At 43.0% G+C, this 61358-nt stretch overlaps 2 protein-coding genes across 7 annotated transcripts in view; both read right to left on the reverse strand.

The window, feature by feature from the left end:
* The window catches only part of LOC123771155 (putative mediator of RNA polymerase II transcription subunit 26), a 28308-nt gene extending 13921 nt beyond the window's left edge, over positions 1–14387 (reverse strand). For both annotated transcript variants that reach the window (XM_045763606.2, XM_069309481.1), the window contains exons 1-2: positions 14177–14387; positions 2447–2611 (exon numbers count right to left, since the gene is read on the reverse strand). The gene's annotated coding sequence lies outside the window, so the exon portion shown is untranslated. The remainder of the gene's footprint in view (positions 1–2446; positions 2612–14176) is intronic.
* Positions 14388–30352: 15965 nt separating this feature from the next.
* On the reverse strand, positions 30353–60142 carry LOC123771157 (N-acetylated-alpha-linked acidic dipeptidase 2). Of its 5 annotated transcripts, none has more exons than XM_069309483.1 (20): positions 60010–60082; positions 55996–56157; positions 55614–55729; positions 55265–55348; positions 54440–54541; positions 54063–54219; positions 51531–51651; positions 51195–51340; positions 49499–49688; positions 48962–49052; positions 45933–46117; positions 44012–44131; positions 41173–41255; positions 38068–38196; positions 37701–37780; positions 35945–36035; positions 35523–35781; positions 32921–33008; positions 32570–32662; positions 30353–31340 (listed from the first exon to the last, which is right to left on the reverse strand). In XM_069309483.1, exons 3-20 carry the CDS (start codon positions 55727–55729, stop codon positions 31139–31141), a joined length of 2337 nt encoding a protein of 778 aa, XP_069165584.1. In that variant the 5' UTR covers positions 55996–56157; positions 60010–60082; the 3' UTR covers positions 30353–31138. The 5 variants fall into 5 exon arrangements, with proteins under 5 accessions (XP_069165584.1, XP_069165586.1, XP_069165585.1 ...); XM_069309485.1 differs by having other exon boundaries at positions 55996–56122; positions 60010–60070; XM_069309484.1 differs by having other exon boundaries at positions 55996–56206; positions 60010–60044.
* Between the last annotated feature and the right edge of the window lie 1216 nt (positions 60143–61358).

Here is a 61358-nt window from a genome sequence, read left to right on the forward strand (position 1 = left end):
GGAAAACTTACTGGAACAACCAACGACAGCCAGGCTATCAATCAAAGACAGCATACAGAGATCCTTTCAGAAAAACCTACAGTATAGAACAAGCTCATGGATGGATAATGTGGTCAAGATTTTAGAGAAAATAGACATGAAATGGACCATTAAAAACAAAGGGGAAGATAGACCATATCAACACTTTCGACAGCCTCCTCCATGGGAAGAATCGAATCTAAAGATAATTATTGAAAGATTACCAGTTAAAAAATCAGCATGTGACCCTCAGAGGCTCAAGGAAGTAATAGAGCAACAAATGGAAACTATCTCTAGATCCACAACGACTCGCATCTTCACAGACAGATCAGTTGATCAAGAAAAAGGTTCTGCTGGGGCAGCAGTTTACACTACCAACCATGAAGCTTACTGGAGCATGAATAGTGGGTGCTCAACATTGCAAACAGAATTATATGCCCTGAAGGAGGCAATAAACTATACAATTGAGAATAATTTACATGATGTCATCATTCATACAGACTAAATCTTCGCTCCAGGCATTGTTATCCAGTCAGCACAGAGATAATATACAACTCCTCACAGAAATTCAACATATAGGAAAAGATGCCCAAAAGATATAGCTTTTCAAGCTATATCTTGCTCTAGTTAGGCCCCATTTAGATTATGCAGTTCAGTTTTGGTCGCCATATTATAGAATGGATATAAATTCACTTGAACGTGTCCAGCGTAGGATGACTAAGTTAATTCCCCAAATTAGAAATCTTTCATATGAAGAAAGATTAACAAAGCTTAAGTTGCATTCACTGGAAAGGCGAAGAGTTAGGGGTGACATGATAGAGGTTTACAAGTGGATGAATGGACATAACCGGGGGGATATTAATAGGGTATTAAAAGTATCAACACAGGACAGAACACGAAACAATGGATATAAATTGGATAAGTTTAGATTTAGGAAAGACTTGGGTAAATACTGGTTCAGTAACAGGGTTGTTGATTTGTGGAACCAATTGCCGCGTAACATTGTGGAGGTGGGGTCCCTCGATTGTTTCAAGCACGGGTTGGACAAGTATGTGAGTGGGATTGGGTGGTTATAGATAGGAGCTGCCTCGTATGGGCCAATAGGCCTGCATCTTCACATTAGCAACCTTCCAAAACTCTGGCACTCTGCCTGACTCTATTGATTTATTAAATATGGTTGACAGTGGATCACATAGCTCCTCTTTGCATTCTTTAAGCACCCTGGCAAACACTTCATCCGGCCCTGGGGATTTGTTTGGTTTGAGTTTTACTATTTGTTTAAGAACATCCTCCCTGGTAACTGCTAAACTCGTCAACCTGTCCTCGTCCCCACCCACATAGACTTGTTCGGCTGAAGGCATATTGTTAAGTTCCTTTTTAGTAAATACAAATACAAAATATTTATTAAAAATACTACTCATCTCTTCATCATAATCTGTTATTTGACCTGTCTCAGTTTTTAATGGACCTATCCTTTCCCTAATCTTAGTACGATATAACTGAAAAAGCCCTTTAGGATTTGTCTTTGCTTGCCCTGCTATGCGAACTTCATAGTTACTTTTTGCTTTCCTTAACTCTTTTTTAACATTTCTAACCAGTTTTACGAATTCCTGTTCTAAAGTGACCTCCCCATTTTTAATCCTTTTGTACCAAGCTCTCTTTTTACCTATAAGGTTCTTCAAATTCTTTGTTATCCACTTTGGGTCATTAGTATTCGATCTATTCAATTTGTATGGTATACTACGTTCCTGTGCTTTGTTTAGAATATTCTTAAATAAGATATATATTGAATCCACATCGAAATCCACATTTACGTCACCTATCGCTGGGTTCATGTCTCGCTCCAAGACCGGCCCACACCCCATACCCAAGACTTTCCAATCAATTAGACCCCAAAAATTTCTTAGGCTATTAAAATCAGCTTTTCGAAAATCTGGCACTTTAACAGAATTTTCTCGTACAGGTCTATTCCATTCTATGCTAAATCTCATAACTTTGTGATCACTGTTCCCTAGGACACTCCCTATTTCGATGTCATTAATTTGCGTTTCCCTGTTAGTTAACACTAAATCTAAAATATTATTTTCCCGCGTTGGTTCCTTAATATGTTTCGTAAGAAGGCAATCGTCAATTAATTCTAGAAAATCCTTTGTTCTTATGTTCTTATGACAATGTCAAAACAATGGAGAAAGTCATAAGACTACAAAGGGAAGGGAATTATAAGGGGAAAGCACCAAGCCATTACGACTATATAGCACTGGAAAAGGATCAGGATAAGGATGAGATGGAATGGGGGAAAAGGAATAGTGCCCAACCACTTGGACGGTCGGAGGATTGAACGCCGACCTGCTTGAAGCGAGACCGTCGCTCTACCGTCCTGGCCAAGTGGTTGAACAAAGGAACAATAATGGAGTGACAATAGACTTACCGACATAGTACAGCACCTCTGAGAACACCAAACTGACATCATCATGCTGCAGAAGACACTGGTGGGGGATGACTTCATCTCGAGGTTAACTGGATATCCTCGTCTCAAATTCAGCGGCTATCATCCTCTCAAGGTTAAGAGGTTATCACACGTTCTCCCTGCCCTCTGTAGAAAGAAAACGGTGTCAAATTACATATATAACACTATACCTACACAGACCATAATATGTATATTATGGTCTGATATAATATCAGACCATAATATATATATAACAGAATATATTATATTCTAGATATAATATCTAGATAGGGTTTTGAAATGGTCAAAGGATTGGCAGATGCAGTTTAATGCTGATAAATGTAAAGTTCTGAGGTTAGGTAATGATGATAGAGTTACAAGATACGAGCTAGATGGTGTTGTGATTGCGAAGTCGGATTGCGAAAGGGATCTGGGAGTTATGATTAGTAAGAATTTAAAACAAAAGGATCAATGCATAAATGTTCGTAATAAGGCAAATCGGACACTTGGATTTATTAATCGCAGCGTTAGTAACAAGACACCTGGTGTGGTTCTCAAGCTATATCTTGCTCTAGTTAGGCCCCATTTAGATTATGCAGTTCAGTTTTGGTCGCCATATTATAGAATGGATATAAATTCACTTGAACGTGTCCAGCGTAGGATGACTAAGTTAATTCCCCAAATTAGAAATCTTTCATATGAAGAAAGATTAACAAAGCTTAAGTTGCATTCACTGGAAAGGCGAAGAGTTAGGGGTGACATGATAGAGGTTTACAAGTGGATGAATGGACATAACCGGGGGGATATTAATAGGGTATTAAAAGTATCAACACAGGACAGTACACGAAACAATGGATATAAATTGGATAAGTTTAGATTTAGGAAAGACTTGGGTAAATACTGGTTCAGTAACAGGGTTGTTGATTTGTGGAACCAATTGCCGCGTAACATTGTGGAGGTGGGGTCCCTCGATTGTTTCAAGCACGGGTTGGACAAGTATATGAGTGGGATTGGGTGGTTATAGAATAGGAGCTGCCTCGTATGGGCCAATAGGCCTTCTGCAGTTACCTTTGTTCTTATGTTCTTATGTTCTTATGTTTATTTGTGATGTGTGTCCATGTATATATTAACACATTGTACTGAATAGGGTGAGAATAGCTTGAGCTACCGCATCCCTTTGTGTGTATTTTACCTCAATAAACTTATTTCAATTTCAATTACACAGACCATTGATGATAGCCACACAAGCTATGTGTATGAATCACTAGGGGTAATTGTCCAATTAAAACAGCAATGCACTATTTATAATTACTCTCTATGCGAACAAGCCTGAATGGTCAAACAACTATATTACGAACTATATACGAAAACAACTATATACGAAACGCTTTGCGTAATAGTGGCTTTAGGCATTGTATGTACTAGCTCTTATCTATAAAGCCAACAAACTTTGTAAAATCTCTTTATGTATGTACCTTTGCCTAAATAAAAATTATTATTATTATTATTATTATTATTATATGCAACTGAAAACTCTCACCCCAGAAGTGACTCGAACCCATACTGCCAGGAGCAACGTGTGGGAAATTTTTACCCACCATATCTAATTATCATCTAAGAAATGTATAATTTCTGTATCATATCAAAATCATATCTAAAATCATATCAGAATCATTATAGATTCATTATACAACTTGATCCTAGAAGATAATGCCACTTGGATCACGTACGCATAGGGCCCTATAGATGCCTACGTGACTTTGTGCATGATCTCTTATGGATCCAGAAGCTTCTAGAAGGATTTTTTTTAATTAAAACATTATTGGAACATTGATTCAATATCCGGTAGTGATAAAAATAGAATCCTTATTAAGAATCAGTGGTACTATCAAGTACTACTTATAATCTTTATATCCTATATCAAATTATATTATAATTACATCTTATCTCAATCGTAAGTCTAGACTGTAAAAATAATCAATCAATATTCATAGAAGACTTCCGTGCTCGGGGAGCATGGGAGGGGCATCGGGGGAGAAGCGCCCACGAGAGCCCACGAGGAGCACGCGTTTGTTGACAACTGTGAACACGTGTGACGGATCCTTAGCGAACATTACCAGCTCAAGGACACGTTATCCAATATCTTTATCACCAGTGAACACACTCTAGAACTGGGGGAGTACCTGGACAATATCTACAAGGGAAATCCTAGAACATTTATATAAAATAAGAGTGTATAGTGGAGCTCACAGTGACTCTGTTTCCACCACCTTCATTCTTAATCTTCATCAACTATCATTCTTCTGCAACTGCAGGGTCAATCACGTAGCAACGCTACCAGTACATCATACAGCAACGCTGTGACAAAATATCGTGCCTAAACTCAACAAGAGAGAGTTAAACAGTCTGGCACCTTGTCAGACAGGCACCCCGACTGGCAGAGAAGTATATTGAAGGTTATTTGGTATATGATTGGCCAATTGTATGCTTGTGTGACTTTAATATCCTATAAATCTGTCTGTTGGTTAAAAAGCGAGGCAAAGCCTCATATTTCAGTAATTTTATTAATATTGTAGAAGAGCAGCAGGTCCTTATCCAGGCACTAGACCTCATGAGTGTCCAGTTGTGTCAGAAAAGATTCAGTCGCAATGCATAAATAAAGTCTCACGAGTGTCCATTGTGTGGAAAAGGATTCAGTCAAGCTGACTGTACCCTAATCAAATAAATTTAATATAAATATGTCTGCATATATATTTGAATATATAAATTAAGTTAACAATTGCTTGCTTAGTTGATTTATAAGTTATCATACAAGTTCATTTAATTGAATATATTTTCTAGTACTTAGTTAAGTGCTTAGACTACATTTAAAGTCATTTATTATACTTTTGCAATTTAATTTGTTGTTTATAGTATAAGAACCTATTGGCTGTTAGTTATGGTGTTAGGTTAGACTATGTATGTTTAAATCCCTGATTTAAACAGAGCCAGTGTTCAGTCATATAACTGAATTTATCAAATCTTATCCTTGTATAATATACAAGCTGATGTGAGATCCCTGTCTACAGGTGGACTGGAACTTCTATCAACTAATTCATTCACCCCACCTGTCCCTTACAGCCCACAATCTGTCATTAGGAAAAGAGGAGCTAGGATTTACGACCCTAGCTAGAGATTCTAGGAATTAATTTGCAGACAATTTTTTAATTTAGTTCAGTCCAAGTCTCTAGTAGTCTCCTCTTATATCAATCCCAGCAGGTTTTTCCCACACAACGCAACTGGTATGTACAGGACGCCTTAATCCGCTTGACCATCATTACTCTCTATATGTGCCAGAGAATAAACTTGCCCTTGACACACAACCTGTCCTCACACTAGGCTGTTTACAGCAGAGGCCGGTCTCCCCATTATCAATTTAAGAACATAAGAATAAAGGTAACTGCAGACGGCCTATTGGCCTATACGTGGCAGCTCCTATCTATAACCACCCAATCCCACTCATGCATTGCTTACATGTGCAATGGACGTGCATGGACGGATAATCTGGTCAAGATTCTAGAGAACGTGGACTTGAAATGGACCATTAAAAACAAAGCGGAAGATAAATCATATCAACACTTTCGGCAGCCTCCTCCATGGGGAAAAATCGAGTCTAAAGATAATCATTGAAGGATTACCAGTTAAAAAATCAGCATGTGACTCGCAGAGGCTCAAAGCAGTCATAGAACAACAAATGGAACGCATCTCAAAACCTACAACGACTCGCATCTTCACAGACGGATCAGTTGATCAAAAAACAAAAAAAAAGAGGTTCTGGTGGGGCAGCAGTTTACACTAACAACCATGAAGCTTACTGGAACATGAATTGTGGGTGCTCAACATTGCAGAAAGAATTATATGCCTTGAAAGGTACAAATTATGCAATTGAGAATAATTTACATGATATCATTCACACCGACTAAGTCGTCCCCCCAGGCATTGTTATCCAGTCAGCACAGAGATAATATACAACTCATCCCCAGAAATCCAACATATAGAGGAAAGAAGCACACAATCTAGGGCTGCCAATTACTCTAAATTGGATAAGTCACATTGGCATAGATGGTAATGAAAAGGCAGACTCGCTAGCAAAAGCTGCCACTGCTCTACCTGTTGTTCAGGTTCAAATGCCTCCAAGTTTTTCACAGATTAAAGAGCAAATCAAGAAGAAAATACTCCCAACTATCAAAAGTCGCCACAGAGCCAAAGTAGCGGAAGGAAGATCCACTGCGATATGGTACGAACAAGCCACTGGGTACTACTCGTTCAAGCCTGACAAAAAGATATCCAGAAACATTGCAGTAGCCATACACAGACACAGACTTGGTTACAAGTGCTGCTGGGAGGTAATAAACCCAATAGTTAAAGAGTGTCACTCTGTGAAACAGAAGCAGAGGCGCCACTATTGCACTAATTAGAATGTGAAGCTACTGAAGCATTAAACTCGACATTAATCCACTACAGCCCGTGCTACATGGACATTCCTTTGTATGTTGAAAGGAGATATAAGGTATTAAATACATTAACACATACTAGAACACGAAACTATATAAATTTGATAAGTTTAGATTTAGGAAAGATCTGTGTAAATACTGGTTTGGTAATAGGTTTGTGGATGTGCAGAACAGATCACTGAGTAAGGTAGCATACCATACACAGTTATTGAACATAAGATACCTGGTTGATGGGGTTCTGGGAGTTCCACTCCCCAAGCCCGGCCCGAGGCTAGGCTTGACTTGTGAGAGTTTGGTCCACTAGGCTGTAGACCAAAGAAGAACAGAACAAAGAATAAGAACAACATATAAGAATATATTGGATCGAATAATAATTATCCCAAATAGATAATGATAGGCTTAAAAACTTTATGTAAAAAATAAAGCTTGGTCCATAAAAACATAAGAATAAAGGTAATTGCAGAAGGCCTATTGGCCCATACAAGGCAACTCCTATTTATAACCAGCCAATCCCACTCATATCCCACTGGTTCTATCCTCCTCCCAACGCAATCCAAGGTAACTGTAGCCTTCAGTAACAAAAGACTGGAGTCACCACCTGCTTCCTGCTTTTATCACGTCCGCCAACACCTGCCGCTCAACAGGTGTTGGTAAAAGGGGGGAAGGGGAGGACAAAGAAAACAGATATTTGGTATTCTAATTTATAAGTTATTCTAATTTATTCTATTCATATGTTGTTAAAGATTCGCTACTTGGAACAAAAAGTTCCAAGTAGCACGGGCTATGGTGAGCCCGTAGATAGTTCTCTATTCATATATTCTAATTTATAAGTTATATACAATATAAATTATAATCATTCTTAATATAAATTAAAATCATTCTTAATATAAATTAAAATCATTCTTAATATAAATTAAAATAATTCGTAATATAAATTATAATCATTCTTAATATAAATTATAATCATTCTTAATATAAATTATAATCACTTAATATAAATTATAATCATTCTTAATATAAATTATAATCATTTATATTATAAATTATAATCATTTATAATATAAATTATTATAATTTATATTATAAATTATTATCATTTATATTATAAATTATTATCATTTATAATATAAATTATTATAATTTATAATATAAATTATTATAATTTATATTATAAATTATTATAATTTATATTATAAATTATTATAATTTTGTATTATATAAATTTTGTATATAACTTATAAATTAGAATATATGAATAGAGAACTATCTACGGGCTCACCATAGCCCGTGCTACTTGGAACTTTTTGTTCCAGGTAGAGAATCTTTAACAACATATGAATAGAATAAATTAGAATAACTTATAAATTAGAATACCAAATATCTGTTTTCTTTGTCCTCCCCTTCCCCCCTTTTACCAACACCTGTTGAGCGGCAGGTGTTGGCGGACGTGATGAAATATAAATTATAATAATTTATAATATAAATTATAATAATTTATAATATAAATTATAATAATTTATAATATATTATAATAATTTATAATGTGAAGTGCGAAAAAATACGTGAATTTAGAGACAATTCTATAACCAATGTTCCAGCGATGTGTCAATATTTCACTCAAAATTATCTGCTACCAGAAATTTTAGCCAAATATCCCCAGTTTGCAAACTGTAGGTAGTAATTAAGTGATTATAACCTATCCACCGCTGCCCACTGGATGGGGGGCGGTGTGCAGGACAAACATATCAATTGTGACACTAGCTCTCCACATATGTCAGTTGCTTAATTTAGAACCTGTACTTGAGGTCGATCTCGAACCCATTGTTGATGTGACGACTTATATTGAATTTTGTAACTAGCTCATCAAGATTGTAACTTGCTTAGCTAAATGAATTGTGGGGTTCAGTCCCTGAGCCCATTATGTGCCTCTGTAACCCTTTCCACTACCGCCCACAAGATGGGTATGGGGTGCATAATAAATAATATAAATTATAATTTATATTATTTAGATTATTTTTATATCCGAATCGTCCCTTTATAAATTGCTTCACCCACGTACTGAAGACATAAATAATCCCATGCACTTAACCTAGGCCTAATCATGTAATGTTAATGTACATAATAATGTTTATTTTTATTTGATAAACAAAAATGTTAGACACTGTACTTTCAAGTGACAAATGTGTCTCGGGGGGGGGGGGGGGGGGTAATACCTGATCAACCAGGCTGTAATTCGTACGTCAGGCTGCGAACAGCGGCGTCAAACAGCCTGGTTGACCAGTCCAGCCAAATTGGAGGCATTGGTCAGAAACCGGGCAGCGGGGACGCTGAACCCCGAAATCAAGGCCCGTTTGGATGACCACCGCCCGGGACGAGTGAGGTCACCCGCGGTGACTGATGGCCTGGGGGGAGGGGGAGGGACTAATTGTTTAATTAGTTGGTGAATGACAAGGGGGGGGGGGGACATGGATGTGGTGGGTAAGACAGGTTGGGTCACAAGGTAGAGGGGTGAGGTCACACACGGCCACTGTGGGGGCAGAGGGACACAGACGGCCACTGGGGGGGGGGGGAGGGAGGGACACAGACGGCCACTGGGGGGGGGAGGGAGGGACACAGACGGCCACTGGGGGGATGAGGGAGGGAGGGACACAGACGGCCACTGGGACGTCTCGAAAGCCTTCGACAAAGTGTGGCACACAGGCCTAAAATATAAGATATCTGAACTAGGGCTTCCTGAGAGATTTACTGCTACTCTCTGCAGCTTTATAGACAATAGAACTGCTAGGCTTAATATCGGCAGCTACTTGGGTGACGTAATAGAACTGAAAAGTGGAGTACTACAAGGAAGCTGCCTCTCCCCCACTCTATTCAACATATATACAGCTGACCTACCCCAACATGGAGAATACATCACATACGCTGATGATGTTACCCACATAATATGCCAACCGGGCCCATCAAAGCCGCTACTAGCCGACAAGACCAAGGCGGCAATTGAACTCTTAAACAACTTTGAGAAGCAATAGAAAATTAGCACCAACAAACAAAAGTTCCAAATAATACACATTGCGAAAAGAAACCCGGACCCCATCATCCTTGATAACCAGCCGATCCAATATGCGGAGGTAGGCAGAATACTGGGACTTATGATAAATAGAACAGGGATACAAATTCATGTAAGGGACCGACTAAACAAAGCCAAAGCAGCATTAGGAAAACTGAGAAGATTCCGAAGCCTCAGTACTAACATTCAGATCCACCTATATAAGGCTCTAGTTCGGCCGCATCTAGAGTATCCCCCAGTACCACTACACACCTTAAAGAAAAGTAACATGCAGAAACTGCAAGCAGTACAAAATAAGGCGCTAAGGAGAGCAGCAAAACACCGTCCACCATATGATCAGACAATCCAGGAGCTCCACGAACTCCTGAACATACAGCCACTAAACATCAGACTGCAGCACCAAGCCATCAGGGTGTGGAACACCATCGAAATGTTAGAGGACCCAATGTTTGAAAGATTACTCCAAGATAAGACGCCCCGCTCCCACAGCTGGTGGCCCAAGAGCCTAGATTCTCTGGACGAAAACCCCGCCCCACAGTATATAATCCCCAGTTGAGTTATATATGTATATATATGAACAGTTCATATATGTGTATGTATGAACAACTCGATAAATAATATGTATGACAACTCGATAAATAATAATAATAAAATAGAGCGCCTTAAACAGAATAACATGTGTGGAAGCATCGGATTGTGTATATATGAATGCTACACAGTATTCATCTATGGACATCCATATATGGTGAAACATGTGAAGAACCTTTCACACACTCACAGCTCCCTGACAAGAGGGAGCCAGCTTAGCTTAGCTGCCAACACCCACACATCGTGTCAGCAAGGCGGACAGCCCGCCTGCTTTCATACCTCTCACTGTATTTCCCACTTCTATACTTCCCTTCACCTATGCCTCTCCTTCCTCTTTACTACAAAAAAAAAAAAAAGACGGCCACTGGGAGGGGGAGGACACAGACGGCCACTGGGGGGGGAAGAGAGGGACACAGACGGCCACTGGGGGGGGGAAGAGAGGGACACAGACGGCCACTGGGGGGGGGAAGAGAGGGACACAGACGGCCACTGGGGGGGGAAGAGAGGGACACAGACGGCCACTGGGGGGGGAGAGGGACACAGACGGCCACTGGGGGGGGGGGAAGAGAGGGACACAGACGGCCACTGGGGGGGGGAAGAGAGGGACACAGACGGCCACTGGGGGGGGGGAAGAGAGGGACACAGACGGCCACTGGGGGGGGGGGAAGAGAGGGACACAGACGGCCACTGGGGGGGGGGGGAAGAGAGGGACACAGACGGCCACTGGGGGGGGGGAGGGAAGAGAGGGACACAGACGGCCACTGGGGGGGGAAGAGAGGGACACAGACGGCCACTGGGGGGGGGAAGAGAGGGACACAGACGACCACTGGGGGGGGGAAGAGAGGGACACAGACGGCCACTGGGGGGGGGGAAGAGAGGGACACAGACGGCCACTGGGGGGGGGGAAGAGAGGGACACAGACGGCCACTGGGGGGGGAAGAGAGGGACACAGACGGCCACTGGGGGGGGAAGAGAGGGACACAGACGGCCACTGGGGGGGGGAAGAGAGGGACACAGACGGCCACTGGGGGGGGGAAGAGAGGGACACAGACGGCCACTGGGGGGGGGAAGAGAGGGACACAGACGGCCACTGGGGGGGGGAAGAGAGGGACACAGACGGCCACTGGGAGGGGGGGGAAGAGAGGGACACAGACGGCCACTGGGGGGGGGAAGAGAGGGACACAGACGGCCACTGGGGGGGGGAAGAGAGGGACACAGACGGCCACTGGGGGGGGGGGAAGAGAGGGACACAGACGGCCACTGGGGGGGGGGGAAGAGAGGGACACAGACGGCCACTGGGGGGGGGGAAGAGGGGGACACAGACGGCCACTGGGGGGGGAGGGAGGACACAGACGGCCACTATCACAGACGGCCACTGGGGGGGGGGGAAGAGAGGGACACAGACGGCCACTGGGGGGGGGAAGAGAGGGACACAGACGGCCACTGGGGGGGGAGGGAGGACACAGACGGCCACTGGGGGGGGGAAGAGAGGGACACAGACGGCCACTGGGGGGGGGAAGAGAGGGACACAGACGGCCACTGGGGGGGGGGAAGAGAGGGACACAGACGGCCACTGGGGGGGGGGGGAAGAGAGGGACACAGACGGCCACTGGGGGGGGGAAGAGAGGGACACAGACGGCCACTGGGGGGAAGAGAGGGCCACTGGGGGGGAAGAGAGGAACACAGACGGCCACTGGGGGGGAAGAGAGGGACACAGACGGCCACTGGGGGGGAAGAGAGGGACACAGACGGCCACTGGGGGGGGGGGGAAGAGAGGGACACAGACGGCCACTGGGGGGGGGGGAAGAGAGGGACACAGACGGCCACTGGGGGGGGGGGAAGAGAGGGACACAGACGGCCACTGGGGGGAAGAGAGGGCCACTGGGGGGGAAGAGAGGGCCACTGGGGGGGAAGAGAGGGACACAGACGGCCACTGGGGGGGAAGAGAGGGACACAGACGGCCACTGGGGGGGAAGAGAGGGACACAGACGGCCACTGGGGGGGGAGGGAGGGACACAGACGGCCACTGGGGGGGGAGGGAGGGAGGGACACAGACGGCCACTGGGGGGGGGAGGGAGGGAGGGACACAGACGGCCACTGGGGGGGGAGGGAGGGAGGGACACAGACGGCCACTTGGGGGGGGAGGGAGGGACACAGACGGCCACTGGGGGGGGAGGGAGGGGACACAGACGCCCACTGGGGGGGAGGGAGGGACAAAGACGGCTACTGGGGGGGGGGGAGGGACACAGACGGCCACTGGGAGGGGGGGGAGGGACACAGACGGCCACTGGGAGGGGGGGAGGGAGGGCCACTGGGTGGGGGGGAGGGAGGGACACAGACGGCCACTGGGAGGGGGGGGGAGGGACACAGACGGCCACTGGGAGGGGGGGGGAGGGAGGGACACAGACGGCCAGGGGGGGGAGGGACAAAGACGGCCACTGGGGAGAGAGGGACACAGACGGCCACTGGGTGGGAGGGAGGGAGGGACACAGACGGCCACTGGGTGGGAGGGAGGGAGGGACACAGACGGCCACTGGGTGGGGGAGAGGGAGGGACACAGACGGCCACTGGGTGGGGGAGAGGGAGGGACACAGACGGCCACTGGGTGGGGGAGAGGGAGGGACACAGACGGCCACTGGGTGGGGGGGAGGGAGGGACACAGACGGCCACTGGGTGGGGGAGAGGGAGGGACACAGACGGCCACTGGGTGGGGGAGAGGGAGGGACACAGACGGCCACTGGGTGGGGGAGAGGGAGGGACACAGACGGCCACTGGGTGGGGGAGAGGGAGGGACACAGACGGCCACTGGGTGGGGGAGAGGGAGGGACACAGACGGCCACTGGGTGGGGGAGAGGGAGGGACACAGACGGCCACTGGGTGGGGGAGAGGGAGGGACACAGACGGCCACTGGGTGGGGGAGAGGGAGGGACACAGACGGCCACTGGGTGGGGGAGAGGGAGGGACACAGACGGCCACTGGGTGGGGGAGAGGGAGGGACACAGACGGCCACTGGGTGGGGGAGAGGGAGGGACACAGACGGCCACTGGGTGGGGGAGAGGGAGGGACACAGACGGCCACTGGGTGGGGGAGAGGGAGGGACACAGACGGCATAGGGACAAAGAGATAAAGAACAGCCACAGCACCACAGGCGAAGTTACAGATTAATCATAGAAAGGTCACAGACCTTTAAGTTTAATTCTCTCGTTTAAACAATATACACGCGCACAAAAATAAAGAAATGCCATTTCTTGTTGACAATTTTCCCGCTGAAACACAACATGGTCTCATTTAGTGTCCGTGGTGCAGAGGTAAGACACTCGCCTGGCGTTCCGCGAGCGCTATGTCGTGGGTTCGTATCCTGGCCGGGGAGGATTTACTGGGCGCAATTCCTTAACTGTAGCCTCTGTTTAACTCAACAGTAAAATGTATACTTGGCTGTAACAAGGATTCTTCGCGGCGGGGATCGTATTCCAGGGACCTGCCCGAAACGCTACGCGTACTAGTGGCTCTACAAGAATGTAACAACTCTTGTATATATCTCAAAAAATAAAAAAAAAACATTCTTACCATAATGACGAGTATGTAGGCTTGTGTTATTTTGGGAGGGAGGCTCATTTACAACATCCTCGAGCCTCGCTCTCTCCAGATTATCTGGTAACAGTTATGTTATCAGTGGATACTGAGGCGCACTTTATGTGGGTAGGAACATTGACGTGGCTGCCCGCAGACAGGAGCACACACCCGGCTACACCCTTCCTCCGCGGCGTCATGGAGCTGACTGAAGTCACCAAAGTCACAAAACAGATGTGTGGTAGATCACGCTCGCTCATTGGTGCGGTCCTGCGTGACGCCATCACTTCACGCTCGCTCATTGGTGGGTCCTGTGACGTCATTACTTCACGCTCGCTCATTGGTGGGTCTTGTGCCACCTAGATGTACTTTGCAAGGGTCGGGAGTCAGTTCCTGGCTTGAACATTTTCTTGCAATGTAATGGCTTCGTTCCCTCGTATTCTTGATCTTATTTCATACTTAAAATTGAGTTTTGTTATAAATAAGTCTATTAAAAACGTATAAAATGGCTTCTATTTGTAGTTTCTTTCAATTGTACCCAGAGGCAGGTGTGTTGTTCATCCCGTCACTTGTACCCAGAGACAGGTGTGTTGTTCATCCTGTCACTTGTACCCAGAGACAGGTGTGTTGTTCATCCCGTCACTTGTACCCAGAGGCAGGTGTGTTGTTCATCCCGTCACTTGTACCCAGAGACAGGTGTGTTGTTCATCCTGTCACTTGTACCCAGAGACAGGTGTGTTGTTCATCCTGTCACTTGTACCCAGAGACAGGTGTGTTGTTCATCCCGTCACTTGTACCCAGAGACAGGTGTGTTGTTCATCCCGTCACTTGTACCCAGAGACAGCTGTGTTCATCCCGTCACTTGTACCCAGAGACAGGTGTGTTGTTCATCCCGTCACTTGTACCTAGAGGCAGGTGTGTTGTTCATCCCGTCACTTGTACCCAGAGGCAGGTGTGTTGTTCATCCTGTCACTTGTAGCCAGAGACAGGTGTGTTGTTCATCCTGTCACTTGTACCCAGAGACAGCTGTGTTCATCCCGTCACTTGTACCCAGAGACAGCTGTGTTCATCCCGTCACTTGTACCCAGAGACAGCTGTGTTCATCCCGTCACTTGTACCCAGAGGCAGGTGTGATGTGTGCACAACACAGCTGCCTCATAATGTATCCAGTCTGCCAGTGCAGACGACTGATCACATGCCTCTGTATCACTAACCATCCTGTGTGATGGGGATTTTAAGCATCACGTATTTAGTTTTTTGACACACTGTACTCCCCTTCACATAGTCTAGGGTAACTGCACAAATGCAGATGTACCTAAATGTTTTAATAAAAAATAATGACTCGGAACTGACTTGGGCTTAACACTGGATGTCTGGAACAAAAGTCAGGGGAAGGGGGAATTAATCAAGTTTGCTTAGTTACCCCTACATTTACTACTGTCCCTTATTTATATATATATATATATTTATATATATATATATATATATATATATATATATATATATATATATATATATATATATATATATATATATTTATATATATATATATATATATATATATATATATATATTTTTTTTTTTTTGATATATACAAGAGTTGTTACATTCTTGTACAGCCACTAGTACGCGTAGCGTTTCGGGCAGGTCCTTAATCCTATGGTCCCTGGAATACGATCCCCTGCCGCGAAGAATCGTTTTTTCATCCAAGTACACATTTTACTGTTGCGTTAAACAGAGGCTACAGTTAAGGAATTGCGCCCAGTAAATCCTCCCCGGCCAGGATACGAACCCATGACATAGCGCTCGCGGAACGCCAGGCGAGTGTCTTACCACTACACCACGGAGACTGTGGTGTGGTTTGACTGAGGTCCCTCGAACTAGAGACTGGAGCTGGGTAGGATATTCAGTATAATAATACTCATAACTAATGGTAATGTCTCACAGACATTGTAACATGGGATAATAACCCACACTTTACATCACGTTTTCTTCATCACGTTTTTTCTTTCACGTTTTTCTTAATAACCCACACTTTACATCACGTCCTGGGTTCGATCCCAGGCGCCGGCGAGAAACAATGGGCAGAGTTTCTTTCACCCTATGCCCCTGTTACCTAGCAGTAAAATAGGTACCTGGGTGTTAGTCAGCTGTCACGGGCTGCTTCCTGGGGGTGGAGGCCTGGTCGAGGACCGGGCCGCGGGGACACTAAAGCCCCGAAATCATCTCAAGATAACCTCAAGATAACGTTCGTGCATGTAGTTAGAACAAGACTTGTGTCTCATCGAGTAATGACATTGTGATATAAAGATATAAATCTCGCCTTACTCAGACCTTCACAAAGCACTCGGGAGAGTATCTTGAGGTTATCTTGAGAGGATTTCGGGGCTTTAGTGTCCCCGCGGTCCGGTCCTCGACCAGGCCTCCACCCCCAGGAAGCAGCCCGTGACAGCTGACTAACATCCAGGTACCTATTTTACTGCTAGGTAACAGGGGCATAAGGTGAAAGAAACTCTGCCCATTGTTTCTCGCAGGCGCCTGGGATCGAACCCAGGACCACAGGATCACAAGTCCAGCGTGCTGTCCGCTCGGCCGACCGGCTCTCGAGTGCGAAAGACTTTAGTGTAAATGTTTACGTAACATTCACAAATATATAAGTTTTGAACAAATCCACAAAGGCCCGTGATGAAGGATCGAACTGGATCCCGCAGCCTCTCTGAGACACAAACCAGGGGGTTTTTACACAATTGCCCCGTGCACCAAGGGAGCCGGTCGGCCGAGCGGACAGCGCGCTGGGCGTGTGATCCTGCGGTCCTGGGTTCGATCCCAGGCGCCGGCGAGAAACAATGGGCAGAGTTTCTTTCACCCTATGCCCCTGTTACCTAGCAGTAAAATAGGTACCTGGGTGTTAGTCAGGTGTCACGGGCTGCTTCCTGGGGGTGGAGGCCTGGTCGAGGACCGGGCCGCGGGGACACTAAAAAGCCCCGAAATTATCTCAAGATAACCTCAAGATGTGTTGGCTTAGAAAGTTTCTTGTTGCCACGTCCAGCAGCTTAGCTCTCCATGTGTCCGGTCCTTCATGTGGGTCTCTGTTCTCCCAATCTATATTCCCGTGGTTGAAGTTTCCCATGATTAGTAGTCTGGATTCGTTCCTGCTAGCCACGGAAGCTGCTCACTCTATTATATTGATGGTGACCCTGTTTCTATCATATTCCTGTCTGGGTCTTCTGTCATTTGGTGGGGGTGTTAGGGGGGGTTATATATATGACTACTACTATAATTCTTTGTCCTCCAATTGCTATGGTACCTGTTATGTACTCACTGAAATCTTAACAACCCTGAATAACCATCTCTTCAAAACTCCAGACTCTTCTTATCAGCAGAGCTACACCACCTCCTTTTCCCCTGGAAAAAACTCCTCTTCCTTCTCTCTCCTTCCTCACTGCATAGTAGTCCTGTGGAAACACTGCATTTGTTATAGTTTTCGTTAGCTATGTTTCTGTGAGTGCTATTATGTCTGGATTTTCTTCTAGTACCAATTCTCCAAGTTCACCTATTTTATTTGTAATCCCATCTATGTTAGTGTACATTGCCTTGAAGCTCACTTTCTTCTGTCCATTCTCTTGTACCCTTCTTGGTGAGCGTTCTGCTGACGGAGGAAGCTGTTCAATAGGTGTGGCGATCTGTGAGGTGGTTAACAGGGTCTCAGATGATTCTGGCGTGGTGGCGGTTCAAGGGAAGGGGTGGGGGGACAGGTATGTCATGTCATCCCTACCTCCTTACCTACCACCCCATTTTTGGAGGACGGGCTGCCGTCTCATATGGGGTAAGGAGGTAGGGGTGACATGGAGGATACAGGGAGAGGGGGGAGGAGGGATAGGGAGGGGTATGGGAGGAGGGGGGGGGCGGCCATGGTGGGAGGGGCCTCGATTCACTCGATGATAACCCAGTCCCACAGTACATAATTCCCAGATGATATACTACCCAGATATCCTTCCCCCATAATTGAAAAATGGAGTATGTGTATAGGAAGCATATGTATATGGGAATATGTACGCATGTACGTGTGTGTATGTGTATGTATATATATATATATATATATATATATATATATAATGTATATGGGTGAGTATATGTATGTATATATGTGTATGTATGAACAACTCGAAAAATAATAATAATAAAATAAAGAGCCTTAAACAGAATAACATGTGTGGAAGCATCGGAGTGTGTATATATGAATGCTACACAGTATTCATCTATGGACATCCATATGTGGTGAAACACATGTGAAGAACCTCTCACACACTCACAGCTCCCTGACAAGAGGGAGCCAGCTTAGCTTAGCTGCCAACACCCACACATCGTGTCAGCAAGGCGGACAGCCCGCCTGCTTTCATACCTCTCACTGTATTTCCCACTTCTATACTTCCCTTCACCTATGCCTCTCCTTCCTCTTCAAACAAAAAAAAGTGGGAGTGGGGATGGGGGGGAGACAGGCTGGGAATGGGGTGAGGGGGGAGGAGGGAGGGTTGAGTGAGCATTTTAATGGGGCAGGTAAGGGTTAGGGGTAGGAAGGGTTACTATGCAGAATAGGGTGGCGGTGTGGATTATTTGTGATGTGGAGCATTCATCACGCGAGACACCCAACCTTGTGAGCACCGATTGATAAAGATTAAAGATTAAGCCACCCAAAAGGTGGCACGGGCATGAATAGCCCGTAAGTGGTGTGGCCCTTTTGAGCCATTACCAGTATCAAGAGCTGATACTGGAGATCTGTGGAGGTGCGACTGCACCCTGCGTGACGGGAGATGTCTCCCGTGTTGTGAGCACCTTGACAAATATATATCATATATATCATATATATATGATATATATTCATATATTTGTGTGGTCATATATATCACCCGCCCCACTATCTTCACCCTCTCGCTTCATATCTCTGTCCACTTTTTTTTTTTTTTTTTTTTAGATATATACAAGAGTTGTTACATTCTTGTACAGCCACTAGTACGCGTAGCGTTTCGGGCAAGTCCTTAATCCTATGGTCCCTGGAATACGATCCCCTGCCGCGAAGAATCGTTTTTTCATCCAAGTACACATTTTACTGTTGCGTTAAACAGAGGCTACAGTTAAGGAATTGTGCCCAGTAAATCCTCCCCGGCCAGGATACGAACCCATGACATAGCGCTCGCGGAACGCCTGGCGAGTGTCTTACCACTACACCACGGAGACTGTTCACCCTGGAGGAAATACCGACGGCGTCACTGAAGTTGGACAGCGATTCCTTCAGGTTAACTTGACAAAAGATAATACATTAATTTTATATGAAAAAAAGGCATTAAAGTTAAGATACAGCACTGTGTCGAAGGGAAGGGAACTATCAGGGGGATAAAAGCACCAAGCCATTACGACTATATAGCACTTGGAAGGGGTAAGGAAAAGGATTTGGGATGGGATGGGGAAAAAGGAATGGGGAAAGTTAATGATGTTTATTTATCTAGGAAGGAATACTAAATACATAAACTCTCAAGATACATATACTATATATCAGGGAATTTCTATAAAGGATTATCTTGGCAATTTAATCTGCGTATAGGTCTGGAGCCAGATTCACGAAGCAGTTACGCAAGCACTTACGAACGTGTACATCTTTCCGACTTTGGTTACATTTATTAAATAGTTTACAAGCATGAAAAGTTCCCATTCAACTGTTGTTATTGTTATAAACAGCCTCCTGGTGCTTCGGAACTCATTAACTGTTTAATAACTAGAAACAAAGCCGCCAAAGACTGAGAAAAGATGTACACGTTCGTAAGTGTTTGTGTAAGTACTTTCGTGAATCTGGCTCCTGGGTATCTTTTGGTGTTAAAAAATCATCGCTATGCTGTGAATTTTATTGGATTTTGCATCGGGGATGGACCTGAAAAATACCGTTGCTATGTGGTCTTTCTTTCAAGACTAAAATCGTGATAGAGGAGGTCCATCTTCGGGTAATATGTAACTTAGGATGATGTTGTTGTTATAGATTCAGCTACTCAGAACAAGTTCCAAGTAGCACGGGCTATGGTGACCCCGTAGTGGACTTACCTGGCACAGGAGCGGGGCAAGTAGCACGGGCTATGGTGAGCCCGTAGTGGACTTACCTGGCACAGGAGCGGGGCTGAGTCTGTGTTGTAAATTAGGAGTGTAAGGTGTTATAAATAGTGTCGGGCTTCAGTTCTTGGACCCACCTCTATCGTTTATAGTTGTATTTTCGTTATTATTAGCTACATTTTCACAAAATTTAAAATAATTATTTTAGATTTGGTAAGAAAGAAAACGGAGTTGTTGGGTTTCTGCTCTTGTCCTCCGCCTTAGTTCCCTCTTGTAATTTCGTTATTAAAGCACAGTAATTTGAGATACATTAAGAACAAATGAGATAGTTCACGAGCTCCAGCTTCTGTCCTCCACCATTGTCCGTTCGTGTATTTTCATTATGATCAATTAAGGTAAACATCAAACAGTCATCCATGAGACAAGGAGCAGAAGGTAGTCGTCAAGTTCCACCTCTTGGCCAACACCTTCGGTTTATTTCTAATTCTCTTCAGCAGCCCGTCCTCCAAACAACAGCCCGTCCTCCAAACAACAGCCCGTCCTCCAAACAACAGCCCGTCCTCCAAACAACAGCCCGTCCTCCAAACAACAGCCCGTCCTCCAAACAACAGCCCGTCCTCCAAACTAAGATCCAAAAGTGATTCCATGCACCCGCCAAACCCCCCAGCTGTTTATGAATGAAAAACGGTTTACACACGACTCGCAACTGATTTCGATCGAACACTTCCGGAACAAGTGCTTCACTGACGAATTTTGTTCGAACCACAACGCTGTAAATGCTTCACCCACGTACTACAAATACAAATAATCATGTACAGAACCTAAATACCTAACCTAACCTATGCACAATATGCTAATATTATAATTTATAAATATATATATATATTATATATATATATATATATATATTATATATATTATATATATATAAATATATATATAAATATAAATAAATATAATTTGAATTTGAGAAAATTCCCGTTTTGAATGAAAAAATATTAACATTTATGAATGTGTCTGTGGGGGTCGACCGCTGGATGTAATGGACTTGAGTCGAGGACGGGTTGTCACCAGAGTGGTAAACATAGGCTGAGTGGATAGACCTTACCCCAATACACTTATCAGTAGGCCACCATTCCAGAGGCTGGAGGGAGTCGCTTAGCTGCCCCTTTCAGGCGTGGCGCTATCTTCTCTTTGAGATACATGTCAGCTCACACCAAACTCACACTCTCTCTCTCTCTCTCTCTCTCTCTACTTACTTTCCAAGTTATTTTCCACAAGAATGAGAAAATCTGTAGGAGCCGTGATAAGAATTCGAACCAATCGAATAGAGTGGGGGCATCACTATCACACACACACATCACACACTATCTATATACTATATACACACTATCACACAGCATCACTAACGTGATGCATCAAATGAACAAATCCACAAGGGCCGTGACGAGGATTCGAACCTGTGTTCTTGGAGCTCAGTCGATTAAGGCAGTGTTTGGGATGCTCCCGGACGCAGGTTCGAATCCTCGACACGGCCCTTGTGGATTTGTTCTTGTGGGAGTATTACTCCCACACTTAATACTCCTATGGGTATTCCCAAGCACACGCCTTAGACAACTAGGTCATGCCAGGTCAATAAGATTGCAACCTGGGGTATTTGTAACGTACTACAAATACAAATATAATTATTTGTAGTACGTGGGTGAAGCATTTACAGCGTTGTGGTTCGAACAAAATTCGTCAGTGAAGCACTTGTTCCGGAAGTGTTCGATCGAAATCAGTTGCGAGTCGTGTGTAAACCGTTTTTCATTTATAAACAGGAGGGCTGGTGGGTGCATGGAACAACCCGTCCTCAACTCAAGTCCATTACATCCAGCGGTCGACCCCACAGACGCATTCATAAATTTTAATATGCTGTTCATTCAAAACGGGAATTTTCTCAAGTATAAATTAATATTATAAAATATTAGCATATTGTGTATATATAGGCATAAGTTAGGTTAGGTGTTTAGGTTCTGTTGGCGATTATTTGTATTTGTAGTACGTGAGTGAAGCATTTACAGCGTTGTGGTTCGAACAAAATTCGTCAGTGAAGCACTTGTTCCGGAAGTGTTCGATCGAAATCAGTTGCGAGTCGTGTGTAAACCGTTTTTCACTCATAAACAGGAGGGCTGGTGGGTGCATGGAATCACTTTTGGTTGTGTTGTTTACGATTCGCAACCTGGAACAAAAAGTTCCAAGTAGCACGGGCTATGATGAGCCCGTCTTTTGAATCTTTGGAGGACGGGCTGAGTGAACCCACGAGGGCACCCGAGGCTTCAACGGAAGCCGAAGCATACTTGGAAATATAGTTGGGAATACCCATAGCATAGACTTGACTTCCCATCACGGGTCCTACGGATTTTCTCATTGATATATCACGATACTGTGATTTCTCAGTGTACAAGTATTAATATAATATAATAATAATAAAATATAATAATAATAAAATATAATAATAGTATAATATAATATTATAATAATATAATATAATACAGTATTTAATATATAAAAAATAATTTATTAGATGCCCTCTTTGTATCCTTGTGCCTTTTTCAGGGGCGAACTTCGCTCAGTTGAATAGAGATCTTTGATGGGGTTGTATACGTGTTTCATACTTTAAGATGAAACTATGATTATTGTATGTTCCACCAATTACCAATAATAGTAAACATTTATGCAGGACTTTCTGCGGCATTTGTAGAACAGAACTAAATGAGCAGACCACCCCAGTCTCAGGATGGGACTGGGGTGGTCCCATTCCACCACCACCACCTCAGTATGGGTGGTTATCTTGAGATGATTTCGGGGCTTTAGTGTCCCCGCGGCCCGGTCCTCGACCAGGCCTCCACCCCCAGGAAGCAGCCCGTGACAGCTGACTAACACCCAGGTACCTATTTTACTGCTAGGTAACAGGGACATAGGGTAAAAGAAACTCTGCCCATTGTTTCTCGCCGGCGCCTGGGATCGAACCCAGGACCACAGGATCACAAGTTCCGCGTGCTGTCCGCTCGGCCGACCGGCTCCCCTGGGTGTCACAAGAGAGTAACATAGACGCGTTGGGGAGACCCATAGCCAGGACAGCTGGTTGCTACCTACCTATACAGAGTCATCAAGAATGTGCCTCTTCCCCGAATGGTTTCTCACGGAAGGGTGGGTGACCTGGCCGGACCCCCTCGAGTGTGGGATCGTGGCTGGGGGCCGGAGGGACCCTCGTGCGCATACATAATAACCCTCCAGCTCCAGGAGGCCCCCCCGCGGGAAGCTTCCGTTTTGTATTGATTTCATTGTAGGCTGTTGTCATCATACCTGCCGCTTAGGCAGCTTGTTGTTTTAGCTTCAGCTTTTTTTGCAATGATATATTGTGTCCCTTTGTGTGCTGTGTCTTTTATAAGAAAAACAAAATACAAAATATTTTTCCATTGTACTATAATCCATTATCATCTTAACTCTCTCGAATGTGATATGCCAACTAACCATTATTAAATATATATATTTTAGTTTGTCTTGTTAGGGAAATGTGTGTGTGTGTGTGCTTAGGGGTGCCTGCCTCTCACCTTGCCTAGGGGAAGGGGGTCCAGAAGCTACATAATATGTATGTAGCTACATAATAAAATATGCTACATAATATGAAGCTACATAATAAAACCCTGCACCCCCTGAAGTGACAAGAAGGAAGAAGGGGAACAACACACATATTATGGGCGGGTTTTCTGTCTGTAGTGTTCGTGTACACACTGCAAACCCCCAGCCCGCTTCAATGTCAGGAAACTAATTTTTTCTTGACATTGTCAATGTTATGGTTACCTTGAGATGATTTCGGGGCTTTTAGTGTCCCCGCGGCCCGGTCCTCGACCAGGCCTCCACCCCCAGGAAGCGACCCGTCACAGCTGACTAACACCCAGGTACCTATTTTACTGCTAGGTAACAGGGGCATAGGGTGAAAGAAACTCTGCCCATTGTTTATCGCCGGCGCCTGGGATCGAACTCAGGACCACAGGCTCAAGTCCAGCGTGCTGTCCGCTCGGCCGACCGGCTCCCTGCACTGCTCCCTGTAGCACCCAGGGTGCTAAAGTGGCCTTATTCTATCCTACCAGAGGACTCAAAACAAAACGAGACAGTATGTCAATTTCGCGAGCCGCTTTCGTTTCCTAGTATGAAACTTTTTGGCCTTAGGTAGAGTATTCGTCAAAATGCGACGTTATATTATAAGGTCGAATTAGTTGACCAAATTCCACCAGGCCATTTCGACGTCGACTCCCTCAGCTGTGGACCCCTTATTTATGCAAGCAGTATATCTCATCAAAATGTTTTACGTACATGGATATATGCTCATACGTGCATACAGACAGACAGACACCTCGTCTGACACTTAAATTTCTATATAAATCAAAAGTATGTATATATCATTTCAGTACCTGATTCATCAAGGTAAACCTTCTGAACTTCATTTTCAACCTGTGCATATTGGCAGTGGACGAGTTGACGGTAAACCCGACACCTCACCCCCTCCCAAGACACCCCACCCCTCCCAAGACACCCCACCCCCTCCCAAGACACCTCACCCCCCCTCCCAAGACACCTCACCCCCCCTCCCAGGACACCTCACCCCCTCCCAAGACACCCCTCCCCCTCCCAAGACACCCCTCCCCCTCCCAAGACACCTCTCCCCCTCCCAGGACACCTCACCCACTATGGTGGTGGGAGTGGCCACCCTCCCGGCGCGCCATTAATAAACGTATATACTCGCATTAAACGTGTTGTTATTGCCGATATTTAAGCGAGTAAATGTAATAAAGTTTTGTAAACGAGTATTGCATATATAGTAATACAGAGAAGTTTTGTAAACGAGTGTTACAAGTATTTTATTTTTTTAATTACAGGAGTTTGGAGGAGGCGGTGATCAATCTCCTTCACGTAAGTATTTTTATGCCATAATTATTATTATTACAAGTTTAAAGTATTTTGGTTTAAATTGTTGCCGATGTTTGTTATCCTTGTTTCACCAGTATTACTCCACATTATAAGAATATTGTTATTAAATATGATCTTTGTTCAAGTGTCTCTCTCGCACCGAGAAGTATCAACACAGGGGGTTCCAGCCTCGGGCTGTCACCACCTAAAATGTAGAAGCACTGCCACTGCCGGCTTTCCTGCCATCTCAGCGCCTAGCCAGATGTGGGGTTGTGTCAGCACCGACTCAAGGCACGCAGCTGGGTCAAGAAGCCCTGGCTCTTTCTCTACGACTAAAGCGTTTCCTCTCACCGACTTCTCAGCTGTCTCCACTTCAATGCTCGACCCATGGGCATCTTCTATATATTATTATTTGGTATTTGACTTTTGCACATTTTCTATCTTTATTCCTTCTTCTCTTCCCTTTTTCCCTATCTGTCGCGTATACATTCCCTCTCATTTTCTCATTCCCTACCCTAGCTTTCTATTTCCCCCCCACTCACTTTCACCACAACTTACTCAGGTGAGGTTCTATTCCGTACTGCATGATAGGCTTCCCACTCCTCGTATACCGTAGCACCACCACGAACACCGGGCACCTGCAGGTGGAGGAGGAGGGCCATGCTGGAATCAGAATATCTCTAACCAGTGCCACTTGCAAGTATCAAACAATGAGTCAGAACTACTTTCCTACAGTGAGGAATTGAAGTTCAAGGCTGAAAATGGAATCGCCATTTTGTCCAACTTAAGTATCGACTGTGTCAAGCCTAAGTATCAAATTGACGTCAGAATGCTTTGCCACTTTTGTCATTAGAGAGCATGCCTAGGGTCAGAAATACGGTGTCATAAATAGAAAACGACTGACATAAGAAAATCAGCCATTGTGTCATACAAGTTAATGTCATTAATTGTTTAGACTGACAGGCATTCCAGGTGTCACGTATGAGAGAGAGTCAAGCTGGTGTTATAAGCCAGAGGGCCTGGACACTTCCAAGCCTTTGATGCCCAGGATTGTTACACTATAGATTGTGATATTAAATAATGCAACACAAGTTTGAGAAAGAGTTTAGAAGTAGAGCTCCAGGAGGCAGACCCCAGCGAACCAAACAAGAGTAACGTCAAATAAACGTCATGTACCCATATTATCCTGAGAGATACGGAGACACGTCTCAGCAGACGACTGGAAACACCTAAAAAAAGACCGTCGGATCAGAAATAATTATACTTAGAAGCATAAGCTTAGGAAAAGAAAGATGAGAGTTTAGGCTACAAAGTCAGGAGTCTAAGAACTGAAGCACAATCACAGAGGCAGTACAACAAACACATGTGTGCGAGAGAGAGGCGTGGAGTAGGGGAGATAGATACTATCTTTGTAACCTTGGTGTTAGAGGAGAGGACTGCTGGGGCCATGGAGAATGGTCCCAGCAGCGCAGGGGTCCGCGGTGAGGTACATCAACGCCTGCTCCTGTAACCTATTCACATCTTTCTGTCAGACAGTAAGGTTGGCCGGCACCCACACACACCCCGGGGCGGCCAGCACCCACACACACCCCGGGGCGGCCAGCACCCACACTCACCCCGGGGCGGCCAGCACCCACACACACCCCGGGGCCCAATAATATGAGCCCTTCCTTGTTCTGGTTTATGAGATCTATGTCCCCGCGGCCTGGGGACTCCGCTTGATAACCTACGCCGGCCAGCCTATTGTAATGTATATGAAACGAATGGAAAGAAAAGAATAATGACATAATGTGTGAGGGGTTTGGGGTGAGGGAGGTAGAAGGGAGGAGTAAGGAGAATGGGACTAGCCACATACGTTAGGCTGCGAGCAGCCGCGTCTAACAGCCTGGTTGATCAGTCCAGCAACCAGGAGGCCTGGTCGACGACCGGGCCGCGGGGACACTAAGCCCCGGAAGCACCTCAAGGTAGCCAGGAGTGTGGTCAGGTGAAAGGGAAAGTTTGAAAAGAGGCGGAGGGAAAGACTGAGAACATGGAGAGGAGTAGAAAGTAGAAGGTAGAAAGATGATGTAGAAGTAGAAAGTAGCTACCACCATCCATTTTAACTCAGTACATATAAGACACGGAATGGAACTTGTCTGTACTCTAAGCTGTTATCAAATGTATCTGCTGTCAGCATGTACTTGTATATTATAATCTTAAAACCAGTAAGCTCAGAGTACTCTACACTCTAGCCTGCAATATATCAGAAAATCCAAGATCTAGGGAACAAAATTAAAGTAAATTTAAACAATAAATTCATCAATGATATATTTAACATGATAAGTATCATAATTCAAGCATTTTAATTTAATGTTCACAATGTCAAGATTACCAAGGTTCACAGATACAATGCGAGTCACCACACAAGAATCTGAGGCCACTACGACTGACTGCACCTGAAATCACACAACACCTTCAGTTGGAAACACCAAATGTGTCACCTTACAGTTTAACTCGCCAAGTGTCTGAGCCTAAGTTGGATAGGGAGGGAGTGGAGGGGCGTGACAGGCAGTCCCCTTGTCCGGCCGACAGCCTGGTCTCGGCTGCTGGTCAATCGTCCAGCTTGTCTGCTCTGTTCTCTGCTGATCTTGATTCATTCATTCATTTCATTTTAAATATAGGACAAGATACCCATTCGGGTGAGCTTTGAAGTGGGTATAGCTGAAGAATAGTCTGGGTGAGAGGAAGCGTCGGAGTTGGAGAGACAGAGCCAGGGCTAGACCCAGCTGCACGGCGTAAAATGAGGCTTCCTGAACTCCTGGCTGGCTTAGGCGAGGCGGGCAGGGTCCCGGGTGAGGGGCGGCGATGTCTTCTTTCCTCTTGATGTGTGGAGTCTTCTTTCTTCTTTGAAGCTGAAGTCTTCTTTCTTCTTTGAAGCTGGAGTCTTCCGTCTTCTGTCTTGCACGTCGGTCTGCTCCGAAGCTTGCAGGGATTCCACCACCTCAAAACGAGCAAAATTAGGTCCCTATCCCCCTAAAGAGAGGAAAGAGGGCGGCTGCCCTAAGTGAGGTTCAGGTTTTCAGAGTGTGTATTCACTTTCGTCTGGTCTTCTTGCTGGGTGCAATGTCACTGTTGGGGGTTTGAGGGCGCCATGCACGTCCCAGGATTAGTTTTGGGATAAGGTCATCCCTGGTGTTACCGAAATGAGTATTGCCATTTGGGCGTACGCTGACAAACTGGCTTGTCTTCACATCCACGAGTTCAGTAGACTTCTTGTCGCCGTTAGACATTAGGAATCTTCTGGGAGGTGACCATTCCTTGAGTTGTGCATATTTCAAAAGATTCTTGATCGAATGTAGACATTATGGTATTTCCATCTGCATCGGTGTATGTTGGGTCCTTTAGGCCGACGTAGAAGGTCGACAGTCTGGGGGTCCCGGTTTTCGACGTTCACCAGGTAGGTCTATGTCTATGGCTGTAACACCTGTTCACTCCTGTGGTTGTGGTCTGTACATCACAATCGACTTGAGAATGGTCCAGGACGGACCGAAACGTCGTCGTCCCTTCACTTTCTAGTGTGTGGTCTGGTCAGCATATTTCAGTCATGGTGTGACTCTCCGTCTGCACAACTGTACTGACTTTTATACATTACTGATAAATGTAGCCTATGCAGTATGTTAAAAAAAAGTCCACGTTATGGTCAAATCCACAAGGGCCATGACGAGGGTTCGAACCCTCGTCCGAGAGTATCCCAGATGCTCTCAGACGCAGGTTCGAACCCTCGTCACGACCCTTGTGGATTTGTTCATTTGATGCATCACGCTATTGTTACCTCTGTGCTCCACGTTATGGTGTTACAATGACTTACTCTTCAGGAAATAATGTACTGTAATTTTATGTAAATTAATTCGATTATAAACGTACAAACATTTACAAATAAAAGTTTTTGAATCTGAGATTATATTTATATATATATACACACACACGCAGTTCAATACCCGCCATCTTCAGTATATTACAAAAGAAAATTCTTGCTAAATATTAGTAATATCCTAAACAGCAATGTAAACAATATTTTTTTTATCTACAGGATTCACACACACATGTATTAAGGTAACTTATACACTTCAGCAGACACTTAAAACTAAAATAGTTTACCTGTAGGCGCCCAAACATTACATTAAGAACAGAATACTGAAGGAATTGGCGTCGGTGTTAAGCAATGGCGTCGCCTGGAAGAGGTTGCTGGTACTGACGACCCGAGCACACACACGTCACCAGCTGCTTGTTGTTATTGTTTTAGATTCAGCTACTGGGAACAAGGTCCAAGTAGCACGGAGTATGGTGAGCCCGTCGGGACTCTGCAAGTTCTGCAACTGTCCTCCGTCCTTGGATGGCAACTCCAGCTATGTCAGTTGGTATAGATGGGGTTGGAGAGTTGTTCTTGAGGAATTTACAGGGGCGGTAGTCCTGCTAGTAGAGGGACTGGCGTGTGGGACACGTCCTCCCTTCACCACGTTACTTCCCAGACTGCCGCGAAGTCATGTAGTTCCTGGCGTGGTCACCCAGCCAATCACAGCCACGCTCCCGATATAAGCACCTCTTCAATATTTAATCTACACTAAACCATTACATCACTTGTAATGAGACATCGGATTAACGTAGATTGTAATCTAAATAATATTGAACACATGCGGTAAAGGATATTTACTCTTGAAGTAATATGTAATTTACTACTAATATGAATTACCTAATGATAGCAGCCTTTAATAACCTTTCAGAGGTTGATAAGCCTTAATTAAATATGTTCGTTGCAATGATGCAACCAGATTCATATTTTATAATTAATGAATTTGTATGGGCAATAACAAGTTTTACTATTCCACATAATAGTATCCAGATTGATTTACCTAAATTTACCCGAGGGCGACTCTCTCTAGTGGCCTCGAAGAGCACAGGAAGCCGGCGGCTTGTCTAAGATCTTCATCCCCATTTGTCCTCATGATTTTATGATTTGTATACACGTCAAATTTTGGCAATTATTGAGATTTTTAAGTAAACCCAATTTTCCAAAATTGCTATAGTGAAAAGCATCTTATGATATCAACCGTTGTTTAGGTGTATATGGGAAATAAAAATTAACAATTATACACGAGAGGATATTAATGTTTAAAAGAAATTGCAAGTTGTAAGTACATATATCTATATGAATATAATTCAATTACATATGATTATAATTTAAATTTTTAATAAAAAAATCAAATGACTAAATCATTGAGAAACCCTCAGCTAGGCTTCTAGGGAATATTTGTCACCCTCAGCTAGGCTTCTAGGGAATATTTGTCAAAGTTGTCCACCCAGGAGGCGTGCTAGAAGAAAAATGACAATCTCGAGAAAGAAGCAGAGATACAATAAGAAAATTATAGATTAAACAACGGTCTTTCATACTAAGTAAAAGGTTCTCGAGGTGCTATGAAAAGAATTCATTAGAGAGAAATGAAAAGACTATCTAGATGTTAGTACTTCAATTTAAGAGGCAAGTTGTATATTGACAGGAAATCTGTCTTAGATACAAGGAGAACATCCGAAGAACAAACCAAGGTACCGTTGTGTCAGCCAGCATCTCGACCAAGAACAAATTTAAAACTAATAAAATGGAAGAACAATACCAGAAATGACAAGAAAATTATTGCTAATAACGCTCCTTTTGCCAACGAAATGTTCAAGGGCTCTATTTTGTCCATGAAAAGCAAACGTCTCATAAAATGACAAATAACAGGACACCGGAATACATCTACTCTCTTCAGCCTTCTTTTTTATGGAAAAATACATCAAGTGACTACCAACTTCCTGTGACCCAAGTTTAAGGCACATTGCCGACTTAAAACAATTATAAAAAAAGAAAAAAAAGAGAACAGGAAAATAATGTTCTTAGATGACATGGAAATCCTTCAAGAAGCTGGCGGCTCTCTGCATCATGATGGTCAGGTCGGAGAGGTGCCTCTTGATCTGTTCTTCTCTCTCTTGACGCTCTGTGTCAGTCAACTTCTCCATGTTGTACAGCAGGTCGGTAATTCCTGGGAAGCCGGACGCGGCGTATTTGTCGAACTGACTCTCGGCGAACACCGCGTGTCTGAAAGAGATTTGACACATTACACACACACACATATATATATATATATATACATACACATTTTTTTTAATAATATATTTAGGGGTACCACCACTGGTTTAATTAAAGGGACCCACATCCTCGAAGAAGAAAATAAATAGTGTTCAGAGAAGATCTTGTGGATTCTCACTGAATACTTTAATCTTTTCCTCTCCTACCACCCCTATTTAGTATATTATATATATATATATATATATATATATATATATATATATATATATATATATATATATATATATATATAATATATATATATATATATATATATATATATATATATATATATATATATATATATATATATAATATATATATATATATATAATATATATATATATATATATATATATATATATATATATATATATATATGTATATATATATAATATATATATATATATATATATATGTATATATATAATATATATATATATATATATATATATATATATATATATATATATATATATATATATATATATATATATATATATATATATGTGTGTGTGTGTGTACTCACCTAGTTGTACTCACCTAGTTGTGTTTGCGGGGGTTGAGCTCTGGCTCTTTGGTCCCGCCTCTCAACCGTCAATCAACACTCAACCCCGCCTCTCAACCGTCAATCAGTGTGTGTGTGTGTGTGTGTGTGTGTGTGTGTGTGTGTGTGTGTGTGTGTAAACTAAAGTCTTTGAAAATGTAATAAGTTTTACGAAACGCGCTCAAGTGTCACGTCAGACTAGAAATAAAAATGAATTTTGGAGAATTGATTTTTGAATTACCACCAACAGTGAAAAGAAATGTACGAAAGATTGAGAAAATTCGTGTTAGAATTATTAATCTTACTTTTTCGGTCATATTTAATAATATATGTCTACAGGAAAGACTGCTACCAAAATATACTAATATATATATATATATATATATACATCAGACAGTACAAAAAGCACCTAATGCTAATTTTGTAACATAAGTATCTACCACCCCATTATAATGTAGGAAATGGCTATGGTAGCGCTAATAATGTGATCTCAGATGTTTGTTAAGAATAACAAAACAGATAAGGATAGTGTCCTATAACATTAAATAAAGCTCCACGAAGCCTACTGGAATGATAAGGTATGCATCGTGGCTTAGCACCATCAGGCTAGTATGTTAATACCAACATATTATTATCATAGTCAGGCACGTACCTGATTTGTGGTCGTCCAGGCAGACCTGCTGGAAGAATAAACACCTGTTCCAGCTTCATCATCTGGTCGTTGATGGCTCGAGTGGTGAGTGGACTGTACGAGAAAAATATATTTTAATATTTAAAGTTTGTAGCATGTTAAACTCAAGTTTGATATACAAATTTTGCTTCATTCAGGTGATTGAGAGTATTTATCACGTGTTTAAAATTATGAGTCATTAGTCATGTTTTACAGATAAACGAGATCATATTAATGTAAAAGATAGGATATGTGTTTATGAGTCACCGACATGCTGTTCATCTCACCAATCCTCCCCCTCTCATTCCAACCCATCCTAGTCCCCTCACTCACTCTAAGTCCTCACTCCTCTTCTCCTTCAGGACCCTGGAGAAGATCGTAGACTCGTACGTAAAGTTCATCAGTGATTCCTCAAGAAGATCTGTAAAAATGTTTTAATTTAATACTGTATCTGCAGTGTAAACCTGCATTTTCACTGTGAACTCTCCATAATACTGCGATAAAACTGAACCATTTAGAGATACATCTAAAATGAAGCTACATGAAATTGTAAAAAAAAAACTTATTACCAAGGATAAAGATACCTGAAATCCTTGCACTGTATCCATGTTTTACTTCCAGTAGATTTTTTTTTTTTTTTTTTTTTTTTTTTTTTTGAGATATATACAAGAGTTGTTACATTCTTGTACAGCCACTAGTACGCGTAGCGTTTCGGGCAGGTCCCTGGAATACGATCCCCTGCCGCGAAGAATCGTTTTTTCATCCAAGTACACATTTTACTGTTGCGTTAAACAGAGGCTACAGTTAAGGAATTGCGCCCAGTAAATCCTCCCCGGCCAGGATACGAACCCATGACATAGCGCTCGCGGAACGCCAGGCGAGTGTCTTACCACTACACCACGGAGACTGGTAAAATGACATACGATATAACGGAACAAATAGTGTAGTATGAAGACTAAATAATATACAGCACCTATACTATGACGCTGTAAAACCACCATAGCTAAAACAGTTATGTATTAGCGAAAAGGCCTACCTTACCATCCAATGATTAATTGTAAATACATAGCTATTGAAATGGAACCGTCTATGTTACTAGCTGACATTATAAGGTGTGCAGGATAGATGTAATTATTAATGTAATAATCTCCGTTGAGGTCTGTTGAAGACCTTTTGTTCCGGTTGTAATTCTTTTTGCCCTACTGCTCTCAGGATGAGTATGGGATTCATAATAAATTATCCGCCTCCGGCAGTGACAAACAAATCCATCACTATTACATCTCCAATACAGTAGTATGGGCGATATTCCCTGGCCTCTGGAGGGTTTTCACACAAAGAAAAGTCTCTTGTGGCCAACCCGCCGGAGGAAAGAAGACCATTGAGGGCAACTATAAAAAGAGTAGTGCTCAGAACACTACCTTGAGGTACACCCTCATATTGCCTAAAATGGGCAGAGATAGTGGTACCAAGCCTCACTCGAAAGGAACGACGAGAGAGGAAGCTTTGGAGGAAGAGAGGGAGATAACCATGAAGGCCAAAAGAATGAAGTTGGGACAGAATATGATATCAGCATGTGGTGTCTTAAGCCTTTTCCAGGTCAAAAAGGACGGCAACAACGGAGGTCTTCGCAGCAAAAGAAGTACGAATATAGACCTCCAAGTTCACCAGGACATCTGTCGTGCTGCGGCACTTGCGAAAACCAAATTGAGAAGGGGAGAGGAGGTGATGGTGTTCCAGGAACCACATCAGACGAACGTTAACCATACGTTCAGAGAGTTGTGCAGACACAACTTGTGAGGGCAATAGGGCGAAACTCCTTAGGGGATGTTCCCAGAGACCCTGGTTTGCGAACAGGGAGGACAACGGCATCGAGCCAGTCCTCAGGGACTGACGACGACTCCCATATCCGATTATACAGACTCAGTAAATACTGAGACGTGCATGGAGGGAGATGGCGAAGCATCTCATAATGAATGCCATCAGAGCCCGCTGTCGTAGAACCACAGAGGGCCAGGGCAGACTGAAGTTCAGAGAGAGAGAGAGAGAAAGGGATCGTTATAGGGGAAGACTGAGATGGGTGCAAAAATCTAAAGAACGAGATTCAAGAACAGCTTACGAAGAAGGAAAGATTGAGGAAGATGAGAACCAGAGCTAACAGATGAAAAGTGGGAACCCAGTTCGGTCGCGACCTGCAAGGGGTCCGCCACAAGAGTACCACAGAGGTAAAGGACTGGTGAGACATCGGGAACGCACTTACCCGCTATCTTGCGGATACGCTTCCAGATCTGCGGTCTGGAAGCGTCCAGATCTTCCAGAGTTTCGGACGTAATGGTGGAAACATAAGACTTCCAACACTCACGTTTAGCTGTACGGATGGTCCTACGGGCCACCGCATTCGCCTTCCGAAACAAAAGAAAAGAATCGCCCGTCTGTCGGCGGCGGTGTCTCTTCCAGGTTGCACGCTTACAGCGGACAGCCCAAGCACAGTCCACATTCCACCAGGGAACGCACTTCCGCGTTCATACTCTCTCTCACAAATTAGTGGGCAATGATCTAAAAAAATAATTTTTTCCCGGGGAGGACTGTGTGTGAAACTTCAGCGGCCACCTCTGTAGCCTAGATTATTTTAAATTGAATTATCACTTTCAATCAGGCTGTCACTCTTATAGATGGGTTCTACGGCATTATTTTTGTTTTTCAAATATCGTTTTCTACACAGCGAATGCTATGGGGATCGTAGGTAAGCTCTTAATATCAAATGGCATCAAGCTTAAGGAATTTGTAAGTGTTCTGGCCTGAAGAACAACCCGCAACATTTAAGTTTCTGACTTGCGTTAAACAGCACAAAATATTTGAGAAGAATTCATCATAATAAATAGGGGGTACAATACAGATTAATCTCTCTCTCTCAAATGGCAAACTACCCCAGACTCACAATACTTGTCATATATACTGATGAGTTTGTCTCGCTTGCCGCCTTTCCTGAGGGCATCGAGAGCATCCTTCATGGCCTTAGGTAGGTGCTCCAGGCTGTACGGCAGAAGTACGGAGTCCGCGAAGTACCTGAGTGTGAGGGCAGCGACCCGGCTGCAGCCCTGGTGGATCCTGAAGCCCGGGTCCATGTGTTTATCCATCATGTAGAAGGTCTCGTAGCCAGTGTGGTATGAGGGGTAGGTGGTTATATTGTACTTATTCTGGGGAAAGGAAGATGTAGCAGTGGTAGAGTACATATGGAACTACAGCACAAGGCGTGTGGAATTGTAACTTATCGCACAAATCATCAATCTACCGGAACTGTGAAACAATAATAATTATTATTAATTATTATTGTTTCACAATCATGGTTACCAATGTTACCTCGTCTATCTCAAACCCCAAATCCAAACATGGGATGCCGCAGTAGAAAGCAAACGCGGCGTGGTCGGTTCCAGACCCCAAAGTTTCCATCCTGTGAGGAAAATACACTTCAATTAATAGCCAGCCCTGTCCATCTTAATCATATTGTGGACTATAATGTCACTCATCCATCATTTATGTTAATCGTATATTAATATCGCCTTTTCATCTTCGAATTATATTACGGTGCTTAAAACACTATAGTAATTGTGTTTGTGCCCTACATTATATTCACTTTTTATATTATTACTAGCAGTACCCAGCCACGCGTTGCTGTGGCTCAGCAACGCATGTGCATTGCCGAGCCACAGCAACCTTTCCTGTCCCCCCACCGTTCCCCTCTCACTCGACTTTTCGGCCTCACAACCATTCCCCACTTCACCGTCCCCTCGTTCTCCCCACTCCACCATCCCCTCTTCCTTCCCACTATGCCCCACTCCCCTGTCCCCTCGTCCTCCCCACCATTCCCCACTCCCTCGTTTGATGCCTTCCCAAATGGTCTGATGTTCCCATCAGAAAATTGGGAACATCAAGTGATCTGATGTTCTCATCAGTGATATACAAGAAAAACAGTTAAAAATTAAAAATATGAAATAAAGAAATAAACTATACTCACGAAATGAACAATATGGTAAACAACACAGCTCAATTCCAACGCAATTCACACAAAATAATTAAATCAAAATTAAAATAAATCAAAATCTATGAAAATTCAATTTATTAACGCAATCAGAAACACTGAAATGGAATTATAACATTTAGTATAGCATGTGTGTTGCTCTTACACGCAACAGATGGCGCTGTTTTTCAAGAGGAGCATAGTTTTACCTGTCACAGGTGTGGGATCTATACTTACAAAATGAATGGTATGGTAAACAACACAGCTCAATTCCAACACAATGTCACACTAAATAATTCAATAAAAAATATAATATATCGAAATCTATGAAAAAAAATTTATCTATGCAATCGGAAACACTGAAATGGAACTCTTGACATATTTAGTATAGCGTGCATGTTGCTATTATGTGCAACAGATGGCACCGTTTTTCAAAAATGCATGTATTTACCTGTCACAGGGGTGGTATCTATATAGTAGGTATATGAAAAGACGTGCCTATTCGAATGCAACGTTGTGTCAAAATTTCAAAGCAATCGGGAAGAACTTTCGGAGATTAGTTATTTTGAACAAACGAACATTTCCAATTTTATTTATTTAGATTATTATATTTACTTTTCCACCGAGATGTATCTTTCAATATATTTAACGCACAGAAGTTCAGCCGAGGTCAATATGCAGCTTATATCAATTCACGGTTCTCACAGAAGATAAACCTCGTTATAATAAATGTTATTAATTACAAGAATTTTAGTGTTTGCGGCTGAAAATATTAAAAAAATGAGTAACGTTGGGATCAGTTTTGATGTACTTTTTAGTTAGTCACACTTACGATTTATTTTTAATCATAAGATGTGTAACAAACTGTACCGTTATGGGATAACCTAATATCTGAATTTCAAAAACTGATATTTCCAAAGTACATTTAATTAAAATCAAAATATATTTGTAAATTTGCTCAAAATGCCGTGATTAGTGGCCTTGTACATAAAAATATTGCATTACTTAACCATATATGTACATAATGTAACATAACTGATGGATACATATATATCCTTTACTTCTAGTGTTGTATCCTCTCACTTTCACCCAACTTACTTAGGTGAGGTTCTATTCCGTACTGCATGATAGGCTTCCCACTCCTCGTATACCGTAGCACCACCACGAACACCGGGCACCTGCAGGTGGAGGAGGAGGCTATACTGAGATCAGAATATCTCTAACCAGTGCCACTTGCAAGTGCTAAACTGGAATCAGTAGTACATTGATACATGAAGTGTCAAGACTGAGTCACACAAGCATTGTCTCTGTCAAGCTGAAGGGTGAAACTGGAATAAATTATAGTTTGCCACTTTGCTAAGTTGAAGTGTGAAATTGTGGTCAGAAATAATTGGTAGTTGAAAGTGTTAGGCATAAAATAAACACAAGTGACTGGTTTCTTAGATGGAGAGAGTGAAAGACATACCATCTTGGTAATCATGGTGATGGAGTCCCAGAAAAGAGGGCTACTGGCCACATTGATGATGGGTCCCTGGACGCAAATGTCCATGTTGAGGTACATCACCGCCCGCTCCTGTAGCTTGTTCACGTGTTCCTGTGAAACACGCCAAAACATGACAAGATGCACTGGCAAGATCGTAGGCTATAACATTTTATTGAGGAAAGAACGTGAGGAGTTGCTTTAGAACGTGTGGAGGGATGCATTAGCCTTAGACTAGGAAGGCTGAAGGGTGTAATGGGAAATTTTTAGGCCATGGTTGATATCTTCCTAAATGGCAGGGTGCTTTGGGATGCTTTTGAGCCTTGAAAGCTACTCCCGTCTGTGGATGGGTTGATAAGCATGCTTTAAGACATTACATGCTATTGTGGTTAATTCATGTGAGATCCTGCAAAAAGCACTTTTATTGATTGACACCAGAAAGACCCTGTAGTCTAGAACAGGACATCGTAGATAACTGAGGGAACATTGAAGGATCCCAAAGATCCTAGGCTCCTGCGAGACTGGCATATGAAGTCTCGTGCCATAGGACTATTGACATGACATGGTACTGTATTTCATGTTTTTCTTTGGTGTCGGACTTAAGGTCAATCAAAACTGGGATGTAAATCAAGGCTACCACAATACCTTATTGACCAACCAGCGGGTATACTCTAGGCACTAACATAATGCAGGACTAAAATAAACTCAGCGTATATACACCAAAGAGCGAGACACTTCCAAGGCTTCGTAATCAAAGGAACACAGCTGAAAGCTTGGTAGCAAGGTGTGGGATTACATGTGAATAGCAAAGTTCAGGACATCAAAACATGACTGAGGACTTGAATGGAGAGTAAGGTGCTGTATGACATGTTAAGTTCCTTTAGGACCTAATGAAACATGACTGAGGACATGCTACGAAGTCGTGTGAGATTTGCATAAAGTGCCTACATTTGAAAGTAAAGTGTAATGATCTATTTTATAATTAGCAACAATCACACGTAGAATGAACAGTGAATCATTCCATAATCTCTAGTCCCTTAAGTTAAACTAAACTATTTTTTCAGGTATTAGGGACAAAATGCCGGTAAATAATCCCAACTGTTGTATTTTGTATATACTGTATATGTATATAAATTGCCAACCACCATATCGTGGATGATAACATTTCATTCACTTGAACCGTGAGGGCCTCGAACCGCAGACCACACAAGCCAGCAGCTTTTCCTACTGAGACACTAGCACCAACAACAAGGAAGGATTCCAGTCACGTATCTACTGCTAAAGTAATTATCAAAAAGAAGGCACCAAACCGGGAAGGCTATGTAGCACCATCAAATGTGCAGAATAATCAGAGGGCGCTAAATATCACCAAGGATGCCAATACGAGAACAGAAATGCACAAGGTGAACGATATCAAAATTATCCGATTCACCAAGAATTCTATCGAGGGACAAGTGACTGCGAGGGACGGTCGGAAAGCAAGACACGCTCATCCTGGAAGTCAGGACATTCAACAAGGATATGCACAACTGTAAGAAGAACAATACAATTTTTTGGACACTAAGGAGCAGGGCGGTGCTCCATTTAGTGACCGTGAGTTAAACATGTATGGCCAATATGCAACCTCGCAAGAGCCGTTTCCCATCGCCAGTTATGGTAGTAGGAGGAAGGCCACGAGGACACACTACCCTTAAGAGCTCGCAATTTATTACCAGTAACAGAAGACCAACAATCCTGCCAACAGGTAAGGATTGAGGAATGAATAACCGGGTAAAAGTTGGAATAAGGAATACCTTTACGAGAGATGGGACAAGAATGGACAGCTTCCCTAGCGGCAGCGTCCGCACGCTCATTTAAAGAAACGCCAATATGGCTGGGAACCCAGGAAAACTCGACTGACTTAAATTTATTGGAAATAAGAAACAGCCAATGTTGAATCTCGACGGCACTACGAGAGAAAACGACGCCCACAAAAGAAGATTGACAACAAGAAAGCAGGAGACGAAGAGCATAGATAATAGCATAAAGTTCAGCTGTGAAGATATTAGTCTCCGAAGGTAGGCGACACATATAAGTGTGGTCAGGAAAAACAACAGAGTAGCCAACACCGTCTGCAGACTTAGACCCATCGGTGAAGATGGAAACGGAGCGGGAGTGAAGAAAAGTGCTCAAGGAAAAGGCGTTTCAGAACCGTAGGAGCGGTAAAACTTTAGTGATATGGGTCAAGGATGTACAAAATTTTGGAAGTGGACTCTCCACAGGGGCAAGGAATGAACAATATGAGGAGAAACATTAGAAATACGAACCGAAAGAGAATCCTGTAAGCGAGATAAACAGAGGAAGGTGGTGAAGAGCAACAGGAACAACAGGGGGGGTAGAAGTCAAAGCACGACAGAGGCGAAAGGAAGGATGTAGCAAGAACCACGCAAGATAACGAAGATAGTAGCGATCACTGCGGTCCTGAAGAGATAGAAAGCCAGTGTCAACATATAAGCTGAGGGTGGAAGTCGAACAAAAGACACCAGAGCAGAGGCGCATCTACTGTTCAGTTGGAACTTTTGGCTTTCTCTGGGCCTATTTTATATGACAGACGTGGAATTTCCCCAACACACATGCCAAAGTGGCACCTCCAGGGAAGGCCTAAAGTTCCGGTTGGACAGCAGATAGGTGTCTCTGGAATTATTTCTTATTGTGGGTGCTGATGGCTCAGTAGGTAGCGCTGTGGGCTGCTGCCTAAAGTAACGTACAGTGGCTGCCTATCCCCAATAAAATTAATTATATAACAGCGTATACATGTTGGGAACAAAGCTTTAATTGACTGTTTCCTTAGACTAGGGTGAGACTACATCTCTGATCACCCATCCAGACACTGATCACTTGCTTTTACATTTGTCATAGTTGGGTATATATTGTGTATTAAATAAGTAATTTTATGAGTTGTTTTACTGCATTTCAAATAACAGCGCTTTTTTTTTTTTTACTAATTCTAGTCTTGATTCTTGAAATTTATGGAGGTTTAGGATGTATTCTATCATGATAAAGGAAATTATCCATTAGAAATCCCCGCCTAAACCCACTACAGTGACGTACCTCGACCCACTCAGTGGAGCCTGTGAGGCCATACTCTTCGGCGCCCCAGCTGCAGAACACCAGAGTTCGTCGTGGTCGCCAACCTTCACGAAAATGGCCGACAAATTTGGAACAGTTTACAATATTTACATTTTGTTTTATGGAGAAACTTACTACAATGAAATATAGTAACTTACTTACAATATTTTTGAATAAAGGTGAAAGCAAAACCTTTAATCTACACGTGTAAGTGCATTATTTAAACAAATTATTTAATAATACATTTACTGGGTCTTGGGTATTGGGGCTTGCTTTTAGCTTCATTTGGTTCTCTTTATTGAATACAGTCATTAGAACATGATTCTATGTAATGCATCATAACATACATCACGAACGTGGTTCTTGCACTTCAATATTTAAAAAATATGACTGGTTACATGTTAGGCTTTGTGCCTATAACGTGAGCATTAGGCCTTAAGCCTATTACACACTGACTAATCAGCACGAATACTTTAATCTTGAGCATAGTTTAGAACTGCAGTAAACTCATTAAGTACACATACCATGAAAAAAGAAATATGTCTGTATATACTGAATATCCAATTCGTTCTCCTGAATAGTATATCGCATTTTGACGCATAATTTCCCAAGGTCAAAAATGAAAGTTGTTCGCAAAATTATTGATGTCTATTTTTCTGTTAGTAAGAATGGACCGCTGTATTGGGGTGCAGCCTGTCCTCCTAAGGTTTCCCACTGTCAAGACAACGGTCAAATTAAAATGTCCTCTCCTAACCTACCAGAGGAACTGTAACAAACTAGGTTTGTTGTAGGGAATTATTCAGTATAGTTTCTCATAGACATGGGGGGGTTTGAAATTTTGGAGTCAGACGGTACTTGACCTGACTCTAGTAGAAAAAGGTCATCTCTCCTGGGATTAGCGATTAAGATTACAAAATGGCAGGCACCTTGTTTTAAAGCAACATATAATGAATTTGACAGAATTCAGTAATTTAGAGAAATTCAAGTCTTCATTCAAATTGTATTCAATAGTGTTCCTGTTCATGTATCAAGAGCATTCTCAATTGTCGGAATACTGAGTAAGTCACTGTCTATGACGTCACTAGCAGAGGACTAGCCTCTGACGCGGATCAATCTTGGCGACCCTGGGTCAAGGGCCACCAAAGCTTCCATATTTAGTAATTCTCAAAGTTCAAATAGCCATTTTGTAATTGGAAATAGCCTTTCCCTAAGATGCATGTGCAATTATCTTCAGTTTAAAAGAGTTCAACCATCTGGGTTGTTCAGTACAATAGAGATTAGTTGATCAACTTAAACCCTGCTAGTAAACTAGTAACCTGGTGTAGGAATACCCCTCTGGTTTCAGTGGTGAGCAGAGCGAGGTAGAATCAGTGTGGACTAGGCCAGCGACTGAGGAGGGCAACCATCTCCACAAGATCAGTACTACATCTAGCTGGTCACATTAAGAGGTATAGTTGTTACGGTTTTGTATAGGTAAATTAATTCATTTTCATTTCTTGATAGGGAGTGTTAAGGACTAGGGAGTGATATTTTATTTAGCTGTTCAGAAGTTGCATTAATAAATAATTAGCTTGTTATTTGTATTTTATTATCCATTTTTGAATGTGTCCATGTCCTTGTCACGTGGTCTCCACGAGTCTGAAGTTTTAGTTGGGCCGCAAGCCTAGCAAAGTTTAAGAGTTCATTTATCCCTTTCGCTATAATTCCCACACTTAATGTAGATACTGGCCCCCCTTTTCCAAGAAATTTGGGGATCAAGCCCCTAGGTTTTAATGATCGATTAATCGATCCAGACCCTGATTAATTGACGCATCTGGTTAATGGTCTGGTGGTGGCAGCAGAAGGAGATCCTTGAGTTTGCTAGGAGTCTAGTACCATGTCCCGGGGGCTGTAGAAGCTTAGCCGACCGAACGGCTAAGACCACGTGGTGTGGGATTTGGCTAGAGTAACTCGGGGTTCCCTTGGTATAAAGTACAAGAAAATAGAATATGGGCAGGGGTAAGGGTGAAGGTTAGAGAGTCGATACCCCACCCCCGTTACAGAACCATAACAGAAAACGGAACATTATGTCACTTTCGCGAACCACTTCCATTTTCTTGTATGACAATCTTTGGCCTTGTGAAACGCAAACAAGCGAAATGTGACGCTCTTTGTAGAGGACAAAAGTTTTTGTGGCACTGAAGTCTAAACACCTACTTGAATTAGTCAAATTATGCCAAACAAAAATGCAATTATATAAAAAAGATTCAAAAGAGCAAAAGCTGCAATAAAATTAGCAACTGTAGCGAGTAAACAATATACTCACTACAGTCTCTCATTATCTTAATGGCATAACTAATTAGCACTAACTACACAAGCTATAAGCCTATCCCTATTTACAGGTAACATTCTTTCCATCCTGGTTGGAGGAAGCTGAGGTGTCGTCACCGAATATAAGCAAGCGAATTGCGAATAGCCGACAGTACAATTTCCACAGTCATGAATGTAGCACAGTGTATGCAGTTCTAATCGACCCCAAGATGCTACAGCTTCGACACAGAACAGACAGCAGACTAGGACCGCATCGAGCTACATCACTCTCCCACAGAGCTGCGCAACTCTGGCCTCACTCAGCTCTCTGCTCTGCTCCAAGCTCCGTCTCAATGTCCACGACACTGCTGTATCCAAGACTACTAAACAAATAAAAAAAACACTAAACACTGTATCTAATCTACTCAACAACGTAACATAATCGTACGTTACACAACTAATATATAAAGTATCGTTACTAAATTTGTTACGAGTTAAAATACATCAGCATGCAAGATGGCTACTTACTAACCTTCTGTGATGAGCTGGCCGAGGACTCTGGCTATCTCCAGCATTTGGGCGGTGCCGCTGGAGGGGTCAGCGGCCCCGTACCCCCAGGCATCACGGTGGTTCCCCATCAGCACATAGCGGTCTGTCAACATTACATTTGTGGGAAATTTTACCCACCTATCAATATTATCATCTAAGAAATATATAATTTCTATATTATTTCTATATCATATCTAAATCAAATGAAAATCATATCAAAATCAAATCCGAATCATTATAGATTCATTATACATCTTGATCCTAGATGACAATGTCACTATGATCACATATGCCATAGGGCCCTATAGATGCCTACGTGACTTTGTGCATGATCTCTCAAGGATCCAGAAGCTTCTAGAAGGATTTGTTAATTAAAAAACTATTGGAACATTAATCGCTTCCGGTAGGGACGATAAATCGAATCCTTAATAAGAATCAGTGGTACTATCAAGTACTACTTATAATCTTTAAATCCTATTTCTAATTATATTATAATCACATCTTATCTCAATCATAAGTCTAGACAGTAAAAATAATCAATCAATATTCATTGAAAGCTACCTCTCAAGGGAGAGGGAGGAGCATCTCGGGAACAAGAAGCGCCCACGACACCCTGCGGGCTGAGCGCGTTTGTTGACACAGTGATCAAGTGTGTGGGTTCCTTAGCGAACATTATTTAGCTTAGGACATCTTAACTAATTATCTTTATCACCAGTGAACACACTCTAGAACTGGGGGAGTACCTGGACAATATATCTATAAGGAAAATCCCTAGAACATTTATATCTATTTTGATATTATTTATTATAAGTGTAGAGTGGAGCACACAGTGACTTTTCTCCACCTTCACCATCAACTATCATCCTTCTGCAACACAGTTTAAAGTAAAATCACGTAGCAACGCTACAACAACAATCTACAGCAAAGCTGTTATATAAAATATTGTGCCTAAACTCGCGACAAGAGAGTTATCAAGTCCGCCACACTGTCAGACAGGCATTCCGGCAGTCAGAGAAGTATATTTATGTTATTGAGTATTAATTGGCCAATTGTATTTCTTGTATGACTTTGATAATAAGTCTGTCGATTATAAAGCGAGGCAACGCCTCATATCTCAGTAAGTTTATTAATATTGTAGTGCAGCAGTGAATCTTTATCTAAGCACTAAATCTCATGAGAGTCCATTGTGTAAGAAAAGATTCAAGCAGGCTGACTACCTCCTCATATAAATTGAATATGAATATATGTGTATATATACTTGAATATATAAATTAAGTTAATAATTGCTTGCTTAGTTATTTTTTAAGTTATATAAGTTCATTTAATTGAATATAATTTCTAGTACTTAGTAACAGTACTTAGACTACATTTAAAGTTATTTATTATACTTTTACAATTTAAATTGTTGTTTATAGTATAAGAATATATTGGCTGTTAATTGTTATGGTGCTTGGCTAGACTATGTACATGTTTAAATCTCTGATTTAAACAGAGCCAGTGTTCAGTCATATAACTGAATTTATTAAATCTTATCCTTGTATAAAATACAAGCTGATGTGACATACCTGTTGGCAGGTGGACTGTAGATCTTCAATCAACCAATCAACTAATTCATTAACCCCACCTGCCCCTTACAGCCCACAATCTGTCATTAGGAAAAGAGGAGCTAGGATTTATGACCCTAGCTAGAGATTTGAGTTGAATTAATTTGCAGACAGTAAATTTTAATTTAGTTCAGTACAAGTCCCTGGTAATTCTCCTCTCATATCAATCCCAGCAGGTTTTTCCCACAACATTACTTGTCACTACCACCCAAACTTACTACTAAGCTCAGCAGTTATTAAATGAGACTCAACTCCAGTAAACTGAAGTAAAGTTTGCAATTAGAGACAGACTCAACTCACCAGGCTCCACGTTTCCCCTGATGGTGGCAATAACGTTGTAAGAGCGGTGAACCTGCAGGGAGTTGTGCGTGTTGAGTCTGAGACGGTAGGAACGGTACTGGTCCAGGAACTCCGGTCCCAGGTTGTACGCCACTCCCTTCAGGCCACCCATCCACTCCCTGGGGGCCGGGGTGCCTCCCATTTTCCTGCAGGAGAGTGTTATTTGATATATTTTTCTTGACACCACGCTGCCCATCCTTTTACGTTTCCCAACGTCAAGAAACTGTCATACTAAAGTTCACTTATCCTAACCTACCAGAGGACTCAACAGAAAAACGGGACAGTATGTCAATTTCACGACCCGCTACCATTTTCTGGTATGACAGTTTTTGACCCTGGGTAATGTATATGTCAAGATGCGACGTTCTATTAGGTGGACAGGTTGCTTCAGGACCCCTAGAGATAAGACTTAAACATATCAAGTACTTATTCAAATGTAATAAGATCCAGTAGTTAAGGATTGACAGGAAAAATAAAGCTAGCCATTTGCGTCACCGAACACCAGTCCCGGGATGCAATCGTCCCGTTGCTGTAGCTACCACTAACCCTACAGCAACAATACCAGTCCCAAGGTGCAAACGTCCCATTGCTGTAGCTACCCCTATGTGGGAAATTTTACCCACTCCTGCATTATTATCTAAGAAATGTATTATTTCTATATCATATCAAAATCATATCAGAATCACTTCAGATTCATTATATCCTACATCTGGATCCTACAGGGGCCTGACAGCTGTGTGGACTGCGCTTCCGATTCATAGTCTTGAGGTTCTGGGTTCGATCCCCAGCGGAGGCGGAAACAAATGGGCAAAGTTTCTTTTACCCTGATGCTCCTGTTTGCTTAGCAGTAAATAGGTATCTGGGAGTTAGACAGCTTCTACAGGCGGCTTCCTGGTGGTGTGTAACAAAAAGGATGCCAGGTCAAGGACCGGGCCGCAGGGACGCTAAGCCCTGAAATTATCCCAAGATACATGACAATGCCACTATGATCACATACACCATAAGGTCTATGGTACCTCCGTGACTTTGTGCATGATTTTTCAAGGATCTAGAAGCTTCTAAAAGAATATTTCTATTAAAAAACTATTGGAACATCAATCGATTTCCGGTAAGGATTAAATTAAATCCTTAATAAGAATCAATAGTACTATCAAGTATTACAAATAATCTTTAAATCCTATATCTAATTATATTATGATCACATCTTGTCTCAATCATATGTCTAGACAGTAAAAAATAATAAATATAGACTGAAGGCTACCCTCCCTAGGAAGGAGGGCGAAGCCAGCTTAGGAGATCAAGCAACCTAAACAGTGCCCTGGGGCAGATTGTTTTGTTTACAAAGAGTGCAAACATGTGATGGTGCTTTGCGAACTTTTTCAGTAAAGGACACCACACTAACTTATCATCACCAGTGATTACTCTAGAACTGGGGAAGTAAGGAAAAACTTTTAGTACTTTTATCTAAATAAGAGTGCAGAGTGGCACACTAAGTGACGCCGCTTCCACCACCACAATCATCATAATCTTATCCTACTGCAAACTCAACTAAGGTTATAATTAACTAGCAAAGCTACCAGAATATTAAACAGTAAAACTGTGACATTAAATATAATGCCTAAACTCTACAAGAGAGGTTATAAAATCTGGCGACTAGTCAGACGGCACCGGCATTCAGACTGGATAACATTTAATAAGTATCTTGAGTGTTATTGTAGTGTGTTGATTGACCAATTGCATGCTTGTATAACCTTAATATATCCAATAAATCTTTGTCGTTACAGTGCAGGGCAACACCCCAGATTTCAGCAAGTTTTGATTAATCTTACAGCAACTGAATCTTTTCAATATTTTCAGGGCATTCATTCACTGAATGTTTTCAATACTATCTGGACACTCATTCAATGAAAGTCAGTCAATGACAGAACTTCATATAAATTGAATATATCTGTATATATAATTGATAATATACATTAAGTTAACAATTGCTTACTTAGTTATCTTTAATTTATCATTAAGTTTATCATATTGAATATAAATTCTTAGATACCAGTACTCGGACCACATTTAAAGTCAGTTGATTGCACATTTACATATATCATACCTCTATAATATAAATTGTTGTGTTATTAGTATGTGAATATTGGATGTTGTAATTATAGAGCTAGGCTGGACTGTGTATTATTTAGATCCTCGATTTAAACAGAACCAGTGTTCAGTTACTAAACCGAGTTGATTTATTCTTATCCGAGTACTAACAATACAAGCTGATGTGTTTAATTGTCTGCAGGTGGATTGTAGATCTTCAATCAACTTCTCCATTCACCCTTAGGGACCCCACCCTTACAGCCGACCTTCCCCTTACAGCCCACAGTCTGTCATTAGGACAAGATTTACAACCCTAGCTAGGGACTTCAGTTGTATTAATTTTGCATACAGAAATTTTTTATTTAGTACAGTACAAGTCCTAAGTAGTTCTCTTCGTATATCAATCCCGGAAATTTGTCCACACCCCTACAGCAGCAACACCAGTCCCGGGGTGCAAACGTCCTGTTGCTGTAGCTACCCCTAACCTTACAGCAACAACCTTGCACAGTCTCCGTGGTGTAGTGGTAAGACACTCGCCTGGCGTTCCGCGAGCGCTATGTCATGGGTTCGCATCCTGGTCGGGGAGGATTTACTGGGCGCAATTCCTTAACTGTAGCCTCTGTTTAACGCAACAGTAAAATGTGTACTTGGATGAAAAAACGATTCTTCGCGGCAGGGGATCGTATTCCAGGGACCTGCCCGAAACGCTACGCATACTAGTGGCTGTACAAGAATGTAACAACTCTTGTATATATCTCAAAAAAAAAAAAAAACAGTCCCGGGGTGCAAACGTCCCGCTGCTGTAGCTACCCCTAACCTTACAGCAACAACACCAGTCCCGGGGTGCAAACGTCCCGCTGCTGTAGCTACCCCTAACCCTACAGCAACAACACCAGTCTTACTCCAGAAGAACTCGGGCGTCGTTGTAGCCTATGGGCTGGCAGGGGATCTTCGGCAGCTTGGCGTCCTCTATCTTAAGTCTGTAGGCGTGAGCTGTGGGCAAGATGAGTGTTGAACAACAAGCAGTAACTGATGACTAGTGATGATATTGTTCATGATCGCTATTGATGATGATGATTAGTGAGGGATTAACAGTGATAAATGATGTCATTATTAATATGATAAGTATAATGATGTTAATTATGATTATTTTTGAAGTTCGTGATTACTGATGACTACTTGAATTGAAATAATGTATGATTGATGATGATAATTATTAATAACAAACTCCAATTGTTGATGGCGACAATCATTGATGATATACCACGAAACTAACACAAATGATGAAATTAATCAAGTGAGGTTATATGTGTAATATAAAGTACATTAAGAGAGTGGGTAAGAGACGAAGACGGTGAGACAAGAGACAGAAGTGACAAGAGACACACAGGGAGACAAGAGAAAGGCAGACGGAGACAAAGAGGCCTACAGGGCCGTACCTGTAGAAGGCCAGCCAGGCGTGAGAAGGTCACCCATACCCAAGTCTGTGCTGCCTCTTTGCATGCCAGTGCCAGGAAGCCACCAGGTGTTCGGGTACACCTTCTCGGGCTCCACTCCCTCCCGGGCCACATCGTCGGGGTCTGAGAATAGGATCAAGCCCTTGGCTCCTCGCTCCTGGGCGTGCAACACCTAAGGGGGAGGAAATTATCAGGGGAAAGCACCAAGGCCTTACGACTGTATAGCACTTGGAAGGGGTCAAAATAAGAATTTGGGATGAGACGGGTTGTCAGAAAACCCGACACCATTTAATAATATTACATGCAACCGGCAGATAATATTGCTGCTGTGTTGTATACACAAGTAACCCATAGAAAATGTAGCTTGTAGTGGAATTTTCCATCAATAGAAAACGGGATATCATTGCCACATACTATTATAAATTCACCAGCTATTTGTTGGGAATTATTCTCAAATACATTAGTCTTTGGACTTTTACCATCATAAAAACATCTTATCAGTATCAAAATAAAGTAAATATGACCCTTCTATTAGTTACTGACATCTCTACAAAGTGAGGGAGGCGTCAGTGAGGAGGAAGAGGTCAGCCATTGTTGTTGCTAAGACCAGAGGCGCAGTGGAGCAAATTCGGCTCCTATAATTTCTCTTGGACGAAGTGTGATGGAGATCAGAGTAGTGGTCTTCCATCATCAATACGCTGTCAACATAATCAAGGAAAGTGTCCTACCGAAACCCGTTTATCTAATCATTTCTGGCCAGTTAAATGTTAGGTAGATAAGGGCGAACCGGTTAGAAAGAGAACCCGCCTCATAATAAAAGGTAATTAAGCCTTGGTCCTTATTATCTATTATACAGTGTTTTCTCTGATATAGCTGTCATATTAGGATTCTGGCTTTACAGCTAGCGCCCTTTGACAGGAACAAGAAGAGGAAGCAAGACTTGATACATCAGTTACTGGGTGATGGAAGCTAGCCTCAAACGAGGAAAATTTGGTGTCTACATCCTAGATATACCTGGTGGACTAAGCCTGCTGTACAATAAGATAAGGAACCTCCTCAATGTATACTAATATATGTAGTTAATACTGTAGTTTGATTGGCTGCATATATATAAATTATGTAAATTTAATATAAACCCCCCCTAATGTGTAAGGATCGATTTGTGAGATTATTGCAGAAATACGGTCCACTTATACAAATTGCTATTGAAGTATATAAATTAACGTAAATATAAATTCTATATAAATTCATATTAAATAAATATAAATCTCACAGGTCAGTTCCCACATGGGGAAAGGAATGGTGCCCAACCACTTGGACGGTCGGGGATTGAATGCAGACCTGCATGAAGTGAGACCGCCGCTCTACCGTTCAGCCCAAGTGGTTGGGCACTGGGTGTATTAGGATATATTTCAGATGACTCGGGTGTACACAGGACTTCTTGGTTGACAAGCAATGGTACACAAGACTACCTGATTGACAAGTACCTCAATAACTTTCCAGAGGTTGAAACACTAAGTCCAACACTAATCAACCAGCCTTAGGAATATTATTTATTGCACATGCATATAACCACCTTGAGAGCTGCTAAAAACAATAAATTATTTAAATTTCAACATTATTTTTAAGAGGGTTACAAGGTACCGAAAATACCAGAAATTATGATTTCAACACTGACCTTGTTGCCTCTGAAGATCTTGCCATAGCGAGCGATGACGATGCAGCCAGAGACGTTGACGTTGAGCTTCTCCAGCGTGTCGAAGTCCTCAACCCTGGCGTAGTTAACGTACACGACGCCTCGCCCGGCCTCAGACTCCACGTCCCCTGGGGGAGAGGCCGGAGGCTCACCACCATATCTTAACACTTCTCTCTCAACCACTCTACTCTTATTGTGCAAGACGGCTTTTATATTACAATTTATACTTAGTGAAAATCTATATCATAATGTTCTCATTCTGTACATAAATACAACCACCTGCCCCAGCACCCACTCACCACCTGCCCCAGCACCCACCTGCAGGCGTGTAGGCATTGAAGGCGTGGACGAACTCTGGGTCGTCATCATCTTCATGTATCGGGGTCTCTTTGTAAGAGCTTGTGAAGACAACTTTGCCAGCACCGTCAATAAGGGTGATCTGTAACAGCACACCTTGGCATGTATCACAGGTTTATAAATGTATAATATCTAAGTATAATTTAGTGCAAAGTATTTACAAATAATAGATCTATGGTAGAAAAAAAACAAAAAAGTGATATTTAAAATTAAATGCACAAAAGAATTAATTGCAAAATGCAATTGAAAATTAAAGGTAATATGGCTATAGCGTAACTATATAGTTCTTTATTTCAAATACGACCCGTCCTCACACTAGGCTGTTTAAAGCAGCGGCCGTCCTCCCCAGACATTTGTGGAAAATTTCCACCATACCAGTATAATAAATTAAGAAATGGATTATTTCTAAATCATACATCTGAATCCTACATCAGAATCATACATCTACTGAATCCTATATCAGAATTATACATCTGGATCCTTCAAGACAACACCATAATGGTGACGTCTGCTATTAGGCCTATGAATGCCTTTGTTCATGTATTTTCAAGGATCTAGAAGGTTCGACAAAAAGCTGTCTTAATTAAAATACCATTGGAACATAATTTGGGCTTCCAGTGATGTATTTTCAAGTCCTACATAAAGAATCAATTTCTACTATAAGTACTACCTATAATCATTAAATCCTATATACATTTATCATACAATCCCACTTTATCTCAATCTGTCTTGACAATAAAAATAATCGATATTCATTGTTGGCCACCCTCACTGGAAGGGAGGTAGCCGTCGCCCTGGCGGGTAACCGAACGGGACCAGAACCCATTGTTTACATACAGAGTGAGCACATGATGGTGCTCGAGACTTTCAACAGGACCAGAACCACACAAACTAAACTTAATTCCCAGTGATAATTCACTGTAATAGCTCCCTAAGATACTCAGGGAGGTGTTGAACTATATATCAGATCAAATTACTGAAACATTTATCTAAATACGAGTGTAGAGTGGTACACCCACAGCACATGTAGTCACTCTCCACCACCACTTATAACCGACTCCTCGCCTAGTCCCGGTGGCGGTGGACGTGTCGCTATGAGCTCTTTGTTTGCCGGCCAGGTGTCCGTGTTTGAGAGATTGGGGCTGTGTCGATTGGGGGGATGGCGACGCCCTTACCCCCTGTGAAGCCGAGGGATATTGGCCTGGAGTTTACTGGCCCGGCATCCCACCTTGCAGTTAAGGTGGTCCTGATATGTTGCAGGTGGATGTGGCGACGGTTTGCGGCATTCAGCTTGTGTCCGGGCATAGAGCTGTAGTGAAATTCGCCTCCACTGTTGTTTATCATGTCTTTGTGGGCTGCTATGATGGGATGTCCTTCCACGCTGACTGAAGATGGTGGTTCGGTGGAAGTGGCAGAAATGTGCAGTGAGACTACTTAAGTGGCGGTTCATGGTGCTCTGAGTTCCCAGACTCCATTCTCCGACGTCACTTTACTGGTATGGGCGGGTCTTGTGTGTCCGGGTGAATGCTGTCTCCTCCAGGAGGTGGAAGGGTGTCCCGAATGGGACCCACACCATGGCAATGCACCTGAAGGACCCCATCCCAACATCTCCAGATTCTGGGTTTCACAGTGTGGGTGTTCTATGTGAGCCAGCCCTGGACTTGCTTCCGGTGTGGTATTTTGGGTCACCTGGCTGTGAGTTGTGGTGCTGGTAGCATACGCCCCATTAACCTGTTCCGGGAGGAGGACTTTCCCCCCGCTGGAGGTTCTGGACCCGTCTTCGTGTGATGTTGACGTGGGTGTCGTCCCTCGCTCTTCCGATGACCTGCTGGAAACGCCCGGCGCTGTGGGGGTCACGCCCGAGGGCTGTGCAGTTCTCCCCCCACCGCTGGTTTCCCCGCCTCCTCTGCCCCGGCCTGCCCAATATACAGATGGTGCGTCTTCGGAACGTGTCCTCATCGATGTGCACGCAGAGCCGTCTCCAGTGGTGTGCTGTCCTTTTCCCCCCGTTTGTTTAGGGTGCGGTGTTGCATGATCGTGCAATGCATAATGTTGCAAGGCCGCCCAGGGGTTCTGCTGCAGTGCCTCCTGGAGGGTGTGATAGTTCCGACGACCTACGCCTGGTCTCCAAGCGTTCGAGGCGCTTGTCTCCCAACCTCGTGGTGTGGCCGGGGCCAATGTGCGGGACTATGGAGACCCCGGGAGTTGTTCTGTGGATAATGATGGTGTGCAGGGGGCTGGTGTGCTCCTGGTTCGTGGCGAAGCGGTGTTGGTAGCTGGTGCTCTTGTCGTGGGGGGGGGGGTGGAAGGGGTCTTTTGCTTGGGCCTTGGTTCTGCCTTTTGCTTCCTCGCTTGCACACTCGTGTTCCGGTTCGCTAGCGGAACCGGGCCTTTGTAGAAAGTCTGTCAGGAGGGGGGGAGGGTGTGGATTATGTTTGTGACCGTCACCCACCAGGTTGGGGTTGGTGTGGTTGGGACCAGAGGAGTACTCACCAGGTTGGGGTTGGTGTGGTTGGGGTGAGAGAGAAGGATATCATAAGGAACAAGATCAGCAGTGTCGAAGCCCAACTTCAGGAAGCGATCTCGTATCATGATAGCGAGCTGGTCGTCCCTCTCAGTGCCGGCCAGGTGGGGCCTCTTGGTCAGCTCTCTGCAACACACAAGAATTAGAAGAGACCATGATTACCACATACAAAATTCTGAGGGTAATTAATAGGTTAGATAAAGAAATATTTAACACGGGTGGTACTCACCAAAGGGGACAAAAGTGGAAACCGAGAACCCAAATGAGTCCCAGACATTAGAAATAATTTCTTATTTGTTACATTAAAGTAGTTAAGAAATACTGATGTGTATAAGAGTATACTCACTTGAGGTTGTCCCTGAGGTTGGTTGTGTTGACCAGTTTTATTATTCTGTGGTTCAGCTGAGGTTCAGAGTCCCACTTGTCAACAACCAGTTTGTCCATCATCCTGAGAACGGGGAATACAGAGCGACCATTAATTTAATTTTTAGTTTAATTTTACCACGAGACGTGAGTTTATTGGGAAGCGCCACTCATCCTGTGGGTGGACACACCGCCACAGTGACAGTATTGGGCAGCGCCACTCATCCTGTGAGTGGACACACCGCCATAGTGACAGTATTGGGCAGCGCCACTCATCCTGTGAGTGGACACACCGCCATAGTGACAGTATTGGGCAGCGCCACTCATCCTGTGAGTGGACACACCGCCACAGTGACAGTATTGGGCAGCGCTACTCATCCTGTGAGTGAACACACCGCCATAGTGACAGTATTGGGCAGCGCCACTCATCCTGTGAGTGAACACACCGCCATAGTGACAGTAATGGGCAGCGCCACTCATCACGTGAGTGGACACACCGCCATAGCAGCATGTACAACACTCCCCAATAGGAAGAAAACCCGCTGGTTTGTTCATCCTGTCACTTGTACCCAGACACAGCTCGGTACAAGATTATCCTAATGATAGGGGGACCATTAGTGACGTATGCTGCAAATATTTGCCACTAAACTTATTCTGACTCTAAAAATAGTCTATACTCTTTAGACTGATGTATTACCTAAGAAGCTGTGTAACATATGCTCAGAAATGTATTTAACGTCTATACACCTTAGTTGTGTGAGCAAGACACTTAGCGGCGCTATACAACAATTATATAAAGTATACTCACTCGACGTTGTCCAGGAACTTCACAGCCAGTCTCTGGTCCACCTGCTGGTCAGTCACGCACTTCACTACCATTTCGTCCATCATGCTGACACAATGGTACATAAATCACCCATTAGCCATTAGATTATTATTTTACAGTTATTTGCTTGTTCACAAATCACAATGTAAAACAGACTTGACTCCCATTAGCACTGACTCCTGAGACATCATGACTTGTCCCAAGTGGTCTCAGATGAAGGGAAACTAACTTCCGGTGGCTTTAAATGACCCAGATATAATCAGAATTCTTCCTAGAAAACCTATAACAAATAGTGAATGTTTTCTACACAATCAGAGTGACCCGTACTAACCTGATCATCTTGTTGCCGCCCGTGAAGGCGTCAATGCCAAAGTAACCAATCAGACCACCAATCAGAAGGCCGAGTACCGCCGTGGCAGCCGCCACAGCTATATTCTGTGACACCATCTGTTAACAGAAGGACACTTAAGAAATTAACATTAAGGAAAAGACTATACAAATATTGTTTTGTTTATATTACTAACGTTATCTCTATATTAAATCTGCACCAGTTTTTCTCCGATTGGAAGATATTAAATAATAAGATAAAGCAAATCAATCTTGCTGCTTAATGAACAGAAATCGAGACACTCGCGAATGAAGTGTTGGTGTGCAGTGTAAACACTAACTGGCTCACTCTAATAGGTCGTCGCTAACGCTAACAGCTGTCTTACCTTGTCAAAGTACCAGAGGGACCGCCTGTGCTCCAGTCATTGCCCAGCGTGCGTAGTGATTGGCTGGTTGCGGGTGGCGTGGTGTGGGCCCCAAGAGCCGGTGTTTCAGCCGGCGTGATGGCGTTGCCTATGCAAATTGTTCAGCGTGTGGATTCTGCTGGCCTGGAGTTTACGGGGGTGGCGGACTTGCCTCTCATTGAGGTGGCTAAACCTTAATTTGTGTATTCGTGTAATTTATGTATCACATGATGGACATTTGTGTATTAGATGTTGAGATATGAGTCTCGTCCTAACCACATACTCAAGACCTTGACAAAACACTCTTGGAGAGTGTGAAAGACGTGGTGTAAATCTTTATGTAAAATACACAAATACATAGAGTGTGGGGTTTTATCCTGTAAATGTTTATAGTAACAGTTATGATAATAGTGTAAAATACTGGTTGATAACACTGATCACTGCTGTAACTTGCTTAGCCTAATGAATATTGGATGTTCAGTTCCTGAGCACAGCCATTTTCACTACAACTGGAAATGGTAGGGGAAAATGGCTACCATTTCTAGTGGTAGTGGAAATGGTAGGCATTTTCATTACCACTGGAATGAGTATGAGGTTACTATACCAATCACAGGATGGGTATGGGGCCCCCACTACTAACAAGATAGGTATGGGGTTCAATCACCACTCAAAGGGTAAACATGGGGACCCCCACCACTCACAGGATGGGTATGGGGCCCCCACTACTAACAAGATAGGTATGGGGTTCAATCACCACTCAAAGGGTAAACATGGGGACCCCCACCACTCACAGGATGGGTATGGGGGCCCCCACTACTAACAAGATAGGTATGGGGTTCAATCACCACTCAAAGGGTAAACATGGGGCCCACCACCACTCACAGGATAGATATGGGGCCCACCACCACTCACAGGATAGATATGGGGCCCACCACCACTCACAGGATAGATATGGGGCCCACCACCACTCACAGGATAGATATGGGGCCCACCACCACTCACAGGATAGATATGGGGCCCACCACCACTCACAGGATAGATATGGGGCCCACCACCACTCACAGGATAGATATGGGGCCCACCACCACTCACAGGATAGATATGGGGCCCACCACCACTCACAGGATAGATATGGGGCCCACCACCACTCACAGGATAGATATGGGGCCCACCACCACTCACAGGATAGATATGGGGCCCACCACCACTCACAGGATAGATATGGGGCCCACCACCACTCACAGGATAGATATGGGGCCCACCACCACTCACAGGATGGTTAAAGAGTATATACACTAATGTTCAAGGGATGGATATACTGGGCCCACTGCCAATTACATTATAAGTGTATGGATGTCCACAACGTGCTTCTTCATACCATCCTCATAAGTGTTGTGAACGCTCTTGCGCTCTCAAAGCTTCGGAACACTGGGTAAACAAGTTGTTTATAACACCAAGGCGTGGGGGGGGGGGGCGTGTTACTGGGGGCATGTATGTTGTATTTGCAGGTAAATTTAAAGTAAATGTATAATACAACTGTCATTCATGCCCCCGTTTCCAGCCAACACAATGCAAACAAACTCAATCAAAACAATCTACCAATACAATAGTCAAGTGTTCACATTCACTAAGGAAGACAATCCAACACAACATAACACCCATTTACGGGAATTAAAGTATTTTATTAGTAAACTAGTCTGGATGGAACATGTAAACTTAGCAACATGAAATATTTTGGTTTCCCACAACATTAAGTACATCGCATATACCACAACATGAGGCACATTGGTTATATAACAAGAAACATATTGGTTATACCAAAATATGAGGCACAGTGGAAATATAACAACATGAAGCACATTGGTAATACGACAACGAGTACTGGGAAGACGGGACACCACAAGCGTAGCTCTCATCCCGGTAACTATCCTAAGGTAATTACAACGTTGAGCTTATTCAATTTCTTTATTATGCACCCCATACCCGTCCCGTGGGCGGTTGTGGAAAGGGTTACAAAGGCACATAATGGGTTCAGGAACTGAACCTCATAGTTCGTTTAGCTAAGCAAGTGTTAATCTTTTGAAGCTAGTTACACAATTGTTAATGTTATATATATACATGAACATATATATACAGTCATTTACACAAATACATAGACATACCTTAACTTGAAGTGTTTCCGGGGCTTAGCGTCCCTGCGGTCCGGTCGTCGACCAGGTTTCTTCGTTTCTGGACTGGTCAACCAGGCTGTTTGACGCAGCTGCTCGCAGCCTAACGTATGAATCACAGCCTGGTTGATCAGGTATCCTTTGTAGGTGCTTATCCAGTTCTCTCTTGAACACTGAGTGGTGTGGGAACCGACCTGTGAGATTTATATTTATTTAATTTATATGAATTTATATTTACGTTAATTTATATACTTCGATAGCAATTTGTATAATGATAAGTGGACTGTATTTCTGCAATAATCTCATAATCTCACAAATCGATCCTCTACACATTAGGGGGGGTTTATATTACACATATGCAGCCAATCAAATTACAGTAATAGCTACATACATTGATGAGGTTCCTTCTCTTATAGTACAGCAGGTTAGTCCACCAGGTATAACTAGAGTGTAGACACCAAATTATCCTCTTTGAGGTAGCTTCTATCACCCAGTAACTGGTGCACATAATCTTGCATCCTCGTCTTGACCTGTCAAAAGTGCGCTAGCTGTGAAGCCAGAATCCTATATATGACAAGCTATATCAGAGAAAACACTATACAGTACATGGAACATTAAAGACCTGGCTTAATTACCTTTAGTATGAGGCGATTTCGCGTTCTAACCGGCTAACCCTATATCCTGACATTAATGGCCATAAATGAATGATAAACGGGTTTCGGATAGACACTTAACTTGTATTTGTAGACAGCGTGTTGACAATGGTACACCTTTGGGTTCCATAACACTACGTCCAAGTAAATTTAACAGGAGCCGAATTTGCTCCCGTGTGAGCCTCTGGTCTCAATAAACAACAATGGCTGCCCTCCTTCCCCACTGACGCCTGGCCTACATTGTTCAGATTTCAGAACGTGATAGAAGGGTCACATTTACTCTACTTTAATATTGATAATTAAGTTAATTTATATAAGATGTTTTTATGATGGTAAAGTCCAAAGACTAATGTATTTAAGAACAATTCCCACCATAATAGGTGGTGAATTATAATAGTATGTGGTGATGATATCCCGTTTTCTTTAGACGGTAATTCCACTACAAGTTACGTTTTCTATGGGTAACTTGTTGGTAATACAGCTATTATCTGTATGATTATTAAATGGTGTCGGATTTTCCGACAAGTGGGTCGACCAGTTATGCCCCTTATGTGTAGTGGAAACGTGTTGAACAGTCTCGGGCCTCTGATGTTGATAGAGTTCTCTCTCAGAGTACCTGTTGCACCTCAGCTCTTCAACGGGGGTATTCTGCACATCCTGCCATGCCTCCTGGTCTCATGTGATGTTATTTCTGTGTGCAGGTTTGGGACCAGCCCCTCTCCTATTTTCCATGTATAAATTATTATGTATCTCTCCCGCCTGCGCTCAAGAGAATACAGATTTAGGCTCTTTAGTCGGTCTCAGTAGTTTAGATGTTTTACTGAGTAGATTCTAGCAGTAAAGAATCTCTGCACGCTCTCCATATCGATATCTCTGCATCTGCATATCGATAATCTTTTTATATCACAAGTGATTCAACAAGAGGCTCACAACTGTCACTATACAAGTCACTTTACATCTATGGTGAGTCACACAGTTACTAGTCTTGCTCCACACCCACCCAACTGGGCGGCAGCTTTACAGTCATGTGGAGGCTGCACCTACAGTAAACAAATTTTGAATACTTGGCTGAGATTCCCGGCAGTACGTCATCATAAATGAAATACTTACACATTTCTTGGACTCGGTGATGGTGCTATCAACACCGAGACCCAACCAAAGCAACATATACTTACCTTTGTTCCGATGGCGAGAGCGACAGAAAGCCGGGAGGCGTCACTCCGGGCACACTCCGCCAGGCTTCACTAGGCTATGGGACAGCAGGCGGTGCGGTGTGGTAGAGAGGCTAGCCAGTCTGCGTCCTTGGGGGCCAACTGCCAGAGGCGTGGGGCAGCATTTCTCACAATGGTAAAGAAGGCAAACTCTGCCTTAAACCTCAGTGACGTTATTGTCCTTAAAAACACCTGTTATTATCTACCTACAGATTGTTTCACGTGTTAAGAGAGAAAAAAAAACGCTGTGTGAAAAACCTGCTTTTCAGATCTGCCAATGCTGTAAGGTCAATACTGTAATGCTGCTAGGTCAATACTGTAATGCTGCTAGGTCAATACTGTAATGCTGCAAGGTCAATACTGTAATGCTGCAAGGTCAATACTGTAATGCTGCAAGGTCAATACTGTAATGCTGCAAACTCAATACTGTAATGCTGCAAACTCCATACTGTAATGCTGCAACGTCAATACTGTAATGCTGCAAACTCAATACTGTAATGCTGCAAACTCCATACTGTAATGCTGCAACGTCAATACTGTAATGCTGCAAGGTCAATACTGCAATGCTGCAAACTCCATACTGTAATGCTGCAAGGTCAATACTGTAATGCTGCAAACTCCATACTGTAATGCTGCAAACTCAATACTGTAATGCTGCAAACTCAATACTGTAATGCTGCTAGGTCAATACTGTAATGCTGCTATCCCAGCAAACACAAATCGTATAGAAAACGTTCATCTCTCTTCCCATAGGTGTAGGAATGACTTGCATTGAGAATGGTGCAGGAGAGCCTTTGAGAAACTTTTAATCCAAAAATCCAAACACATAGGTTTAATAATAAATTGTTTTTCTACAACTATTTTGTTCCTAATGTATTACAAAGTGTTTACATGTTTAAATATAAAATTTATGGTGTTTTTTGTAAAATTCATTAATAAATTGTGAATGATTTTAATGGCTGAATGAAACCTTCAAAATACATTTAGTTATTCTATGATCAGAAAAAAGTAGTTTGCCAAATTTTCTAAAACTCGCTCTTTTTAACACAATTTGACTCCTTATGCATTCCATTAAACACTAATATGTTTAAATATTAAAATTATGTATTATTCCCAAAAATAATTTATGTCAATACTGTTATGCTGCAAGGTCAATACTGTAATGCTGCAAGTACAATACTGTAATGCTGCAAGTACAATACTGTACTTGCAAGTACAATACTGTAATGCTGCAAGTACAATACTGTAATGCTGCAAGAACAATACTGTAATGCTACAAGTACAATACTGTAATGCTGCAAGTACAATACTGT

The sequence above is a fragment of the Procambarus clarkii genome, chromosome 65 (assembly GCF_040958095.1).
Source record: "Procambarus clarkii isolate CNS0578487 chromosome 65, FALCON_Pclarkii_2.0, whole genome shotgun sequence".
Classification (NCBI taxonomy): Eukaryota; Metazoa; Arthropoda; class Malacostraca; order Decapoda; family Cambaridae; genus Procambarus; species Procambarus clarkii.

What these genes read in the sequence shown, in the direction of transcription:
- LOC123771157 (XM_069309486.1), bottom strand. Translation starts at nt 55,729, where the DNA reads ATGGTGTCACAGAATATAGCTGTGGCGGCTGCCACGGCGGTACTCGGC. An exon ending in GACGCCCGAGTTCTTCTGGA is followed by an intron (nt 46,118 to 48,961) that starts GTAAGACTGGTG and finishes ACTCTCCTGCAG; the next exon opens with GAAAATGGGAGGCACCCCGG. An exon ending in GCTCCACTGAGTGGGTCGAG is followed by an intron (nt 38,197 to 41,172) that starts GTACGTCACTGT and finishes CGTGTTTCACAG; the next exon opens with GAACACGTGAACAAGCTACA.